The sequence below is a fragment of the Phyllopteryx taeniolatus genome, chromosome 16, assembly GCF_024500385.1.
Source record: "Phyllopteryx taeniolatus isolate TA_2022b chromosome 16, UOR_Ptae_1.2, whole genome shotgun sequence".
Lineage (NCBI taxonomy): Eukaryota > Metazoa > Chordata > Actinopteri > Syngnathiformes > Syngnathidae > Phyllopteryx > Phyllopteryx taeniolatus.
The window spans coordinates 350,968-423,056 of NC_084517.1; the positions used below are offsets into that span (position 1 = coordinate 350,968).

The 72,089-nt window shown below is 45.3% G+C and overlaps 1 protein-coding gene and 1 long non-coding RNA gene across 2 annotated transcripts in view; both read right to left on the reverse strand.

Annotated features, from left to right (window-relative positions):
• Window positions 1–23,539: 23,539 nt before the first annotated feature.
• On the reverse strand, window positions 23,540–33,454 carry LOC133466488 (uncharacterized). The gene is made up of 2 exons (XR_009784947.1): window positions 33,176–33,454; window positions 23,540–25,805 (listed from the first exon to the last, which is right to left on the reverse strand). It is a non-coding gene; the product is annotated as an uncharacterized LOC133466488 (long non-coding RNA).
• A 28,524-nt stretch (window positions 33,455–61,978) lies between these two features.
• Window positions 61,979–72,089, reverse strand: part of LOC133466322 (chromobox protein homolog 1-like) — a 45,503-nt gene continuing 35,392 nt past the window's right edge. Inside the window, exon 5 of the mRNA XM_061749907.1 lies at window positions 61,979–68,203. Within this exon, the coding sequence (XP_061605891.1) occupies window positions 68,053–68,203 (151 nt within the window). The 3' untranslated portion in view covers window positions 61,979–68,052. The remainder of the gene's footprint in view (window positions 68,204–72,089) is intronic.

The following is a 72,089-nucleotide window of genomic DNA, read 5'->3' on the forward strand; positions in this document are numbered from 1 at the left end:
TGAAACTTGGAATTGAGGGTGTTAGGTAAAATGTGATTAGTGGCTATGCCCCACAGGTAGGATGTAACCTTGAGGTGAAAGAGAAATTCTGGAAGGAGCTAGACGAAGTAGTTCTGAGCATCCCAGACAGAGAGAGTGTCGTGATTGGTGCAGATTGTACTGGACATGTTGGTGAAGGAAATAGGGGTGATGAAGAAGTGATGGGTACGTTCAGCATCCAGGAAAAGAACTTGGAGGGACAGATGGTGGGAGACTTTGCAAAAAGGATGCAAATGGCGGTAGTGAACACTTTTTTCCAGAAGAGGCAGGAACATAGGGTGACCGACAAGAGTGGAGGTAGAAGCACGCAGGTGGATGACAGCTTGTGGGGACGATGTCATCTGAAGGAGGTTATCGACTGTAAGGTAGTGGTAGGGGAGAGTGTGGCTAGACAGCATAGGAACCTGGTGTGAAAGATGACTCTGGTGGTTGGCAGGAAGATTAGGAAGACAAAGGCAGAGCAGAGAACAATGTGGTGGAAGCTAAGATAGGACGAGTGTTGTGCAGCTTTTCGGGAAGAGGTGAAGCAGGCTCTCGGTGGACAGGAGGAGCTTCCAGAAGACTGGACCACTGTAGCCAAGGTGATCAGAAAGGCAAGCAGGAGAGTACTTGGTGTATCTTCTGGCAGGAAAGGAGAGAAGGAGACTTGGTGGTGGAACCTCACAGTACAGGAAATCATAAAAGGAAAAAGGATAGCTACGAAGAAGTGGGACACTGAGAGGAAGGAGGAGAGGTGAAAGGAATACATTGAGATGCGATATAGGGCAAAGGTAGATGTGTCAAAGGCCAAACAAGAGGCATATATATGATGACATGTATGCCTGGTTGGACACTAAAGAAGGAGAAAAGGGTCTATACAGGTTGGCCAACAGAGGGATAGAGAGGGGAAGGATGTGCAGCAGGTTAGGGTGATTAAGGATAGAGATGGAAATATGTTGACTGGTGCTAGTATTGTGCTAGATAGATGGAAATAATACTTCAAGGAGTTGAAGTTTATTTGCCAAGTATTTCCAAAAAACACAATGAATTTGTCTCCGGTAATTGAAGTTGTTCTAGTACGACAACAGACAGTCAATTGACAGAGAACACTTTCGAGACATAAAGACATTGAGAAAAACAGTCACTGAGCAATAAAGGGTTTCTAGTTACCTGGTAATGCAGGCCATGCTTTCTCAGAAGCCGCAGGAAGTACATCCTCTGCTGGGCCTTTTTGAGGACGGAGTTGATGTTGATCGCCCACAATGAAGTTATGGGAAAGAGTAGTGGAGGCTAAACTCAGGACAGGACAGTATTTGCGAGCAACAGTATGGTTTCATGCCTAGAAAGAGTACCACAGATGCATTATTTGCCTTGAGGATGTTAATGGAAAAGTACAGAGAAGGTCAGAAGGAGCTACATTGTGTCTTTGTAGATCAAGAGAAAGCCTATGACAGAGTACCATGAGAGGAACTATGGTACTGCATGCGGAAGTCCGGAGTGGCAGAGAAGTATGTTAGAATAATACAGGACATGTACGAGGGCAGCAGAACAGTGGTGAAGTGTGCTGTCTGTGTGAAAGAGGAATTTAAGGTGGAGGTGGGACTGCCTCAGGGATCAGCCCTGAGCCCCTTCCTGTTTGCAGTGGTGATGGGATAGACTGACAGATGAGGTTACGCTGGAATCCCCGTGGACCATGATGTTTGCAGATGACATTGTGATCTGTAGTGAAAGCAGGTGGAGGAACAGTTAGAATGATGGAGGCATGCACTGGAAAGCAGAGGAATGAAGATTAGTTGAAGTAAGACAGAATATATGTGCATGAATGAGAGGGGTGGTGGGGGAAGAGTGATGCTACAAGGAGAAGAGATAGCAAGATTGGAGGACTTTAAATACTTGGGGTCAACCGTCCAGAGCAATGGTGAGTGTGGTCAGGAAGTGAAGAAACGGGTCCAAGCAGTTTGGAACGGGTGGAGGAAGGTGTCAGGTGTGTTATGTGACAGAAGAGTCTCTGCGAGGATGAAGGGCAAAGTTTATAAAACAGTGGTGAGGCCAGCCATGATGTACGGATTAGAGACAGTGGCACTGAAGAGACAACAGGAAGCAGAGCTGGAGGTGGCGGAATGAAGATGTTGAGGATCGCTCTCGGAGTGACCAGGTTGGATAAAATTAGAAATGAGCTCATCAGAGGGACAGCCAAGGTTCGATGTTTTGGAGACAAAGTTAGAGAGAGCAGACTTTGATGGTTTGGACACGTCCAGAGGAGAAATAGTGAGTATATTGGTAGAAGGATGATGAGGATGGAGCTGCCAGGCAAGAGAGCTAGAGAAATACCAAAGAGAAGGTTGATGGATGTCGTGAGGGAAGACATGAGGGCAGTTGGTGTTCGATAGGAGGATGCAGGACATAGGCTTACATGGATAAGGATGACACGCTAAAGGGACAAGCCGAAAGGAAAAGAAGATGATGTGTGGAGAAAACGCTCATCACCTGTCCAATACAGTCCCAACAGTGAAGCATGGTGGTGGCAGCATCATGCTGTGGGTGTGTTTTCCAGCTGCAGGGACAGGGAAATTGGTTGCAATCGAAGAAAAGATGAATGCGGCGAAGTACAGGGATATCCTGGATGAAAACCTTCTCCAGAGTGCTCAGAACCTCAGACTGGGCCGAAGGTTCACCTTAAAAAAAGACAATGACCCTAAGCACACAGCTAAAATACCAAAGGAGTGGGTTCAGAACAACTCCGTGACTGTTTTTGAACGGCCCAACCAGAGCCCTGACATAAACCCAATTGAGCATCTCTGGAAAGACCTGAATATGGCTGCCCATCAACGTTCACCATCCAACCTGACAGAACTGGAGAGGATCTGCAAGGAGGAATGGCAGAGGATCCCCAAGTGTGAAAAACATTTGCATCATACCCAAAAAGACTCATGGCTGTATTAGCTCAAAAAGGTGCTTCTACTAAATACTGAGCAAAGGGTCTGAATACTTATGGCTGTGTGATATTTTAGTTTTTCTTTTTTAATAAATCTGCAAAAACTTCAACAGTTCCGTTTTTTTCCTGTCAATATGGGGTGCTGTGTGTACATTAATGTGGAAAAAATGAACTTAAATGATTTCAGCAAATGGCTGCAATATAACAAAGGGTGAAAAATTTAAGGGTGTCTGAATACTTTCCGTACCCACTGTATTTCTCAACGATATACTTTATATACCATGTTCTTTTTCAGTCTGACCTTTAGAAGCATTTGATACTATGGGTTCCTCATTAACCTCTCCTTGAGCCGTCACCTTATTGTGGTGGAGGGGTTTGTGTGTCCCAATGATCCTAGGAGCTAAGTTGTCTGGGGCTTCACGCCCTGGTAGGGTCACCCATGTCAAATAGGTCCTAGGTGAGGGACCAGACAAAGCACGGCTCCAAAAACCCCTATGATGAACAAAATGTATGGATCTAGGTTTCCATTGCCCGGACGCGGGTTACCGGGGCCCCCCTCTGGAGCCAGGCCTGGAGGTGTGGCTTGAAGGTGAGCGCCTTGTGGCCAGGCAGGCCCCATGGGCCAGGCACAGTCCGAAAGGGTAACGTGGGTCCCCCTTCCCATGGCCTCACTATCTGTGGGAGGGGCCATAGGGGTCGGGTGCAGTGTGACCTTGGCGATCCGATCCCAGAAGCTGGCTCTAGGGACGTGGAATGTCACCTCTCTGGCAGAGAAGGTGTGCGAGTTTGAGAAGTTCAGACTAGATATAGTCGGGCTCGCCTCCACACACGGCTTGGGCTCTGCTACCAGTCCTCTTGAGAGAGGTTGGACTCTTTTCCACTCTGGAGTTGCCCACGGTGAGAGGCGCCGACCAGGTGTGGGTATACTTATTGCCCCCTGGGTCGGCGCCTGTACGTTGGGGTTCACCCCGGTGGACGAGAGGGTAGCCTCCCTCCGCCTTTGGTGGGGGGACGGGTCCTGACTGTTGTTTGTGCCTATGCACCAAAGAGCATTTTAGAGTACCCACCCTTCTTGGAGTCCTTAGAGGGGGTGCTGGAGAGCGCTCCTGCTGGGGACTCCATCGTTCTGCTGGGAGACTTCAATGCTCACGTGGACAATGACAGTGAGACCTGGAAGGGCATGATTGGGAGGAACGCACCCCCCGATCAGAACCCGAGTGGTGTTCTGTCATTGGACTTCTGTGCTCACCACGGATGGTCCATAACGAACACCATGTTCAAGCATAAGGGTGTTCACACGTGCACTTGGCACCGATGATGGGGGAAGATGCCGGTCCGACGTGGCAAGCACAAACGTATTGTGAGGGTCTGCTGGGAACGTCTGGCAGAAGTTTCAACTCCCACGTCCGGGGGAGGCGAGGGATATTGAGTCTGAGTGGACCATGTTCCGCACCTCTATTGCCAAGGCGGCCGACCGGAGCTGTGGCCGTAAGGTAGTCGGTGCCCGTTGTGGCGGCAATTCCCGGACCGAGGGATACCGTCAAGCTGAAGAAGGAGTCCTATCAGGCCTTTTTGGACTGTGGGACTCCTGAGGCAGCTGATGGGTACCGGCTGGCCAAAGAGAAGGTTCATGGATGTCGTGAGGGAAGACATGAGGGCAGTTGGTGTTCGAGAGGAGGATGCAGGAGATAGGCTGACATGGAAAAGGATGACGTGCTGTGACAACCCCTAAAGGGACAATCCCAAAGGAAAAGAAGAAGAATCGCGACACACCCTTTATACTCGAGTATAAAGGCCTCTTTATTCTCCCGCGGTGGGCAACGTCCACATTGCATCACATGACCGACGATTTGGCCCGTGTGGCCCCTTTACGTAGCTTGACGCGCACACGCGTCGAACGCGGCGGCGATCATCTCTCGTGATTGGTCCGTTTTAGTCACATGCTGTGATGACGTACTCAGCGTGCCCCTTGATTCTACATACCATCTACGCCGTTGCCTTCTCGATCGATTTTTCAGCATAATTAAACGTATCATCTGGTCATCTCGGTCCATTTGTTCAAGCAGACAGTGTTCCACGGTCGCCATTATTGTTGCTTTGTTCTTTGTTACTAAAAGGAAACTAAAAACGGAAATGGCCCAAAAAATGCAGAGGAAACTCCACCCTGTGGCGTCCTAGCCAATACAAGGCGTCGCGACACCCCCTACTTGGAGGTGAACTGCAGTACATTTTCAAAACTGCGGTTGCGCTCAAGTATAAAGGCAAACTTGCGGGACAGCCGCAGTGACGTCAGCACGGTCGGCGTCTGCGCGAGTATAAAGAAGCCTTTAGCGGTTAGTTAGCGGGCTAGCGGTAAGAGAGTCGGTTGCAAGGTAACCAAGCGGTGGCGGGCTACACGGCGCGCAGCACGAGGTTAAAACCAACAGAAAAGCACAATGTGGCGTGACAGTCACAAGTTTATTGTTTCCAAAGTAACAACCATCGATTGGTCACGGCGTCTTAGCAGGCGCTCCTCAGTAGTTTGCTAGGGGTTAGGTGGCTAACGGCTAACGGAGGGGGTCGGAGGTTACGTAATGACGCAAACGTCCATGAGGTGGCACTCGAGCGCACAGACCACGTGAAGAAGAACCAGGCTGCACCCTCACAATGACGTCATGTGGAATTTTCCCAACAAAGATGGCGAACTACGGAAGCCTTTAAGTCTTAAGTGAACGGCCACATGGCGACCACGTGGCTCCAATACACAAAGCAGAAATAGAAAATGGCGGCCGCCACAGACGCCCACGCATTTTCCCCACACAAAAGAGTAATTAATTTAGGAGAAAAGAATAAGCCGGAAACGATGCCTGCGTTACTTCCGGTTTAGCCTAATTTTTAAGTTTAATCGTCAAAATCAACTATTTATCGAGTAAAGGAGCACCACATAAATTTTTATATGTATAGAATTTACGGAAAGTGACGAGAAACCTTTTTATCAGTCTCGTAATCTTAAGGTTGCTACATTTTATGAAATTTTGAGTTCTAGATGACAGAGGCTTACTTAAACTCAGAATACACACAAAATACAACCAAGAGTGCAATTTGATAAAATATTTAATTATATCAATAAGGGATCTAGCGGGAGACACACAAAGGGGTCTAAGGAAAGAAAATAACACGAATAATGGTAAAAAAAAGAAGGAAAATAGAACATCGTGTGTAGGACTAAAGTGGGAAATTCGAGCGTTTAACACGTCCATTCCGGACGAGAGAGAGAGGACAAAGTTGAGATTTTGTCAGGAGCTAGTAATTTCTCTGAAATTATTCGGCATCTAATATTGTACAATCTGGCAAATTTGCAGTGTCTACTCACAAGCGTAGGTTCAAGCTGGTGGGTGGTGGTCCCTCTCTGGCTTAGTCAGAGGTCAAACATATCGGACTGGCTGTTTATACTTTAGTTTTGGCAAATCAACTGCTTATGAACTGGTTGCCAGCCAATTGCAGGGCACATACAAACAAACAATCATGCGCACTCACATTCACACCTACGGGCAATTTAGAGTCTCCAATTAATGCATGTTTTTGGGATGTGGGAGGAAACCTGAGTGCCCGGAGAAAACCCACGCAGGCACGGGGAGAACATGCAAACTCCACACAGGCGGGGCCGGGGATTGAAACCGGGTCCTCAGAACTGTGAGGCTGACGCTCTAACCAGTCGCCCAATGAACCTAATATTTAAATTTCTGAATGACAGACAGATTGATGGTACTGAAGTCGGTCAAAGCCAAAAAGAAACTTCTATTCAAGTACGTCCCGGTGCGCTTCTATCCTGACCTGGCGACTGGGATATACAGATTTCAGAAGGAGTTCAACTCCGTCAGACATAGGCTTCGTGACAAGGGGATTCGATACGGCATGCTTCTACCAGCCAGGCTTCTAGTGACGTACGAGGCTCAGGCGCGGGTTTTCGCAAGTCCGACAGAGGTAGAAACTTTCATCAATCGATTGGGACGAACCGAGGAACAGCGCTAACAGCTAGCCCTGTAGCATAAGGTCAACTCCATGACACGCGACATCGGGGACAGTGCCTCTGGATGGGCAGACTGGGGTGGTGGTCCCCCTTTTTAAGAAGGGGGACCGGAGGGTGTGTTCCAACTACAGGGGGATCACACTCCTCAGCCTCCCTGGTAAGGTCTATTCAGGGGTGCTGGAGAGGAGGGTCCGTCGGGAAGTTGAATCCCAGATTCAAGAGGAGCAGTGTGGTTTTCGTCCTGGCCGTGGAACAGTGGACCAGCTCTACACCCTTGGCAGGGTCCTCGAGGGTGCATGGGAGTTCGCCCAAGAAGTCTACTTGTGTTTTGTGGACTTGGAGAAGGCGTTCGACCGTGTCCCTCGGGTGGTCCTGTGGGGGGTGCTTCGGGAGTATGGGGTACCGAACCCCCTGATACGGGCTGTTCGGTCCCTGTACGACCGGAGTCAGAGTTTGGTCCGCATATCCGGCAGTAAGTCGGACTCGTTTCCGGTGAGGGTTGGACTCCGCCAAGGCTGCCCTTTGTCACCGATTCTGTTCATAACCTTTATGGACAGAATTTCTAGGCGCAGCCGAGGCATAGAGGGGGCCCGGTTTGGTGGCCTCAGTATTGCATCTCAGCTTTTTGCAGATGATGTGGTTCTGTTGGCTTCATCAAGCCGTGACCTCCAACTCTCATTGGAGCAGTTCGCAGCCGAGTGTGAAGCGGCTGGGATGAGAATCAGCACCTCCAAATCTGAGACCATGGTCCTCAGTCGGAAAAGGGTGGCGTGTCCTCTCCAGGTCGGGGATGAGATCATGCCCCAAGTGGAGGAGTTCAAGTATCTTGGGGTCTTGTTCACGAGTGAGGGAAGAATGGAACGGGAGATCGACAGGCGGATCGGTGCAGCGTCTGCAGTGATGCGGACTTTGTATCGATCCATTGTGGTGAAGAAGGAGCTAAGCCGAAAGGCGAAGCTCTCGATTTACCGGTCGATCTACGTTCCTACCCTCACCTATGGTCACGAGCTGTGGGTAGTGACCGAAAGAACAAGATCCAGGATACAATCGGCCGAAATGAGTTTCCTCCTGCAGGGTGTCCGGGCTCTCCCTTAGAGATAGGGTGAGAAGCTCGGTCATTCGAGAGGATCTCAGAGTAGAGCCGTTGCTCCTTGACATCGAGAGGAGCCAGATGAGGTGGCTGGGGCATCTGATTCGGATGCCTCCCGGACGCCTCCCTGGTGAGGTGTTCCAGGCACGTCACACCGGGAGGAGACCCCGGGGACGACCCAGGACACGCTGGAGAGACTACATCCTTTGGCTGGCCTGGGAACGCCTCGGGATCCCCCCGGAAGAGATGGATGAAGTGGCTGGGGAAAGGGAAGTCTGGGCATCCCTGCTAAAGCTACTGCCCCGCGACCTGACGTCGGATAAGCGGTAGAAGATGGATGGATGGAGAATCAAAAATCAAAACTTTGGAGGAAGCCTATTTTAAGAAACCATGTTCAACAATACATCAAGAAATTTTACTCCTACGTTTGCAGTATAATGAGGTTTCTGCCTCCAAAGCAGCAGCTATCGTAATGGCTCGTGTATAATGCGTATTCCCCCCCCCCCCCAAAAAAAAACAATTCTACATTCAATACATACAGTAGGTATCGGGGAAAATGGAAAAAACTTTCACATTTTATTAATGTGTGCTGCCATCCAGAGGTTATGGAAAAGCTGTACACTTTCATTCCAATCTGCCACCGCCACCTAGAGGATATGAAAAAGGTGTAGACTTCACTTTCATTCCAATATGACAGGGGTACGTATGACTGGATATATGTACAGTTGTGCTCATAAGTTTACTGCCAGAATTTCTGAAATATTGTTTTTTTTTAAATACGACTGATGACTGAACAACAACCATCATTAATTTCTTTATATTAATGTTTTGTTTAATGATGATGGTTTTCTGAAATGCTTGACAGTATAATTTGACTCCTGTGAAAATAAAATTGCATGTTTCACCTGCCCCTTCATGTTTTCTTTAAAGAATTTTACCCATCTTACCAAATTCTGCCTGGGTAATCACACATATGAGCACAACTGTGTGTTTTCTCATTTACTCATTGAAAGTAGGGCTGTGAATTTTGATTTAAGAGCAATTATGCATTCCAATAAAGTGCTTAACTTCAGAATAATTATTTGAAAAAACGAACAAAATACAGATAATTCTTCATGTTTTGATCATATGGGTAGAATCAAAATCATGCATTGTAAAAATGCATTATACATAGGTAGAAGGGTTTTCCAGAATTTTGAGGTCTACTTTGGGGGTGCGCAATATACATGGGTATATTACGTATTGTATATTCATATACAACCCCAATTCCAATTAAGTTGGGATGTTGTGTTAAACAAATAAAAACAGAATACAATGATTTGCAAATCATGTTCAACCTATATTGAAATGAATACACTACAAAGACAAGATGTTTAATGATCAGACTGATTAACTTGATTGTTTTTAGCAAATAATCATTAACTTAAAATTTTATGGCTGCAACACGTTCCAAAAAAAAAGCTGGGACAGGTGGCAAAAAAAGACTGAGAAAGTTGAGGAATGCTCATCAAAAACCTGTTTGGTACATCCCACAGGTGAACAGGCTAATTGGGAACAGGTGGGTGCCATGATTAATGCAGCCCTATGGGGGGCACAAGTCAGTGCAAACTGTAGGCCGGTCCCAAGCCCGGATAAATGCAGAGGGTTGCGTCAGGAAGGGCATCCGGCTTAAAACCTTGCCAAACAAATATGAGCGTTCATCCAAAGAATTCCATACCGGATCGGTCGTGGCCCGGGTTAACAACGTCCGCCACCGGCGCCGTCAACCTGCAGGGCGCTGTTGGAAATTCAGCTACTGTGGGTCGAAGTCGAAGTCAAAGAAGAAGAAGAAGAAGAAGAGGTGGAAAGCGGGTTCTTCGGCAGAAAGAGAAGAGGAAAACACAGAGCCTAGAACTGAATGTGGGGACTTTGAATGTTGGGATTATGACAGGAAAATCTCGGGAGTTGGTTGACATGATGATTAGGAGAAAGGTTGATATATTGTGTGTCCAGGAGACCAGGTGGAAAGGCAGTAAGGCTAGAAGTTTAGGGGGAGGGTTTAAATTATTTTACCATGGTGTAGATGGGAAGAGAAATGGAGTCGGGGTTATTTTAAAAGAAGAGTTGGCTAAGAATGTCTTGGAGGTGAAAAGAGTATCAGATCGAGTGATGAGGCTGAAATTTGAAATTGAGGGTGTTATGTGTAATGTGATTAGTGGCTATGCCCCACAGGTAGGATGTGACCTAGAGGTGAAAGAGAAATTCTGGAAGGAGCTAGATGATGTAGTTCTGAGCATCCCAGACAGAGAGAGAGTCGTAATTGGTGCAGATTGTAATGGACATGTTGGTGAAGGTAATAAGGGTGATGAAGAAGTGATGGGTAAGTACGGTATCCAGGAAAGGAACTTGGAGGGACAGATGGTGGTAGACTTTGCAACAAGGATGCAAATGGCTGTAGTGAACACTTTTTTCCAGAAGAGGCACGAACATAGGGTGACCTACAAGAGCGGAGGTAGAAGCACACAGGTGGATTACATCTTGTGCAGACGATGTAATCTGAAGGAGGTTACCAACTGTAAGGTAGTGGTAGGGGAGAGTGTGGCTAGACAGCATAGGATGGTGGTGTGTAAAATGACTCTGGTGGTGGGGAGGAAAATTAGGAAGACAAAGGCAGAGAAGAGAACCATGTGGTGGAAGCTGAGACAGGACGAGTGTTGTGCAGCTTTTCGGGAAGAGGTGATACAGGCTCTCGGTGGACGGGAAGAGCTTCCAGAAGACTGGACCACTGCAGCCAAGGTTATCAGAGAAGCAGGCAGGAGAGTACTTGGTGTATCTTCTGGCAGGAAAGGAGAGAAGGAGACTTGGTGGTGGAACCTCACAGTACAGGAAATCATACAAGGAAAACGGTTAGCTAAGAAGAAGTGGGACACTGAGAGGACCGAGGAGAGGCGAAAGGAATACATTGAGATGCGACACAGGGCAAAGGTAGAGGTGGCAAAGGCAAAACAAGAGGCATATGATGACATGTATGGCAGGTTGGACACTAAAGAAGGAGAAAAGGATCTATACAGGCTGGCTAGACAGAGGGATAGAGATGGGAAGGATGTGCAGCAGGTTAGGGTGATTAAGGATAGAGATGGAAATATGTTGACTGGTGCCAGCAGTGTGCTAGGTAGATGGAAAGAATACTTCGAGGAGTTGATGAATGAGGAAAATGATAGAGAAGGGAGAGTAGAAGAGGCAAGTGTGGTGGACCAGGAAGTGGCAATGATTAGTAAGGGAGAAGTTAGAAAGGCATTAAAGAGAATGAAAAATGGAAAGGCAGTTGGTCCTGATGACATTCCTGTGGAGGTATGGAAGCATCTAGGAGAGGTGGCTGTGGAGTTTTTGACCAGCTTGTTCAATAGAATTCTAGTGCGTGAGAAGATGCCTGAGGAATGGAGGAAAAGTGTACTGGTGCCCATTTTTAAGAACAAAGGTGATGTGCAGAGCTGTGGCAACTATAGAGGAATAAAGTTGATGAGCCACACAATGAAGTTATGGGAAAGAGTAGTGGAGGCTAGACTCAGGACAGAAGTGAGTATTTGCGAGCAACAGTATGGTTTCATGCCTAGAAAGAGTACCACAGATGCATTATTTGCCTTGAGGATGTTGATGGAAAAGTACAGAGAAGGTCAGAAGGAGCTACATTGTGTCTTTGTAGATCTAGAGAAAGCCTATGACAGAGTACCCAGAGAGGAACTGTGGAACTGCATGCGGAAGTCTGGAGTGGCAGAGAAGTATGTTAGAATAATACAGGACATGTACGAGGGCAGCAGAACAGCGGTGAGGTGTGCTGTCGGTGTGACAGAAGAATTTAAGGTGGATGTGGGACTGCATCAGGGATCAGCCCTGAGCCCCTTCCTTTTTGCAGTGGTGATGGATAGGCTGACAGATGAGGTTAGACTGGAATCCCCGTGGACCATGATGTTTGCAGATGACATTGTGATCTGCAGTGAAAGCAGGGAGCAGCTGGAGGAACAGTTAGAAAGATGGAGGCATGCACTGGAAAGAAGAGGAATGAAGATTAGCCGAAGTAAAACAGAATATATGTGCATGAATGAGAGGGGCGGTGGGGGAAGAATGAGGCTACAGGGAGAAGAGATGGCAAAGGTAGAGGACTTTAAATACTTGGGGTCAACCGTCCAGAGCAATGGTGAGTGTGGTCAGGAAGTGAAGAAACGGGTCCAAGCAGGTTGGAACGGGTGGAGGAAGGTGTCAGGTGTGTTATGTGACAGAAGAGTCTCTGCGAGGATGAAGGGCAAAGTTTATAAAACAGTGCTGAGGCCAGCCATGATGTATGGATTAGAGACAGTGGCACTGAAGAGAAAACAGGAAGCAGAGCTGGAGGTGGCGGAAATGAAGATGTTGAGGTTCGCTCTCGGAGTGACCAGGTTGGATAAAATTAGAAATGAGCTCATCAGAGGGACAGCCAAGGTTCGATGTTTTGGAGACAAAGTTAGAGAGAGCAGACTTCGATGGTTTGGACACGTCCAGAGGAGAAATAGTGAGTATATTGGTAGAAGGATGATGAAGATGGAGCTGCCAGGCAAGAGAGCTAGAGGAAGACCAAAGAGAAGGTTGATGGATGTCGTGAGGGAAGACATGATGGCAGTTGGTGTTCGAGAGGAGGATGCAGGAGATAGGCTCTCATGGAAAAGGATGACGCGCTGTGGCGACCCCTAACGGGACAAGCCGAAAGGAAAAGAAGAAGGGTGCCATGATTGGGTATAAAAGGAGCTTCCCTGAATTGCTCAGTCATTCATAAGCAAAGATGGGCCGAAGTTCACCTCTTTGTGAACAAGTGCATGAGAAAATAGTCGAACAGTTTAAGGACAATGTTCCTCAACATACATCCATCCATCCATTTTCTGAGCCACTTCTCCTCACTAGGGTCACGGGCGTGCTGGAGCCTATCCCAGCTATCATCGGGGAGGAGGCGGGGTACACCCTGAACTGATTGCCAGCCAATCGCATGTCACATAAAAACAAACAACCATTCACACCTACGGGCAATTTAGAGTCTCCAATTCATGCATGTTTTTGGGATGTGGGAGGAAACCGGAGTGCCCGGAGAAAACCCACGCGGCACGTGGAAAACATGTAAACTCCACACAGGCGGGGCCGGGGATTGAACCCCGGTCCTCAGAACTGTGAGGCTGACGCTCTAACCAGGCGGTCACCGTGCCACCCATCAACGTACAATTGCAAGGAATTTAGGCATTTCATCATCTACGGTCCATAATGTCATCAAAAGGTTCAGAGAATCTGGAGAAATCACTGCATGTAAGCGACAAGGCCGAAAACCAACATTGAATGCCCGTGACCTTCGATCACTCAGGCAGCACTGCATCAAAAACCGACATCAATGTGTAAAGGATATCACCACATGGGCTCAGGAACACTTCAGAAAACCAATGTCAGTAAATACAATTCAGCGCTACCTCCGTAAGTGCAACTTGAAACTCTACTATGCAAAGAAAAGCCATTTATCAACAACACCCAGAAACGCCTCCGGCTTCTCTGGGCCCGAGCTCATTTAAGATGGACTGATGCTAAGATGAGAGACCGCGGGCGCAGCAAGCGAACTAAATGTCTTCGATGGGTCTACTGGATGTGGCTAAAATTGGTGTAAAGGAGGTTTGAAAGTCAGAAAGAGGGGAGGCGAAAGACAGTAGTCAGGGGTACAGAATTACTTTAGTGTAGTACCAAAGGGATTATTAAAAAGCACGCAAATTTAATACTCGACTCGTGTGACGACAATGACGTCAGGAAGTGGGTAAAGGGCTTTGCGGTGAGCTCAGCGAGTAGTGAGAACTTAAGACATGAGTTGTTAATGCATGTTGGATCGGGGAGTTGGAATTTAGTGCTTTGAGAGCACTTGAAATGATAGAGGAATGTGAGAAGCACAGTGGCTCTTGTCTTGTTTGTGCCTAGGAGAAGAGTTTTGACAGAGGTTGCAAAGTAATGAAAGATGTGTTAATGTGCACATCAGAGGGAGTCATTTTTCGTGTTATGGAGAGACACAAGTAAGCGGCTGGAAGACTGTAATGAAGGATAATAAAGCAAGGTAGTGAGGGAAGAGGATGTTTGGAAATATAAAAGCACCTTCGTGATTATATTAGGCTGTCTACCAGTCTATGCTACATGAAAATTTGAGACTATAAAGAGTCTGTAATCATCGTCAGTAGATATAAATAGAAGTTCCTGTTTGTGGCAAACCGGATTAAGAAACTTACTCAAGGGACACCAGTCGACTAAAGACATCCTTACAATATTAAATTGATACAGTGTAATGAATATTAATACAGTATAGTGAATGCAATCATTTCCATTCACAGAAGTGGGCGGATGTGTCAAGTTGAGTGCCCATTTACTTAATAGGCGGAGTTGTCATTTAGGAAGGAAGGAAAAAAACAATACATGAGAATAGAGGGGTTAGGGTTTTTATAATGACCAGCAACATACGCCATGATACAGTGCCTAATTTGCATGCTGTACAAGGGAAATTATGTGGAGTACATGTCTTTGAGAACGACTAATTTGGTATGAGGGTTAATGTGTTTGATTGTCTCCCCAGATTTAGCATTAGAGCAGGGAGGACAAAGAGGATTTTTCCATCTGTCTGGCAAGTAAATTTTACAGAGGTTTATTTGTTTGTATTCTGTCGCATAAGTCAGGCTGATACAATAATTTGGGGGCAAATTTGTCCCTTGCCCATTCCATACTCTGAGATCCTCCTGGATGACCGAGCTTCTCACCCTATCTCTAAGGAAGAGCCTGGACACCCTGCGGAGGAAACTCATTTCGGCCGCTTGTATCCGGGATCTTGTTCTTTCGGCCACGACCCACAGCTCGTGAACATAGGTGAGGGTAGGAACGTAGATCGACCGGTAAATCGAGAGGTTCGGCTTAGCTCCTTCTTTACCACAACGGATCGATACAAAGTCCGCATCACTGCAGACGCTGCACCGATCCGCCTGTTAATGCAATACTGAGCCCACCAAACCGGACCCCCTCTACGCCTCGGCTGCGCCTAGAAATTCTGTCCAGAAAGGTTATGAACAGAATCGGTGACAAAGGGCAGCCTTGGCGGAGCCCGACCCTCACCGGAAACAAGTCCTTACTGCCGGATATGCGGACCAAACTCTGACTCCGGTTAGTACAGGGACCCAACAGCCCACATCAGGTGGTTTGGTACACCCCACAGGACCCCCCCCCCAAGGGACACGGTCGAACGCCTTCTCCAAGTCCACAAAAGACATGTAGACTGGTTGGGCGAACTCCCATGCACCCTTGAGGACCCTGCCAAGGCTGTAGAGCTTGTCCACTGTTCCACGGCCAGGACGAAAACCACACTGCTCCTCCTGAATCTGAGATTCAACTTCCCGACGGACCCTCCTCTCCAGCACACCTGAATAGACCTTACCAGGGAGGCTGAGGAGTGTGATCCCCCTGTAGTTGGAACACACCCTTCTTAAAAAGAGGGACCACCACCCCAGTCTGCCAATCCAGAGGCACTGTCCCCGATGTCCAAGTGATGTTGCAGAGGCGTGTTAACCAGGACAGCCCTACAACATCCACAGCCTTGTGGAACTCCGGGCGAATCTCATCTACCCCCGGGGCCTTGCCACCGAGGAGCTTTTTAACCACCTCAGTGACCTCAACCCCAGAGACAGGAGAGCCGGCCTCAGAGAACCCAGACTCTGCTCCTTCATGGGAAGGCGTGTCGATGGAATTGAGGAGATCTTCGAAGTATTCTCCCCACCGGCTCACAACGTCCAGAGTCGAGGTCAGCAGCGCCCCATCACCACTATACACAGTGTTGATTGTGCACTGCTTCCCCCTCCTGAGACGCCGGATGGTGGACCAGAATTTCCTCAAAGCCGTCTGGTAGTCTTTCTCCATGGCCTCACCGAACTCCTCCCATGCCCGGGTTTTTTCTTCTGCGACCACCAAAGCTGCATTCCGCTTGGCCAGCCGGTACCCATCAGCTGCCTCAGGAGTCCCACAGGCCAAAAAGGCCTGATAGGACTCCTTCTTCAGCTTGACGCCATCCCTCACCGTTGGTGTCCACCAACGGGTTCGGGGATTTCTGCCACGACAGGCACCAACCATCTTACGGCCGCAGCTCCGGTCGGCCGCCTCAGCAATGGAGGCACGGAACATGGTCCACTCAGACTCGATGTCCCCCGGAACATGAGCAAAGTTCTATCGGAGGGGATTCCGCCAGACGTTCCCAGCAGACCCTCACAATACGTTTGGTCCTGCCACGTCGGCCCGGCATCTTCCCCCACCATCAGAGCCAACTCACCACCAGGTGGTGATCAGTTGACACCTCCGCCCCTCTCTTCACCCGAGTGTCGAAGACATGCGGCCGCAAGTCCGATGACACGACCACAAAGTCAATCATCGAACTGCGACCTAGGGTGTCCTGGTGCCAAGTGCACGTGTGGACACCCTTATGCTTGAACATGGTGTTCGTTATGGACAATCCGTGATGAGCACAGAAGTCCAATAACAGAATACCGCTTGGGTTCTGATCGGGGGTCACTCCTCCCAATCACACCCTTCCAGTTCTCACTGTCATTGCCCACGTGAGCATTGAAGTCCCCCAGCAGAACAATGGGGTCCCCATCGGGAACGCTCTCCAGCATCCCCTCCAAGGACTACAAAAAGGGTGGGTACTCTGAACTAATGTTTGCTGCATAGGCACAAACAACAGTCAGGACCTGTCACCCCACCCGAAGGCTGAGGGAGGCTACCCTCTCGTCCACCGGGGTGAACCCCAAAGTACAGGCGCCGAGCCGGGGAGCAATAAGTATACCCACACCTGCTCGGGGCCTCTCACGTGGGCAACTCCAGAGTGGAAGAGAGTCCAACCCCTCTCGAGAGGACTGGTACCAGAGCCCAAGTTGTGCGTGGAGGCGAGTCCGACTATATCTCGCCGAACTTCTTGACCTCACACACCAGCTCGGGCTCCTTCCCTGCCAGAGAGGTAACATTCCACGTCCCTAGAACCAGCTTCTGTAGCCGGGGATCGGATCGCCAAGGTCCCCGTCTTCGGCCACCGCCCAGCTCACACTGCACCCGACCCCTATGGCCCCTCCCACAGGTGGAGAGCCCATGGGAAGAGGAGCAAACCTCCTACTTGATTTTACCTACCATTTGTCAAAGATTGTGCTAGTAGTTTTGTTAGAAAATGCCTCACTAAGCATCCTACGTCGCACATGTAAATATAGATGGACTAAGAACTGTACCTCTGTACCAATCTACTGTACCTCTATTGCTGGATGACTAGGAGAACTAAAATACAGCAGTTGTCGAGTTATGTAGAGGTGTGGTATTCGGGCCTTTTTGGGGTCCACCTTTTTCTGGAGTAATAAAAAGTGGGATACAAGGGGGGGGGGGCATTTAGAGATTTACAATAGGATTGATTAATTAATGCAATGGATAGAGGCCTGGTCTGTAGTGGTAGAGGGTGACTTTATTTGATAATATGCCAGATGTAATATTGGGAATTATGGGACGTAGGCAAACAGTCAGTTACGGCTTATTAGCAAAAGCAATGAAGGACACCTGTAGACTTGTAAAGGTACCTGGGGAAAATTATGCACAGTAACGTGTGGTTAGTTGAGTGAAATGCAAGCAAGTCGCTTCTTTTACAATTGGATAGTTATAATAAGGAATCATTCTGGACCAGAGCTATTTTTAAATCGTCAATCTAGCAGGAATATCGCGTTACAGAGGAGGAAGACCGAGTGTCGTGATTGTACTATTTATTTCAAATACGAGTTACGTAATTGCAAGGGATGAGTCAACTGTTTGCCCAAACAGGAACGAGGGAAGTTGGATATTAATTGCGTTAAAGAAGCCTCAGGTGGCTGTACAAGTTTCATAACTCGCAAATTACAGATTTATATCCGCTAATTGGGTAAGAACACAAATGCTTCAAAATTGGGATGGTTGGGAGTTGCGAGTCAACCAATATGTATTCTGTGTTCAGCTTTGTCTATGGGGTGTGTAAGGATGGACATCTACTCCTGGGTCCAGGTCAATGTTATTGTCTGAGAAGTCTCGCTTGTCATGTGTTAAAATTTTTATTTTTTGTGTTAATTAAAAGCAGAAATGGAGCACCAATGGAGCCGGCTAACAGAAGTGATTGTGGGGATGTGATCACATGCAAGAGTAAGTCTCACCTGTAACAAATATAGCAGCCCAAGATGTTGGGAGCCTTAGGTCAAATTAAGCACTCTTGTGCCATGACCCTGTATTAGGAATTCGAACCTTTAGTTCTGGCGTAATTGAAGCACCACTGGGTCAAATTCACTCATGTGGAGAAGGCTTCTATGCACTTTGTGGGGTCATCTGAGATGACGTTGTCATCAGATATGTTTATGACGACCGAGGACAGTGTGACTGACAAGTGGGTACGGTCTACACAGACTGTTGACTAACTGACCTTTGCGACTATGTACATGATGACTAGGGGAAGACTCTGATTTGTGAAAGTAACCTTATTTTTCAGGACGCCCAGGAGGATGCAGCGTGACAGTGTTGATGTATTGCAGGTTGTTGGAGTGCTGACTTAACGCTGATTCTTATGTGATTCTTGATCTATTGACATTGACACTTTTGTGAAACATGATAACAATGAATTATCAGTGTTAACATGATTTATTTATTTATGGAAATAATATCAATGTTTGGTGACCATTGCCGACTTGTCCCTTCTCTGGCGGAATTATGCAGGAATGATCTAGTCCACTCCCTTGGCAGGAGCATCTTTTGCAGAGGTGTGATTAATTTATTAAACGACTTGTTTGCAGGACTTGTCAGCTTGGCCTCTGCGACGGGGAAGACGACCTGTTTAAATGTGGATGGTGTTTTGTAGACCAGGTGTTGTGTATTTGCTGAGCTAATAGCCTCTAGGAACTTTGCTGTACTGACTCCCACCAGCAACGTCTACTGTCGGGTGGACCAGGGACAGCTGTGTGCCCCGGGTAAAGTGGACACATTGATTCTTTATGTATCCCAAAGCGAGGTTAGTATTCCAACTCCGAACTTTGATTCAACACTATACTGTTGTTGGAGTTTTCTGGTTTAAGCAAGTTCATCACAGGAAGTTGGAGGGAGGAGAGAAGTGGTCTCCATGAGAGGACGTGGATGGATGAAAGCTTAGGAAGATATGGTGCATGCATGTCTGGTGGGATACAGAGTATGACCAATATCGGAAGGTCTAATGCAATACTGTCAAGGAAGTTCACATGATATGGTAGTACATTAGCGTCACACTGAGTACGACATGATTGAGGGGTAATAATTAATTTAAAAAAACATCTATTGACACCCCTGCAGGAGTTATAATTCTTAAAGTGGCAGATATAGGGAAGTGGGCATTAACAATACAGATAGAGTAACCATGGTAAAATTAGTTATTATAGTCTGGGGTCTACTATGTGCTAGACGACGCAGTCTGGTCCGAACTAGGGTCTATAAGATGTACTGGACTAAAAGGGGAACGGTGAGGAAATTACAGCAAATTTAAATTACAGTACGACTGAGGGGTAAAACATTACAAGCAGCTGTGGGTTGATAGGGGAGCATGCCAAGACTCCAGTGGTTTGTGGAGAAATCAGGAGGGTCTCATAGTGGCACTCCCGGACCTGTTGGGTCTGTGAATTCAGGAGGTGCAGGAGCTAGCCCATGACGCAAGGGGGGTGTAAATTATGAAAGAATATGGATTTGGGCACCATATGGGCTGGAGCAAATTGACTATATTATAGGCAGATGGTGGCACGGTGGACGACTGGTTAGAGTGTCTGCCTCACAGACTGAGGACCGGGGTTCAATCCCCAGCCCCACCTGTGTGGAGTTTGCATGTTCTCCCCGTGCCTGCGGGGGTTTCTCCGAGCACTCCAGTTTCCTCCCACATCCCCAAAAACATGCATGGTAGGTTAATTGAAGACTCTAAAGTGCCCGTAAGTGTGAATGTGTAGCATTCGCAAACTCTTGTGTCAAGGTTCATCACGTCACTAAAAGTATTTGAGACCAAACAGGGTGTGGGACAGTTAAGGTAAAGTTTTGATAGTCAAAATGGAAATCTTCATTCATTTAAGGATTGTTTGTAGGTTTGGTATACCTCAAAAATCATTTTTTTTACATTTTTGCAACTCGGAAGCTTCATAGCAGCTAAACAAGGACGGGACATGCAGATCCCACCTATGTCATTACTGGAGAAACATCTAGTCAAAGATCCATTTGGAAGAGGTATCGTTTCTAAATTCTACAACATGCTGGCTGAGTTTTCTATGGAGAGCTTGCAATGTAAACTTAACAAATGGAAAAATTACTTAAAGGAAGATTTTACAATGGAACAAAGGCAGTCAATTTGTGTAAAAGCCCAAAAACAAACAGGCAACACACTGCTCAAACTATTACAATATAATTGGCTAAGGAGAAAAAGTAATAGGTTTGATTCTAATACACCGGATACTTGCACTAGGTGTGGTGAGGGATACATTGTTCCACTGTATATGGAGTTGTCCTAGGTTACAGGAATTCTGGGAAGACGTTAGGTCAATGATACAAACAATTCTTTATGTGAATGTGGGATTGGACCCAAAAAAAAATTCTGCTCGGCCTTTATCCAGTGAGCCTAAACTAAATAAATTTGAACGAATGTTTATAGACATGTTTGTTACAAGCAAAGAGAGTGATTGCACTGTCATGGAGGTCATTTGGAAAACCAAGTATTGTATAGGGTGGTTTAAAGAACTGTCTCTGCATTTACCTTTGGAGAAGATTACATATATTTTGGGACGTAAACAGGACATCTTTCAAGAAGGATTTCTGGACTTGTTAAACACAAGGACATTTCAGTGAATCTGGGACAGAATGAGACCCTCTTATGATGATATTTTGGACAATATTGCATATCTTGAAAAAATGTGACTGGGTACCCTTGCAGGATATTACTTTAAGTTAAGCATATTAATTAGATTTTTGTATATATATGTATCCTTTTTAAGAAAGGGGACCGGAGAGTGTGTTCCAACTACAGGGGGATCACACTCCTCAACCTCCCTGGTAAGGTCTATTCAGTGGTGCTGGAGAGGAGGGTCCATCAGGAAGTCGAATCTCAGATTCAGGAGGAGCAGTGTGGTTTTTTTGTCCTGGCCGTGAAACAGGGGACCAGCTCTACACCCTCGTCAAGGTCCTTGAGGGTGCATGGGAGTTTGCCCAACCAGCCTACATGTGTTTTGTGGACTTGGAGAAGGCGTTCGACCGTGTCCCTCGGGGAGTCCTGTGGGGGGTGCTTCGGGAGTATAGGGTGCCGAACCCCCTGATACGGGCTGTCAGAGTTTGGTCCGCATTGCCGGCAGTAAGTCGGACTCGTTTCCGGTGAGGGTTGGACTCCGCCAAGGCTGCCCTGTGTCACCGATTCTGTTCATAACTTTTATGGACAGAATTTCTAGGCGCAGCCGAGGCATAGAGGGGGTCCGGTTTGATGGCCTCAGTATTGCATCTCTGCTTTTTGAAGATGTGGTTCTGATGGCTTTATCAAGCCGTGATCTCCAACTCTCACTGGAGCGGTTCGCAGCCGAGTGTAAAGCGGCTGGGATGAGAATCAGCACCTCAAAATCTGACACCATGGTCCTCAGTCGGAAAAGGGTGGCGTGCCCTCTCCAGATCGGGGATGAGATCCTGCCCCAAGTGAAGGAGTTCAAGTATCTTGGGGTCTTCTTCATGAGTGAGGGAAGAATGGAACGAGAGGTCGACAGGCGGATCGGTGCAGCCTCTGCAGTGATGCAGACTTTATATCGGTCCGTTGTGGTGAAGGAGGCGCTAAGCTGAAAGGCGAAGCTCTGAATTTACGATCTACGTTCCTATCCTCACCTATGGTCACGAGCTGTGGGTCGTGACCGAAAGAATAAGATCCTGGATACAAGCGGCCGAAATGAGTTTCCTCCGCGACCCGACCTCGGATAAGCGGTAGAAAATGGATGGATGGATGGATCCTTTGTTACCTTTTGTAAAAATGAAAATGAAAATGTGATCGGAAATGGGGTGTGGAAAATGACGGTGGAAATCAGACTGGAAGGCAGGAAGTGTGGCTACCAATAGAAATGGAGGTGTGGAAATCAAAGACATGTTCCAAACATGTTTAGAACAAGTCCTAGACTGGTCTTGACCCCCTCCATAAACGCCACAACCCTATTCCACGAGTAGATGGCCTCTTTAAAAGAAATGAAGGAAGGGGACCTTTAAAGCACGTAAAATGTACATGTTGAAACGTACATATCCCTAGACAAAGCGGCAGCCAGATCTATCAGGTGAGGGATGAAAAGTCAAAGTTTCTAAAACGTTTTTCAACCACCACCATATCCTTACAATAGAATGCTTGGCTCGTAATATGAGGGAATAATCATATCATTAACGAATGAGTCTTCTAGATATTCACAAGAAATATAGACAAAGAAACTTGTACCCGTACAGCATAGATTTGTCCTCTTTAACCTAGAACGTGTCACTTATCTCATTACCACGCACATAGCCACACATTCTCCTCACAGATCTGAAGGATTTATGTTAGAAACATCAATTATATTCTTACGTGAAGTCCTTTTTTCTCACGTCGTCACAGGCTGGTCTGTTTACAACAACAACGTATCTTCTTAGAAGACTTGAAGATTCATTTAGATCAGAAAGATCAATTATATTCTTGTGTGAAGTCCTTTTTCTCACATCAACACAGGCTGGTCTGCTTATGGCAAAAAAATTATCTTTTACAAGCAAGCATAAATCTTGCACCTCAATTTCTCTAGAGACCCAAAGGCTTCATTTAGGTCAGAAAGATCAATTATAATCTTGTGTGAAGTCCTTTTTCCCACACCAATCTCAGGTGGTCTGTTAATGCTAATAAACATGTATGCTCATATAAGCAATCATAAAGTGAACACAGAAAACTAGGCATTATAATGCATAAGGGGATTCCTTTCATTATGTTTTACAATTGACAATGCTTACAATCTCCATACAAGCCACGTTTTTTTTTTCTTCCCCCCTCCTGTGTAACCACTCTGACATTCCAGGGGAAACAAAAACAGACTTTCGAAGCCTGCACCAGATGTGAGTGAGAAATATGTCACCTGCAGACACAGCATATGTTCTGAACAACAGCACCTACAGATATACGCGCGACAATATGTACCAATGGCTTTCAAAGTCCACAGCACACATGCTGTTGGTTTACGTAGTCATAAATATATCATACGACTCGTGAGCTTTTAAAAGACTGAGCTTCTACGACTCAACATCACACTTTCAACATGCAATTTACCAATCAGATCGCAAGACAGACGCACAAGATGGCTGGTGATTAAAGGCTTCTTTATACTCGCGCGGACGGTAACCCCGCTGACGTCACTGCTGTTGTCCCACGCCTCTTTAAAGAAAACATGAAGGGCAAGGTGAAACACATAATTTTATTTTCATGGGATTCAAATTATACTGTCAAGCATTTCAGAAAACCATCATCATTAAACAAAACATAACCATAAAGCCATTAATGATGGTTGTTGTTCAGTCATCAGTCGTATTTAAAAAAACAATACTTCACAAATTCTGCCAGGGTTTGTAAACTTATGAGCACAACTGTACATATATGCAGTCATACGTACCCCTGTCATATTGTAATGAAAGTGTAGGCTACACCTTTATCCTTTTGGTGGCGTTGGCATATTAGAAAGAAAGTGTACACCATTCTCATAACCTCTAGGTGGCGGTGGCAGATTGGAATGAAAGTGTACAGCTTTTTCATATTCTCTGGATGGCGGCATACTTGAATAAAATCCATCCATCCATTCATTTTCTTCTCCTCACTAGGGTCGCGGGCGTGCTGGAGCCTATCCCAGCTATCAACGGACAGGAGGCGGGGAACACCCTGAACTGGTTGCCAGCCAATCGCAGGGCACATATAAACAAACAACCATTCGCACTCACCTTCACACCTACGGGCAATTTAGAGTCCAATTCATGCATGTTTTTGGGATGTGGGAGGAAACCGGAGTGCCCGGAGAAATCCCACGCAGGCAGGGGGAGAACATGCAAACTCCACACAGACAGGGCCGGGGATTGAACCCCGGTCCTCAGAACTGTGAGGCTGATGCTCTAACCAGTCGTCCACCGTGCCGCCAATGAATAAAATGTGAAAGTTTTTTCCATTTTCCCCTATACCTACTGTATGTATAATACACTGTATGTATTGAGTTTTGACTTTTTTTTTGGGGGGGGGGGGGATACGCATTATACACGAGACTTTACGGTAGCTGCTGTTTTGGAGGCAGAAACCTCATTATACTGCAAGCGTAGGAGTAAAATTTCTTGATGTACAGTTGAACATGGTTTCTTAAAATAGGCTTCCTCCAAAATTTTTATTCCAATGATGTCAATTTTTGTCTAACCTTTTTAGATTTTGAACTCATAAAATTAATAACTTGTCCTCTAATAAAGGCCTTGAAGGCTTCCCACCTTGTGCTTGCTGAGGTTTCATTAGTATTCAGCATGAAATACAAATCAATTTGTTTCACCAGATCCAGATTCTGGAGCCAGTAGGGCTGTAATTTCCATTTTGGGGGTCTCACCGTAGGTCTGAATCCACATAGATCAAATTGCTAGGGGCATGGTTCGAGATCAAAATACTGTCATAATTACAATCCTTTATTCATCAAGCTCGCCAAAATTAGAAAGTAATCAATTCGTGAGTATAAATTGAATGGACTGGAATAACATGAAAACATTGACCGTTGTGGACTGCGATCCCTCCAAATGTCCCTTAAGGTCAGATCTTTAATAAAATGTCAGATAATTTCTCTATACCGTTTGTGGGGGTCGTCCACGTGTAGATCGGTCTATTCTTTGCATCGCACAGTTGTAATCCATCCATCCATCCATCTTCCACCGCTTATTCGAGGTCGGGTCGCGGGGGCAGTAGCTTTAGCAGGGACGCCCAGACTTCCCTCTCCCCAGCCACTTCATCCAGCTCTTCCGGGGGGATCCCGAGGCGTTCCCAGGCCAGCCGAAGGATGTAGTCTCTCCAGCGTGTCCTGGGTCGTCCCCGTGGGACGTGCCCGGAACACCTCACCAGGGAGGCGTCCGGGAGGCATCCGAATCAGATGCCCCAGCCACCTCATCTGGCTTCTCTCGATGTGAAGGAGCAGCGGCTCTACTCTGAGATCCTCTCGAATGACCGAGCTTCTCACCCTATCTCTAAGGGAGAGCCCGGACACCCTGCAGGAGGAAACTCATTTCGGCCGATTGTATCCTGGATCTTGTTCTTTCGGTCACTACCCACAGCTCGTGCCCATAGGTGAGGGTAGGAACGTAGATCGACCGGTAAATCGAGAGCTTCGCCTTTCGGCTTAGCTCCTTCTTCACCACAATAGATAGATACAAAGTCCGCATCGCTGCAGACGCTGCACCGATCCGCCTGTCGATCTCCCGTTCCATTCTTCCCTCACTCGTGAACAAGACCCCAAGATACTTGAACTCCTCCACTTGGGGCAGGATCTCATCCCCGACCTGAAGAGGGCACGCCACCCTTTTCCGACTGAGGACCATGGTCTCAGATTTGGAGGTGCTGATTCTCATCCCAGCCGCTTCACACTCGGCTGCGAACTGCTCCAGTGAGAGTTGGAGGTCACGGCTTGATGAAGCCAACAGAACCACATCATCTGCAAAAAGCAGACGTTGTTAACCCAGGACACGACCGCTCCGGTATGGAATTCTTTGAATGAACGCTCATATTTGTTTGGCAAAGTTTTAAGCCGGATGACCTTCCTGACGCAACCCTCTGCATTTATCCGGGCTACAGTTTGCACTCACTTGTGCCCCTCAGAGGGCTGCATCTGCCTATAATATAGTCAATTTGTTCCAGCAAATATGGTGCCCAAAAACCATATTATTTCATAATTTTCCACTTCACTTCCCCCCTTGCGCCATGGGCTTGCTCATGCGCCACATGAATTAACAGACCCAACAGGTCCGGGGGTGCCACGATGAGACCCTCATGATTTCTCCACAAACCAGTGGAGTCTTGGCACGCTCCCCTATCAACCCACAGCTGTTTGTAATGTTTTAACCCTCAGTAGTACTATAACTTAAATTTGCCTTCATTTTCTCACCGTTCCCCTTTTAGTCCAGTACATCTTTTAGACCCGAGTTCGGACCCGACTGCGTCATCTAGTACATAGTAGACCCCAGACTATAATAACTCATTATACCATAGTTACTATATCTTTATTGTTAATCCCAACTTCCATACATCTGCCACTGATGAATTATACATTCTGCAGGGGTGTTAATAGATGTTTTTTATTATTATTTCCCCTCAATCACATCGTACTCAGCGTCATTGTGACGCTTATTTACTTACTACCATATCATGTGAAATTCCTGGACATTATTGCATTAGACATTCCTATATCGGTCATACTCTGCACCCCACTAGACATGCACCATTTCTTCCTAAACTTTTATCCATCTACCGTCCCCTCATGGAGACAGCTTCTCTTCTCCATCCAACATCCTGTGATGCACCTGCTTAAACCAGAAAACTCCAATAAAAGTATAATGTTGAATCAAAGTTCGAAAATTCGAATACTAACCTCCCTTTGGGATACATTACGAATCAATGTGTCCACTTTACCCGAGGCACGCTTTGTCGACAGCTGTCCCTAGTCCACCCGACAGTAGATGCTACTGGTGAGAGTCAGTACAGCAAAGTTCCTAAAGGCTACTTGCACAGCAAATACACAACAACAGGAATACAAAACACCATCCACATTTAAACAGATGGTCTTCCCCATCGCAGAGGCCCAGCTGACAAGTCCTGCAAACAAGCCCTTTCATAAATTAATCACAACTCTGCAAAAGATGCTCCTGCCAAGGGGGTGGACTACATAATTCCTGTATACATACTCCGGAGAAGGGACAAGTAGGCGATTGTTACCAAACATTGATATTATTCCCCAATTCATTGTTAACATGTTTCACAAAAGTGTCAATGTCAATAGACGAAGAATCACATAAAAATCAGCGTTAAGTCAGCACTGCAACAACCTGCAACACAACAACACTGTCAAGCTGCATCCTCCTGGGCGTCCTGAAAAATAATGTTATTTCCACAAATCAGTCTTCCCCTCTTCATCATGTACACAGTCGCAAAAGCCCGTCATTCAACACTCTGTGTAGACCGTACTCACTTGTCAGTCACACTGTCCTCGTTTATCATAAACATATCTGATGACAATGTCATCTCAGGTGACCCCACAAAGTGCATAGAAGCCTTCTCCACATGGGTGAATTTGACCCATTGGTGCTTCAAATCACGCATGAACTAAAGGTTAGAATTCCTAATAAAGGGTCATGGCCCAAGAGTACTTAATTTGAACTCAGGCTCCCAACCTCTTGGGATTTTATATTTGATATAGGTGAGACTTACTCTTGCTTGTGATCACATCCCCACAATCACTTCTGTTAGCTGGCTCCATTGGTTCTCCATTTCTGCTTTTAATTCACCTGAACCCTAAACATTTAACACTAAACATAAATATTTGACACAAAACATAAACATTTAACACGACATGACAAGCGATACTTCTCAGACAATAACATTGACCTGGACCCAGGAGTGGATGTCCACTCCCACTTACACACCACACAGACACAACTGAACACAGAATACTCATTGGTTGAACAGTAACTCCCAACCATCCCATTTTGAAGCATTTGTGTTCTTACCCAATTAGCAGATGTAAAGATGTAATTTGAGCATTATGAAACTTGTACAGCTACCTGAGGCTTCTTTAACGCAATTAATATTCAAATTCCCTCGTTCCTGTTTGGGCAAACAGTTGACCATGTAACTTGTATTTGTAAGTTGATAGGTTTGAAATAAATATTACAATCACTACACTAAGTCTTCCTCCTCAGTAAAGCGATATTCCTGCTAGATTGATGATTTAAAAATAGCTCTGGCTAATAATGATTAATTTTGATCACTATCCATATGTAAAAGAAGCGGCTTGGTTAAATGTCGCTCAACTAACCACATGTCAATGCGCATAATTTTCCCCAGGTACCTTTACAAGTCTACAGGTTTCCTTCATAGCTTTTGCTAATATGCCGTAACTAACTATTTGCTTAAGTCACCTAATTCCCAATATTACATTTAGCATATTTTCAAAATTAAGTCACCCTCTACCACTACAGACCAGGGGCCTCACGTACAAAGACTTGCGTGGATTTCCTCCGAAAACATGGCGTACGTTCAAATCCAGAAAATGTCGTACACACAAAAATATTCAGATGTATGAAACTCTGCATACTCATGAATCCAAGTACATTTCCTTCGTACATTCCAATCAACGTCGAAATGAGCGGATGTTGGAGTAGCCGACTCCTCCCTGTCCATGCCCACATTTGAATATTTAAATGAACCCTGCACCTAAAATGCATGATCAGAAAAAAAGGAAAATGAGCAAGGTAATGAAGAAAAATAATTTTTCTGAATGTGAAGTTGCTCAATGAAGTGGAAGCACGCAAGAAAATCCTCTTTGGCACGCTGTCCTCCGGCGTTAACAACACGCGAAAGAGGACCGAATGGGACAGCGCGTGTGTGGCTGTCAATGCTGTGGAGACAGAATAGTGCGCACACGCTGAAATAAAAAAGAAGTGGTTAGACATTAAGGTGGATGTGAAGCGGAGGACAGCTGCCCACCGCAAAAGTGTGGCCAAAAAAAAGCGGAAGAAACGGCGCGGAGGGCCTCACCCCGTTCGAGGAGAGAATTGCTGCGATCATAGCTGACGCTGCGCTCTCAGGGGTGATGGGAGGACACATGGCTCACTATGATCACCCCACAAAGTTAATACCATATATTTTTCGAATTCATAACAAATGTGTTCATACGATAACCTACACTCAGCCCTGTGAGATAAAGGTTCATGCGTAAATGTTGTATGTACGGTATTTGTAATAAATCTTTTGAATTCAAATAGAAGCACATCAGCATATCAAAGAGGATATAAAAAAACTTTGAGTCCTTTTTGACTACTCAATATTTTTAATACACAGGAGAGGACACGCACACTGACAAAAAAATCATGTTTTTTTTAGGAAAAGAGGGGTAAATTATGTCAATTTAAACACATTTTAATCATGTGCAACCGATGTACATGTTCAAATGAAGTAAATTCAAAGGACTCTTTTTTTCAATGCAATGTGCTGGAGTCACGAAGCGATTGTGAGGGCATAGGCGGCATAAATGATCACCTTGATCAATTAATAGGTGTCCTCACAAATATCAGTGGTTCATTAAATACACTGGTTAACAAATGAATTATCAGTCCTTGCCTCAATTGCATTGTTGAAATCAAATGTTGCCGGGCATGAATTGTTATCAGTGCTAATTATTCATGTGTCTCTGGTGTACAGATTTATGAGAACATTTTCCCAGCATCACCTCTAAATGTCGCCAAAGCACCAAAAGCTGCAGAAACGTGCGTACGCCAGCAATACAGTTGGCGTGAAGCACCGCACATTTCCACGGTTATGTCACTCTTGATACATCTGAACTTTGCTGTGAAAAAGAACAGACGCCACGTTTTTGTGCATACGCACCTTTTGTACATGAGGCCCATGGCCTCTATCCATTGTTAATAATAAATCGATCCTGTTGTAAATCTCTCCCTGGCCTTTGCAATACCACCCCCCTCCCCTTGTATCCCACTTTTTATTACTCCAGAACAAAGTCAAGAGGGTTGACCCCAAAAAGGCCCTAACACCACACCTCTACATAATACTTCTGTATTTTAGTTCTCCTAGTCAGTCAGCAATAGAGGTACAGTAGAAGTTCTTGGTCCATCTATACTTACATGTGCAAGGTAGGATGCTTAGTGAGGCAGTTTCTAACAAGACTACTAGCAGAATCTATGACAAATGGTAGGTGAAATCAAGTAGGAGGTTTGCTCCTTTTTGACCTCTCTCTTCAAACCCCTACCGAAGCTTAATACCAATTTTGAAGTTGAAGCCCGTCTGAGGACTGCACGACCTCATACTCCCCTAATGGTAAAAATATTTCTTGCCATAATCAGAATCATCTTTATTTGCCAAGTATGTCCAAAAAACACACGAGGAATTTGTCTCCGGTAGTTGGAGCCGCTCTAGTACGACAACAGACAATTTCTCCCACAATCTTTTCGAGTGACTCTACAAACCCCCGCTGACAAGGGAGACGTCTGACTCTAAGTAAAACTTAACCATCCTTACACTGACAACTCCTAAATATATGTACTTTATAGCATTTAACCTTTATTCCTGTCCAAGGGCAGGTGACCTGCTTAATACCAATTACCAAATTACCTCAAATGTGTCCCCACCATGTTCTGACGAGTCACTGATCACCGAAAGACTCCGACCTCAGCCAAACAGCATCCTTCATGGCTTCTAGTCGTGTCCACTTTGTCCCCCACTGAAACAGACTTTCATCATATTATTCCAACCAACTTGGTACATGTTGAGACAGGATCATTCAGCTCATCTTTTCTTTCCCAGCTTTCACAGTCTCTACCTCAAAGTCCTTTCATTGGCTCCCTTTCTGTCATAAGAAACAACATTCATATAGACGCAGTCATCAGGTTGAAGAGTCTCGCTGATTCAATCATGACAAATATTAACAGCCGGGCCCCTCTTCCTGGCTGCCCAGCATTGCTTTAGTCTCTGTTACTGTCGAGGGTGTTCTTCCCTAGCATGGCCAAGTCGAAACCGGCAACAGACCAGCCGCTGTACAGAATATGAGATGGGGCACACTGGGTTTTCACTTGTCAATAAGGTCAAGCTAACACTACCAGGGCCTCCCATAGTCACCTGTACAGCAAACGGCATTTCTGTCAAGTGCATACTTTCTAAGTTCTTCTTATATCCGCTTACCTTCTAACTTCTTCAACTAAGCCCCCATTTTTAAGTCGAGCTAACCTTTGTTCTTACTCTCCATTTTACAGTTGCACATGTTCTGCAACCATCCTGATCTCAGTCACTTACACTCAACCATCTGCTCCGCCGATCGTAAACTCGCACACACGCTCAGTCGTAAAGCTGGTACCCCAGTGGGGACGCCTGTGTCCTGTCATAAAAATGTTGGTGCTATTTCCCTGCAATTTTAGGGCTCTGGGGCAAAGAAGGACTTCACGGGTTCTTCTGTCTGCTATGGCTCCAGGATGCATTAACTAGTCAATCAACCTGAATTAGGAGATAGAATGCAAATAAATAAACCTCCTCAAAATTTCCTTGCCAGACAGATGGAAAAATCCTCTTTGTCCTCCCTGCTCTAATGTTGAATCTGGGGAAACAACCAAACAGATTAATCCTCATATTCTCAAAGACAAGTACTCCACATAATTTCCCTTGTACATGATGCAAATTACCGGCACGGTGGTCGACTGGTTAGAGCGTCTGCCTCACAGTTCTGAGGTCCGGGGTTCAATCCCCGGCCCCGCCTGTGTGGCGTTTGCATGTTCTCCCCGTGCCTGCGTGGGTTTTCTCCGGGCACTCCGGTTTCCTCCCACATCCCAAAAACATGCACGGTAGGTTAATTGAAGACTCTAAATTGCCCGTAGGTGTGAATGTGAGTGCGAATGGTTGTTTGTTTATATGTGCCCTGTGATTGGCTGGCAACCAGTTCAGGGTGTACCCCGCCTCCTGCCCGATGATAACTGGGATTGGCTCCAGCACTCCCGCGACCCTTGTGAGGAGAAGCGGCTCAGAAAATGGGTGGATGGATGATGCAAATGAGGCACTGTCTCATGGCGTATGTAGCTGGGCATTACAAACACCCTAACTCCCTTTATTCTCATCTATCGTATTTTTTCCTTCTTACCTAACTGGCAAGTCACTATGCTAAGTAGCGAATCAACTTAACACCTCTGGCACATCCTCCCTCTTCTGTGAATGGAAAGGATTGCATTCACTATACTGTGCTAATATTCATTATACTGTATCAACTTAATATTGTAAGGATGTCTATAGTCGACTTGTGTCCCTTGAGTAATTTTCTTAATCCGGTTTGCCACAAACAGGAACTTTTATGTATATCTACTTACTATAATAACAGACTCTCTTTGTATTCCCAAATTTTCATGTAGCATAGACTGGTTGACAGCCTAATGTAATCACAAAGGTGCTTCTATATTACAAATATGCTCTTCCCTCATTACTTCACTTTATTATCCCTAATTACAGTCTTCCGGCCGCTTACTTGTGTGCCACTCCGTAAAAATGAAAAATGACTCCCTCTGACACGCAAGTTAACACATCTTTCATTACTTTGCAACATACATCAAAGCTCTTCTTCTCGGCGCAAACAAGACTAGAGCCACCGTATGAGTTAATGTGCCTTTCACGATCCTCTTATCATTTCAAGTGCTCTCTAAGCCATAAATTTCAAATCCCCGATCCAACATGAATTAACAAATAATTTCTCAAGTTCTCCCTACTAACTGAGCTCACCGCAAAGCCCTTTACCCACTTTCTAACGTCATTGTCATCACACGAGTCGAATATTAAACTTCCATGCTTTTTAATGACAATCCCTTCGGCACTACACTAAAGTAATTCTGTAATTCTGAATGTCTTTCGCATTACCCCTTTCTGACTTTAAAAAGTCCTGTACACCACTTTTAGTTACATCCAGTTCATCCATTGAAAACATTTAGCCAGCTAGCTGCGATTGCCGTCTCGCCGCGCGCACTCATGTCATCCCGCATATACACGACCCGCGATTCACTCGTAACGCACTAAAATACACTCGTCCACTTATTATTTTCCACATCACGCTCATACCGTACACTCCATCTCAGTCAGCAACTTGCAAGCCATTCATTCAAACTCCGGGTGCAGCCCGAAACGGACCGGAAAAGCCCCGAGCTACATCGAAACCTCTCCGACCTGTTTGGAAAGGCGCCTTAACACAGCCGCGGCTCCACAAGAGTTAATAGCCTCCTTTATCATAACACCGAAGCGTCTTCTGACAAGAAAAATGTACGTTACTATTTTCAGGGTGCTTCCCCCGGGCACGCTGAGGCGCGGCTGGTTTGCTCCACCAACCCGGAAGTAGAAAGCCACGACGCAACCCTGGCATGATCACATCCGCCTGCACACGTGTTAATTTATCTTCCAGAATATCGAGTGCAAACCTATGTATACAGACAATACTTATACCTTATTTATTTCCATCCATTTTCTGAGCCGCTTCTCCTCACTAGGGTCGCGGGCGTGCTGGAGCCTATCCCAGCTGTCATCGGGCAGGAGGCGGGGTACACCCTGAACTGTTTGCCAGCCAATCGCAGGGCACATCGAAACAAACAACCATTCGCACTCACAGTCATGCCTACGGGCAATTTAGAGTCTCCAATTAATGCATGTTTTTGGGATGTGGGAGGAAACCGGAGTGCCCGGAGAAAACCCACGCAGGCACGGGGAGAACATGCAAACTCCACACAGGCGGGGCCGGGGATTGAACCCGGGTCCTCAGAACTGTGAGGCTGACGCTCTAACCAGTCGGCCACCGTGCCGCCCCTTATTTATTTATGCAATAAATATAATTGGTACCATTTAAAGCGCTTTATAGATATTTACATATATCCATCCATTTTCTACCGCTTATCTGAGGTCGGGTCGCGGGGGCAGTAGCTTTAGCAGACACGCCCATACTTCCCTCTCCCCAGCCACTTCATCCATCTCTTCCGGGGGGGATCACGAGGCGTTCCCAGGCCAGCCGAAGGATGTAGTCTCTCCAGCGTGTCCTGGGTCGTCCCTGGGGTCTCCTCCCGGTGGGACATGCCCGGAACACCTCACCAGGGAGGCGTCCGGGACACATCTGAATCAGATGCCCCAGCCACCTCATCTGGCTCCTCTCGATGTGGAGGAGCAGCGGCGCTAGTCTGAGATCCTCCCGGATGACCGAGCTTCTCACTCTATCTCTAAGGGAGAGCCCGGACACCCTGTGGAGGAAACTCATTTCGGCTGCTTGTTCTTTCGGTCACGACCCACAGCTCGTGACCATAGGTGAGGGTAGGAACGTAGATCGACCGGTAAATCGAGAGCTTCGCCCTTCGGCTTAGCTCCTTCTTCACCACAATGGATAGATACAAAGTCCGCATCACTGCAGATGCTGCACCGATCCGCCTGTCGATCTCCCGTTCCATTCTTCCCTCACTCGTGAACAAGACCCCAAGATACTTGAACTCCTCCACTTGGGGCAGGATCTCATCCCCGACCTGAAGAGGGCACGCCACCCTTTTCCGACTGAGGACCATGGTCTCAGATTTGGAGGTGCTGATTCTCATCCCAGCCGCTTCACACTCGGCTGCGAACTGCTCCAGTGAGAGTTGGAGGTCACGGCTTGATGAAGCCAACAGAACCACATCATCTGCAAAAAGCAGACGTTGTTAACCCGGGCCACGACCGCTCCTGTATGGAATTCTTTGGATGAACGCTCATATTTGTTTGGCAAAGTTTTAAGCCGGATGCCCTTCCTGACGCAACCCTCTGCATTTATCCGGGCTTGGGACCGGCCTACAGTTTGCACTGACTTGTGCCCCTCATAGAACTGCATCTGCCTATAATATAGTCAATTTGTTCCAGCAAATATGGTGCCCAAAAACCATATTATTTCATAATTTTCCACTTCACTTCCCCCCTTGCGCCATGGGCTTGCCCATGCGCCACATGAATTAACAGACCCAACAGGTCCGGGGGTGCCACAATGAGACCCTCATGATTTCTCCACAAACCAGTGGAGTCTTGGCACGCTCCCCTATCACCCCACAGCTGTTTGTAATGTTTTAACCCTCAGTAGTACTATAACTTAAATTTGCCTTCATTTTCTCACCGTTCCCCTTTTAGTCCAGTACATCTTTTAGACCCGAGTTCGGACCCGACTGCGTCATCTAGTACGATAGTAGACCCCAGACTATAATAACTCATTATACCATAGTTACTATATCTTTATTGTTAATGCCAACTTCCATACATCTGCCACTGATGAATTATACATTCTGCAGGGGTGTTAATAAATGTTTTTTATTATTATTTCCCCTCAATCACATCATACTCAGCGTCATTGTGACGCTTATTTACTTACTACCATATCATGTGAAATTCCTGGACATTATTGCATTAGACATTCCTATATCGGTCATACTCTGCACCCCTACTAGACATGGACCATTTCTTCCTGGATGACCGAGCTTCTCACCCTATCTCTAAGGAAGAGCCTGGACACCCTGCGGAGGAAACTCATTTCGGCCGCTTGTATCCGGGATCTTGTTCTTTCGGCCACGACCCACAGCTCGTGAACATAGGTGAGGGTAGGAACGTAGATCGACCAGTAAATCGAGAGCTTCGCCTTTCGGCTTAGCTCCTTCTTTACCACAACGGATCGATGCAAACGCTGCACCGATCCGCCTGTCGATCTTCCGTTCCATTCTTCCCTCACTCGTGAACAAGACCCCAAGATACTTGAACTCCTCCACTTGGGGCAGGATCTCATCTCTCTCAAACCGGAACCCATCTACGCCTCGGCGGCGCCTACAAATTCTGTCCATAAAAGTTATGAACAGAATCGGTGACAAAAGACTCCGACTCTGACTCCGGTCGTACAGGGACCGAACAGCCCGTATCAGGGGATTCGGTGCCCCAAACTCCCGAAGCACCCTCCACAGGACCCCCCGAGGGACACGGTCGAACGCCTTCTCCAAGTCCACAAAACACATGTAGACATGTAGGACTTCTTCTTTAGCTTGACGGCATCCCTCACCGTTGGTGTCCACCAACGGGTTCGGGGATTGCCGCCACGACAGGCACCGACCACCTTACGGCCAAAGCTCCGGTCGGCCGCCTCAGCAATGGAGGCGCGGAACATGGTCCACTCGGACTCGATGTCCCCCGCCTTCCCCGGTACATGAGCAAAGTTCTGTCGGAGATGGGAGTTGAAAATCTTTCTGACAGGGGATTCCACCAGACGTTCCCAGCAGACCCTCACAATACGTTTGGGCCTGCCACGTCGGACCGGCATCTTCCCCCACCATCGGAGCCAACTCACCACCAGGTGGTGATCAGTTGACAGCTCCGCCCCTCTCTTCACCCAAGTGTCCAAGACATGCAGCCGCAAGTCCGATGCCACGACCACAAAGTCGATCATCGAACTGCGACCTAGGGTGTCCTGGTGCCAAGTGCACGTGTGGAAACCCTTATGCTTGAACATGGTGTTCGTTATGGACAATACATGATGAGCACAGAAGTCCAATAACAGAACACCGCTCGGGTTCTGATTGGGGGGGCCGTTCCTCCCAATCACGCCCTTCCAGGTCTCACTGTCATTGCCCACGTGAGCATTGAAGTCCCCCAGCAAAACGATGGAGTCCCCAGCGGGAGCGCTCTCCAGCACCCCCTCCAAGGACTCCAAAAAGGGTAGGTACTCTGAACTGCTGTTTGGTGCATCGGCACAAACAACAGTCAGGACCCATCCCCCCACCGAAGGCGGAGGGAGGCTACCCTCTCGTCCACCGGGGTGAACCCCAACGTACAGGCACCGAGCCGGGGAGCAATAAGTATACCCACACCTGCTCGGCGCCTCTCACCGTGGAAGAGAGTCCAACCCTTCTTGAGAGGACTGGTACCAGAGCCCAAGCTGTGCGTGGAGGCGAGTCCGACTATATCTATTCATAACTTCTCGACCTCACACACCATCTCCTTCCCTGCCAGAGAGGTGACATTCCACGTCCCGAGAGCCAGCTTCTGTAGCCGGGCATCGGATCGCCAAGGTCCCCGCCTTCGGCCACCGTCCAGATCGCACTGTACCCGACCCCTATGGCCCCTCCCACAGGTGGTGAGCCCACGGGAAGGGGGACCCATGTTACCCTTTCAGGCTGTGCCCGGCCGGGCCCCTTGGGTGCAGGCCCGGCCACCAGGCGCTCGCCTTCGAGCCCCACCTCCAGGCCTGGCTCCAGAGGGGGGCCCCGGTGACCCGCGTCTGGGCAAGGGAAACGTGAGTCCATTTTTTGTCGTCATCATAAGGGGTCTTTGAGCCATACTTTATCTGGTCCCTCACCTAGGACCTGTTTGCCATGGGTGACCCTGCCAGGGGCATAAAGCCCCAGACAACTTAGCTCCTAGGATCATTGGGACACACAATCCCCTCCACCATGATAAGGTGACGGCTCAAGGAGAGGTATTTACATTTATATTTATATAATTATATTTATCATAGTTGTAGGGTTTTCTTTATATTGTACACAATAGGTCGTATCACATAGAATATTCGTATCATTCACACATACCGTATTTTCAAGACCATAAGTTGCACCATATTAAAAGGCGCAGTCTCAGTTACGGGGTCTATTTCTGTATTTAACACATACATAAGGCGCACCGTATTATTGGGCGCAGGCATGGTAAAAGTTCTCCATCAAACATGCCGGGTTCCCTCTCGTCATTGTCGGAGTCAGTCTCGTTGCAATGATGCCGGCTTTCGCGACAGCTCGGACAACAGTCAAAGCAGATACCTTAGCCCAGGCATCCACAATCCATTCACATATGGTGGCGTAACTCGCCTGGTGCTTCGTCTTCTTGACTTGGCGACGCTCGTTTTCCTGCTTCCTCCACTTGCGAACCATGGATTCGTTGATCTTGAATTCTCTCGCGGCTGCTCGATTCCCATGTTCCTCCGCGTAACTGATAGCTTGCAGTTGAAACTGTCCTTCGTAAGTGTGTCTCTTCGTAGGTGCCATTTTCGGGGGTCCTTAGCCAAACCAATGTTGTTTTGCACAATGCACATACGGGCGCTATATACCTACTGGGGGCGTACCTTTAGCGTCCTCTTTTACTTGGAGCGCTCATCAGTCACACAACAACATTTACAGATTTTGGAACTCGGTGCACACATAAGGCGCGCCGCATTATAAGGCATTATAAGTCAATTTCGGAGAAAATGTAAGACTTTTAAGTGCGCCTTATGGTGGTGAAAATACGGTTGTCCACGTTTTTTCCCCAAATCTCCTGTGAGCCACTTTGTTCACAAATAGAGCTCCCATGATTTGTTACTTAATTTCCTCACAACTTGATGACGCCTCTCACCCAGCGCCATTGTGCTAACTTAATGCCAATGACCGTGTCAGCTAGCTCAGGTGGCCTCACATGGACCGCTGACATCACTTCTCTCACAGACCACGCTTTCAATCTCATTCTGCTAAATGGTAACCTGGCCAGGTTGTTTCAATCGGTAACTAAAGACTATGGGCCATTGCACTCACAGGGTGACGTGACTTGCTAATATATGGCCTGACTGACATCATGCCGTTATGCAAGCTCAAACATTCGCATGAATGCATCCGTTCTGAAGCCAAGCGCACGAACCCTGTCGAGCATCCTACCGGTACCACTTTGTTTCACTTTGAAACTCTCATTTGACTCCATCGCGTGTCTCCACATTCATCCAAGAGGGCCATCCCCTCATTACTTTCTTAAAACAAAAAGAACAACAAATTTAGACGAAACAGTCACACACCCTGCCAACACAGATACACAGGCACACCCACAACAGCCGTTTCAAAGCCGCACGCAAGCCACTCACGACGAGAGCACACCGCACTGCCGCCAGATTCAAACAGTGAGGAAGCGCTCACCTTCTAGCCGGCATGCAATCTGAACCAGCCCCGCGGCGCCGTCACCTGGAAATGCAGCAAAGAATCCTGTTCGTGACGCCACTCTGAGGTGGATTTTTTTCGCCTGTGGTTCTGAGTCGATGGTCCCCCAGGAGAACACCGTTGGGCAGTAATGAATGAAGACTTAGAGACACTTGGCTTTTTTATGCTAATTCGATTTATTGAACAAGCCTTAGTGTCAGAGCAGCTGCTTACAAAGCCAGGACAACGAAAAAGCCCCCGAAACTCCTGGATGCCAGTTTATAAAGGTTTAATTATCTGGGTGTGGAATTAGCCCAGCTCCTGGGTTTACCCGGAAGGTGGTTGCTCAACATGACCATATTTGGAGTGTTCTGCTGGCCACAAGGTAGCACTCTGTGTCTGTGAAATACCCACACCCGCCTGGTGGCATCTTACAAACTGGCCTGGTGCACAAATGGTACCCTTATCTCCTAAGATGCAAATCAGTCCTCTTTGAAGACGTGAACCTCTGCTGTAAACCAAAGACAGGTTATTGTCTGAGAAGAGAAGGAAAACCCGAATAAACATACAAAGGGCTGAAGGAATTCCGTTGATGTAGAAATACAAAGAAAAGATGGTTGGCTTGAATACTGATCTCAAAACATTTGGTCCTATCAAAGGAACTCTAAATTTGGTACTACTTAAATATACTACACCGTTTTTCCTTTCCTTTCAGTGACAAGGAACAAAGCAACAACAATGGCAACCGCGACAGAACAAATGGATCGAGATGACCAGATGATACGTTGAATTATGCTTCAAAATCGATCGAGAAGGCGGCGACGTAGATGGTATGTAGAACCAATGGGCACGCTGATACGTTATCAACAGCATATGACTAAAACGGCTCACACGACACAGCCGTGTACCTTAAAGACTTTTACGTTAAAATATTTCCTTGCGCTACTACAGACGACAGATTGTACCTTATTAAAGTTACGTCTAGTCGGGAAGTGAGTAGCTTAATCCAACGACAACCAGCTAACTATCAAGCCCTCTGTCAGGCTTTGTCCCGTAAATTTGACGATCCGGAAGCCGCAACCGGCATATCTGCAGCTCTTACTGTTAAACGGGAGCCTCGAAACGCCACAAGCTTACTACTGCGCGTACTTCGTAAAGCGTACTTCGGAAATTTAAATGAACGGAACATGGAAGAAGACATACATTTCAAAACACTTTTTTGTTGAAAACATGCACACACATGTAAAACGCCATTTGGGAGTGCCAGCATGCCCTCGCACGCTGTACAGCTCAAAACTGCGCGACCTAGCCGCTAAAGGCTTCGCTAAGCATAAAAAGACCAACACAAAGCTGTCGGTTCACAATATTTTTGGCTTGAGCTCCAAAAGTAATGACGCGCGCCAAAACGTTTAACATTTGCCGGTAAAAAATGGACTCCCGTTACTGTTCGCTCAAACACGACAAGCCCAAAAGTCATGAATCCACCTTCGCAACCCCACAAGGGGTCGTTAACGGAGAATTTGGTACAGCTCCACATGCTATTTTTTAGATCATCCACAGCTTGGCGAATAATATGAAGCAAGGCCCACGACAGCCTTGGATGCGACGCACCCGCGCCCGGCCAGCCTGCTGTGATAGTTTGTTCTGACGCCAACGTCTCCGTGCATTCGGCTGATGCTCCAATTAGCGATGACGAGTCTCATCCAATAGACCATCAGCACGCACATAAGCGACCACTGCGGTGAGCAGGTATCACCTGCTACTAAAATCAAAATTCGCGGACCAAAACCCTGTTAGACAATTAGACCTCGACAGTCTTCGACCATGCCCTGCGACCCACTGAATGATTCCAGCGACCTGTCAAACGAAAAAGACAAGAAGCCATTTAGGCACCTTCTTGGTAAACTCACCGTTGATGACATGTCAGGGAAATTTTACTTGACAACCACACTTGAACGTACGTTCCAATGTGATGGACTCGTGGATACTGCAGCAGACATCACTGTCATGTCCGAGGACGTGTTTAACTTATGGAGTGACAAATTATAGCAGGAGGGTCGTACACTCAACCTCCAACACTGCGAAAAGACAATCCACCCCTTTGCCTTAGTGAAAACCCAATTAGACTCGCTCGTGTGGTTACATTGGACCATATTCGATAATTCATCCTGTGTTTGTGTCACCTGTCAAGACAGTGCCTTTGCTCATTGGACAAGATCTGCTAAGTCGTTCGATTATACTAGGCGCGAGATTTATGCACAATTGTGGGGACCCCTGAGATGGCCAGAACACACTAGAGAATCCTCCCAGTGCTACACTCTGAACCTCATGGATGCGCTGCCTCTACCAAAATCACAGATGACATCTTGACAAAAGGGGGGTGGGTCGCTCTCGCGTCACCGACCAGTCTTTCAAGCTTTTGAGACCACAGGACCACTTGTTGAGATGCAAAACTGCGCCCTCTGAGATGCATATTATGGGCGCTGTCCATCATTGGTCCACCTATTCAGCTGCCATGCTAGCCTTGATTGTGTCTTTCTTGATTAGCCCCTAAGTCATTGTGCTTCTTTCGTGATTTTCACACACGCATGGCTTCAACAGCACAGGACGTGGGTTTTGTCTCTCCTTAGAGACATCGGACTTCCCGTGGACTTCTTCTCTGGACCTTGCAAAGTGCACCTCTGTGCCATTTTACCCACCCTTTGCTCCCTCAGGCAACACCTCTTCTGTTGTACCTGGAGTAACCACTGGTGAAAAACTCCTCCTTCTGTGCTGGTTCCTAGCCTTCCTCTTCTGTTCTATGTTGTTCGTGATGTCGAAGTTGCCTGCTTTTTATTTGATCTTTCTGTGGCTCACCTTGGCGGCCACTCTTGCAATTCTTCCTTCCTGCGAGCTACGCAAGCTTAACTCTGGGTTCTCCTTGGCTTTGCACCTGCTCATTTGCATTATCGTGGTCAACACAGTGAGACAAGATCGGTCAAGCAGGTCCAACCTCCGTGACAGCATCCTTGCTACAGTCTGCCAACGCAAATGCTCAACCAACACACCAGTGAAACCGAACGCTCTGCTCCGCCGCAAACCAATAACATAACGACTGAAATAAAACGCATCCACAGCACCCCCACCGGTGACGTTTGTAGCCTTACTACTATCGAGACACAACTTCGAGAATTGCAGGCCAAAATCCCCACCACACAACAACGCATGGCTAACAAAGTAGGCAATTCCTGGTCGCTAAACAACACGCTAAAAGTAGCCATTTTAGTTCTCGACGCTTGTCATGCAGCTCCAAACCAAAATAGGCAGGCCATAACCATGCTCTTCTTTGTGGATTTCACTGGGTACAACCTGCCATCTGGCAGCTACGACAGCCAAATTGTGATTTCTAAGTTTTTCAAACAGCACAAATTAGAATTTGACCCCAAAATGCTTGAATAAAGTAAATTTGAACCTCGACCACTACAGGAGTTTCAGCATAGCCTCCCTGCTCTACTGAAAGACCCAGAAGCTGCGGCACTACTCAGAACAACTCCAATTCTTGCCTGAGGTCTTCCGGTGGAAAGGAATGGTTGAGCCCAAAAATTAACCAGTTCAAACTGTGCAGGAGGTTCCCCCATGACTGAGCTCTTTCCCGGACCTCCTCGCTTCCTCTTTTACTTAGGCTAAGGTTTCTTCCCTTTGTCCAGACTAGAACCCCTGTCTTTCACCTCTTCTTTTGGTTTGCTACTTGAGTAAGTTTCACACCTAATAGTAGAAGTTTCAGGTTTTTTCCCCCCCTTTTTTTTAGACTCCCTCTGTTTCGCTAGGAAGAAGCTGGGCTGATTTTTTTCCCCCTTTTTTCTTCTCCTCTTTCCTATTTCTGGAGAACGCGACAAAGACTCTCCGTTAATGCCCGTGTTAGCTTTTTCCCTTTTTCTTTCAACTGTGCAATCTCTTGACCTCACCACATAGATACACCAACATTGACATCTATATTCACATAGAGACATACACCTTGAATAAGAAGTTGTTATGGACAACTGTGATGGCTGTAAAGGGGGTGGTATGCATTAATGCATGGTGTGTACCCGCCATCGAGCCGACGAAAAGGGGGATATGTAGCGGCCATGCTCCCCACAACCTGAGGTGTCACAGTGACACCCCCACAGCTTGATAAACTGCATTCTTCCCAGTAGGCCTGCTGTTCGAGACAGCCACGAGAAGACGCCTACTCTGACCCTAAATTTATTGGCAGGTCCCCTCGAATTCTTGGTTTACATTCATCAAAGAGTCCTTTTCTTCATTTGAACAAGTCTCTCTGGGAGACCAAGCTGGGACAGATCAATGGAATGCAAATACAGCGGTAAACTAGTTGCTTAATATCCAAACATGCACGCAAGGTGGCATCCACTGGCGTCGGAGAGTACTGCAACCCGTGAACTTCCATTCAGTTGTTTGTTACCCAAAGATAAATGTCTGTTTGATATTTCACAAACTCTGCAGAAATATTCCAAATGTATGCATTGATATCTGTGTGAGTGTCAACTTTACAAGAAGAAGAACCACCTTTTATTGTCATGAACATGCATGCATGCACATGAAATTTGTTCTCTGCATTTAACCATTCACAGTGAACACATACACGTTAGTGGAACACACTGGAGCAGGGGGCAGCTGAAGCGCCCGGGGAGCATTTCGGGGTATCAGTGTCTTGCTCAAGGACACCACAGCTGTGAGTCCGGGGATGTTGGCGGATAGTCCAGTCGGGGTCTTGAACCGAGGTCCCCCACGGTGGCAGGCGATGATCTTTAACAATTGGGCCACGGCTGCCCAAGCGCAGCTGCAAGATTTTGAGAACCGTTTGTCTTGATTTGACTCCAACCAGCATGAAATGTGATTTGAACCATAAACAGTTGATTTGCCAAGACTAAAGTATAAATACTCATTCTATATGCTCACCACCCTGCATTGAGAAAATTTTTAAAAGAAAAAGGAGTCAATAGAGGAGCCATCCCTGCAATGCAGCCCTATGGCCGGTAGGAACCTGTAGGACGGTTCCAAGCCCAGATAAATGCAGAGGATTGCATCAGGAAGGGCATTAGGCTTAAAACTTTGCCAAACAAATATGAGCGTTCATCCAAAGAATTCCATACCGGATCGGTCGTGGCCCGGGTTAACAACATCCCCCACCGCCGCTGTCAACCTGCCGGGCGCCGTTGGAAATTCAGTTGCTGTGGGTTGAAGTCGAAGAAGAGGTGGAAAGCGGGTTCTTCGGCAGAAAGAGAAGAGGAAAGCACAGAGCCGAGAACTGAATGTGGGGACTTTTTGAATGTTGGGACTATGACAGGAAAATCTCGGGAGTTGGTTGACATGGTGATTAGGAGAATGGTTGTGATATTGTGTGTCCAGGAGACCAGGTGGAAACGCAGTAAGGCGAGAAGTTTAGGGGCAGGGTTTAAATTATTTTACCATGGTGTAGATAGGAAGAGAAATGGAGTCAGGGTTATTTTAAAAGAAGAGTTGGCTAAGAATGTCTTGGGGGTGAAAAGAGTATCAGATCGAGTGATGAGGCTGAAACTTGAAATTGAGGGTGTTATGTGTAATGTGATTAGTGGCTATGCCCCACAGGTAGGATGTGACCTAGAGGTGAAATAGAAATTCTGGAAGGAGCTAGATGAAGTAGTTCTGAGAATCCCAGACAGAGAGAGAGTCGTAATTGGTGCAGATTGTAATGGACATGTTGGTGAAGGAAATAAGGGTGATGAAGAAGTGATGGGTAAGTACGGCATCCAGGAAAGGAACTTGGAGGGACAGATGGTGGTAGACTTTGCAACAAGGATGCAAATGCCTGTAGTGAACACTTTTTTCCAGAAGAGGCACGAACATAGGGTGACCTACAAGAGCGGAAGTAGAATTATGCAGGTGGATTACATTTTGCGCAGACAATGTAATCTGACAGAGGTTACCGACTGTAAGGTAGTGGTAGGGAAGAGTGTGGCTAGACAGCATAGGATGGTGGTGATGACTCTGGTAGTGGGGAGGAAGATTAGGAAGACAAAGGCAGAGCAGAGAACCATGTGGTGGAAGCTGAGACAAGACAGGTGTTGTGCAGCTTTTCGGGAAGAGGTGAGACATGCTCTCAGTGGACAGGAGGAGCTTCCAGAAGACTGGACCACTGCAGACAAGGTGATCAGAGAGGCAGGCAGGAGAGTAGTTGGTGTGTATTCTGGCAGGAAAGGAGAGGAGGAGACTTGGTGGTGGAACCTCACAGTACAGGAAATCATACAATGAAAAAGGTTTGCGAAGAAGAAGTGGGACACTGAGAGGAGAGGCAAAAGGAATACATTGAGATGCGACACAGGGCAAAGGTAGAGGTGGCAAAGGCCAAACAAGAGGCATATGATGACATATATGGCATGTTGGACACTAAAGAAGAAGAAAGGGATATATACAGGCTGGCCAGACAAAGGGATAGAGATGGGAAGGATGTGCAGCAGGTTAGGGTGATTAAGGATAGAGATGGAAATATGTTGACTGGTGCCAGCAGTGTGCTAGCTAGATGGAAATAATACTTCGAGGAGTTGATGAATGAGGAAAATGAGAGAGAAGTGAGAGTAGAAGAGGCAAGTGTGGTGGACCAGGAAGTGGCACTGATTAGTAAGGGAGAAGTTAGAAAGGCATTAAAGAGATGAAAAATGGAAAGGCAGTTGGTCCTGATGACATTCCTGTGGAGGTATGGAAGCATCTAGGAGAGGTGGCTGTGGAGTTTTTGACCAGCTTGTTCAATAGAATTCTAGCGCGTGAAAAGATGCCTGAGGAATGGAGGAAACGTGTGCTGGTTCCCATTTTTAAGAACAAGGGTGATGTGCAGAGCTGTGGGAACGATAGAGGAATAAAGTTGATGAGCCACACAATGAAGTTATGGGAAAGAGTAGTGGAGGTTAGACTCGGGACAGAAGTGAGCATTTGCGAGCAACAGTATGGTTTCATGCCTTGAAAGAGTACCACAGATGCATTATTTGCCTTGAGTATGTTGATGGAAAAGTACAGAGGTCAGAAGGAGCTACATTGTGTCTTTGTAGATCTAGAGAAAGCCTATGACAGAGTAGCCAGAGAGGAACTGTGGTACTGCATGCGGAAGTCTGGAGTGGCAGAGAAGTATGTTAGAATAATACAGGACATGTATGAGGGCAGCAGAACAGCGGTGAGGTGTGCTGTAGGTGTGACAGACGAATTTAAGGTAGAGGTGGGACTGCATCAGGGATCAGGGGGGAGAGTGAGGCTACAGGGAGAAGAGAAGGTGAGGACTTTAAATACTTGGGGTCAACCGTCCAGAGCAATGGTGAGTGTGGTCAGGAAGTGAAGAAACTGCTCCAAGCAGGTTGGAACGGGTGGAGGAAGGTGTCAGGTGTGTTATGTGACAGAAGAGTCTCTGCTAGGATGAAGGGGAAAGTTTATAAAACAGTGGTGAGGCCAGCCATGACGTACGGATTAAAGACAGTGGCACTGAAGAGTCAACAGGAAGCAGAGCTGGAGGTGGCGGAAATGAAGTTGTTGAGGTTCACTCTCTGAGTGACCAGGGTGGATAAAATTAGAAATGAGCTCATCAGAGGGACAGCCAAGGTTCGATGTTTTGGAGACAAAGTTAGAGAGATCAGACTTCGATGGTTTGGACACGTCCAGAGGAGTGAGTATATTGGTAGAAGGATGATGAGGATGGAGCTGCCAGTCAAGAGAGCTAGAGAAAGACTAAAGAGAAGGTTGATGGATGTTGTGAGGGAAGGCATGTGAGCAGTTAGTGTTCAAGAAGAGGATGCAGGAGATAGGCTTACATGGAAAAGTTTGACGCCCTGTGGCGACCCCTAAAGGGACAAACCGAAAGGAAAAGAAGAGGAGGAGCCATCCCTGGATTTCATCAGCTTCTAGAAAAATACCTTGCTGCAGTTTACCAGAATGAAATAGAAGCACTTAAAAGACCCATTTCAAAAGCCCGTTGCCGTGATATTTGACGAAACTCCAGATGTTGAGGGGAAATGTGAATTGGGCATCCTCATTGCACCCCTGGAAAAAGATGATTCTGGGAGGATGCTGCCCTACCTTTCAGGCACTGTCCTCCTAGAGGAGTGCAACCATTCTACAGTCTCTGTCTCTTGCCATCAAATGTCTGCAAGAATACTCCATTGCCAGTAAAAACGTGATTGCATTTGATACAGACAATGCAGCATACATGAAGAATGTATATACAGCTGCACTGCAGTCTTTATTAACTACACATTACATGCATGGCATACATAATGAATCTCATAGAAGTACTTAAGGAAGATGTTTTTTAGTGTCACTGACATTTTTTTGGGTGTTCTTTGCACTTGACACTGTTTTCTTTTTTTTTTTGCTAATAAAGCATATTTTGTTTAAACCTTTGCATCCTGGAACTTTTTTAAGCTAAAAACTGACAAAAGATTGTACTAGTGATGTTAATGAAAGAAGCCTAAATGATTCCAACGTTCACCGCAATATATATAAAAAAAAAAACTGCCACAAAATCAGGCATTTTTGCCCGCAATAATCCCAAAAAGTCTGCAAAATCCTGGCGGTACTGCCGACTGCCTTCCGTGAGTTCACTTTTCTCAGTGTCCTCCGCACATATCTGCTTCATGTTTGAGTGTTTGCTCTTCAAGCGCGCGGTCGCATTCCTTGCAGGGTTGGTGTTTCATTCCTCAAACCAACCAAAAAATGTATTTCATTCATTGAGGAGGCTGATTTTGTCTTGATAGGGGGAGGGGACAGATGCCCTTCCAAGGATGTCTAATTTTTAACCAGGTCCTGGATAAAAAAAAGCATGGATATGCTGACCTTGGGTGTGCTCTGCTGCCCTGATAGTGTGATTCAGGTTTGACCTTGCTTTTCTGAAAGCCTCACCGTCACCAGATCTGAAGGCGACATTGGCTCGTGCGGCTCGTACCTCCTTGGTCATCCATGTTTTGTCTTTTGGTCCCTGATGTGACGATCTTGGTGACAGAAACATCCACTGTGCACTTAAATGTCACATATTTTGGCTATTTAGACCTCCATAGAGTGACTATCATGGACTTAGTACAACCCCAATTCCAATGAAGTTAGGATGTTGTCCATCCATCCATCCATTTCCTGAGCCACTTATCCTCACAAGGGTCGCGGGGAGTGCTGGAGCCAATCCCAGCCATCATCGGGCAGGAGGCGGTGTACACCCTGAACTGGTTGCCAGCCTCACATTCACACCTATGGGCAATTTAGAGTCTTCAATTAACCTACCGTGCATGTTTTTGGGATGTGGGAGGAAACCGGAGTGCCTGGAGAAAAACCACACAGGTGCGGGGAGAACATGCAAACTCCACAGAGGCGGGGTCGGGGATTGAACCCCAGACCTCAGAACTGTGAGGCAGATGCTCTAACCAGTCGACCACTGTGCCGGCATTGGGACGTTGTGTAATCTTTGTAGTGTATTCAATTAAATATAGGTTGAACATGATTTGCAAATCATTGCATTCTGTTTTTATTTATGTTTAACACAACATCCCAACTTCGTTGGAATTGTAGAAACACCCATCAGTGACATACTCCAATACTTTTCTCACTTGAAAAGTGGGTAGGTTCAAACAAAAGGTGCTCTGTCCTGAGTTGTTTAACATCTAAATGTAAATACCATGAAATAAAAGCTGGAAGTCTGAACTTTTGTCTCATATTCATCTTTTGATCAGAAACCCAAATGTCTTCAGTATACAACAAAAACAAAGGAATTTACCTTGCCGTTCCAGTACTTTTGGAGCTGACTGTATATATTTGTTCTGTTCGGCTGATAGGTCAAGCAGAAAGGAGGATCTGTATTCCTTTTTTGCCGCAACAGTTTAACTGTGCCGCAGTGGAGTTTTTAAGCTGCCACTGTGGTTCTTTGTATTCTGATAGATTTTTATTTAAAATTTCAGTTGGACACAACAACGTTTTAAAGAGGAGTGACAGAAAATACAAACGGGAGAGACAGTGACTAATAACTAAATAATAGTAATAGTCACTAAATAATATAGGAAGATAACAAAAGACAGGACACTAGCTGTAATGAACATGAGGAAAGTAAATCATTATAAGCCTAGTACTATGACACAGATTTGAGTGTTGTATGGGGCAGTAGTGCTACACCCTGTTAAGGAAGGACAGGACAGTATAGGGCAAGATTGGACAGGACATGCACAGGAGAGGAAGCATGCAGGACAGGTAGTGGACGCAGCTGTACAACTGTAGTGTGGTGGCAGTGGGTATGTCAATTCTAAACATCTACAGAAACAGTGCAAGTGAGGGGTTACACAGGAAGTTTGCATAGTTATGAGTTATTTATCGCAATGAGTGAGTGGCCCCATACCAAGCTAATAAGTCCCAGTGGTGTGTTTCTGCGGACACATGCAAGTGAATTGACACCGTCTCGCATGCACAATAACCTTCAAAAGTGTCCTGTAATTGCTGCGCCTGCACCGCGGGGACTGAGGACCCTACCCCACCCACCCGAAAGGTGAGGTTGGGCCCAGTAACCCACCCAGGAGCAGCCAGGTGGACGGGACACCAACCACATCGAGGGACCTAGGATGGTCCACTGGTCCCACCGAGGTGCCTCAAAACCGTCGACCTGGAGGAGGCCGTAGGGGCCCAACGCCACCCTATCCAGCCAACCCCCACTGCTGCAGAGCACTGCTTCACCGCAGCAACCCCCCCCCCCCCAGAAATCAATGTATGTCATGCATAAAACAAAGGGGATGTGTGTGTAATGCATTAAAAGACCTGGGGGGCAGGGACGGCGGAGAAGCAGTGTCTAGACAGGGAAGCAGCACTGACATAATGAATCCCAGTCAGACGCCACGACCCTGCACCAGCCCACCGAGAAACTCTGAGTATGTGTGTGTGTGCTCGGATGTGACGAGTGAAAAAATATGCACAGTGAATGGTGTGAGTGTGTGCTTAGTGAATGGTGTGAGTGTGTGCTTAGTCTGTGATTAGGAGGCATGGCTCCTGCAGGATGGGCCCATCCGGCGGGACAAACAGAGGGAGAGAGTACCACCACACCCAGCCCCGAAGTTCCGTCCCTCAAATTACCAGTAATTATACGTCATTATTAATTATTCACATTCATTATTATTGAAGACTGATCATGTTAATGATTTCTCACAGTATTTTTAACAATGATTTAGGAATCGGCGGCCGAGTGGTTAGAGCGCAAATAAACAAATAAAAACAGAATGCAATGATTTGCAAATCATGTTCAACCTATATTTAATTGAATACACTACCAAGATTACACAACGTCCCAACGCCGACACAGTGGTCGACTGGTTAGAGCATCTGCCTCACAGTTCTGAGGTCTGGGATTCAAATCCCGGCCCCACCTGTGTGGAGTTTGCATGTACTCCGGTTTCCTCCCACATCCCAAAAACATGCATTAATTGGAGACTCTAAATTGCCTGTAGGTGTGACTGTGAGTGCGAATGGTTGTTTGGCTGGCAACCAGTTCAGGGTGTACCCCGCCTCCTGCCCGATGATAGCTGGGATAGGCTCCACCACGCCCGCGACCCTAGTGAGGAGAAGCGGCTCAGAAAATGGATGAATGGATGGATTTAGGAATCAGATAAATAACACCCAACACTTTAAACTAATGGTGTAGGAAATCACAATGTCACATTTTTATCAATACAATTTGTTTATGAATCATGACCTACGTTGCACCATGTTTGTCCAAATTTATTATGAATTATGTAATATACAAAGATCTGCTTTCAGATTTTGAACTTGTGACCTAAGTTGAAACAAATTGCTGTACATAAAGAGTGAACATAAAACCATCCATCTTTTCATCCATTTTCTTACATTTATCTTGTTCGGGTCTCGGTGGTAGCAGGTTAAGCAGGGAAACCAAGACTTCCCTCTCCCCAATCAATTCCTCCAATTTCATCTCAGGGGATCTGGCGACTTTCCCAGGCGACTCGTCAGCGTGTCCTGGGTTGTCCCTGTGGCCTACTACCGGATGGGCGTGCCTGCAGCACCTCAACAGGGAGGCTTCCATCAGGCATCCTGACCAGATGCCCAAGCCACCTGATCTGGTTCATCTCTATGCACTGCAGCAGCATCCTTACAAGTCGAGGTCAGCGGTGCCCCATCCGAACCATACAGTGTTGATGGTGCAGTACTTTCACCTCCTGAGCTACTGGATGGTGGCCCAGAATTTCCTCAAAGCAGTCTGGAAGTTGTTCTCCATGGCCTCACTGAACTCCTGCCATGCCTGAGTTTTTTCCCCAGCAACCTCCAAAGCTCTATTCTGCCTGGCCTGCCAGTATCCATCAACTGCCTCCATAGTCCCACAGGCCAAAAAGGCCCAATAGGACTCTTTCAGCTTGACGACATTCCTCATAGCCCATATCCACCCATGGATTTGGGGATTATTGCCACGATAAACATCAATAGGCCTGTCACGATAATTACTATCGACTTATCGTTCGATAAATAAAATGGACACAACAGTTTTTCTGGACTCGATGAATTGCCATTGTTATGGTGAGCCGGCGCGCGGATCACACAGCGAGTTGACAGAGTTGGACGGCTATGTCATTAGCCGGTAGTGGGGTCATGGGATGCCCCCGGCCAGTGTTGGCTCTGTCCAATACTACACAGCCTTGCTCCATATGCAGCGTATAGATTCACACAACAGAGACACTTAAAGGAAAGTTAACTGTTTGTTGTGTTTGCTAGGCTGGCCGCGAGATAATGAGCTTGCGCGTTAAGAAGCTAAACAGCTTGCTCCACTGCGGAAAAGTCGTTTAAAGCGTCAATGCCTCTCCGAGTTGCTGTGGGTGTTATTCCCCAATTAACACAAATAAATTGCTGGACTTTGGTTGAAGTCCAGCGGAAGACACGTGAACATTAACTGTTTATCAAGCATTAGCTGAATGGGACACAATCAGCCAGTAGTAGACTACAGCGAACGTCAATGTATATTTGATTGACAGCTGAAGGGTTCATCTTTAGCGGACCAACCTGACAATAGCCGGGTTTACATGGAGACATGTTTGTCATCCCGATTGAGATCATTCCGATTGAAGATCTCTGGTCAACTGTTGACGTGACGTCAAGTATTCCGATCGGGTGTCTACATGGTTTGCACTACATTTAATCAGAACAGCCGTGAGACATCACGTGATTTATCAAGATGGAGGTCCGTCTATTCAGCACAGTAGTTGGGATTGTTTTTATACATTTAAAAAAAAAAAAACACGCTTAATTAAAACAACAGTTAAAAACAAGATTTCTGTCGCATACGGGCTCCATCGGGACCCACCATATTTATGCCGGGCATAACCGACATTACCGTGTACCGTATTTTCACAACCATAAGGCGCACTTAAAAGTCTTACATTTTCTCCAAAATGGACGGTGCGCCTTATGTGTGCACCGGGTTACAAAAATCTGTAAAAAATGTTGTGTGACTTCGATAAGCGCTCCACTTGACTGACTGGGAGCATTTCCTGCTGACACGCTGCTTATATAGAGGAAAAGCGGACGTGGCTAAGGACAGCATGCGGACGTAAAGGGGGAAGGGTGCGCGTGACAGAGGACGCTAAAGGCACGCCCTCAGTAGGTATATAGCGGCGGTATGCGCATTGTGCAAAACAACATCGGTTTGGCTAAGGGCCCCCGAAAATGGCACCTACGAAGAGACACGCTTACGAAGCACAGTTTAAACTGCAAGCTATCAGTTATGCGGAGGAACATGGGAATCGAGCAGCCGCGAGAGAATTCAAGATCAACGAATCCATGGTTCGCAAGTGGAGGAACTAGGAAAACGAGCTTCGCCAAGTCAAGAAGACGAAGCTGAGTTTCCGCGGAAACAAGGCGAGGTGGCCCGAGTTGGAAGACCAACTCGAGCAATGGATTAATGATCAAAGAACAGTCTCTACAGTCACCATTCGACTAAGTGCAATAACTCGGAGCTTGCCATCATTCTGGGAGGCTTGACGAAGGAACTCCAACCGCTGGACATCGGTGTCAACGAGGACGTTCAAAGTGATGTTGCGAATGGCGTGGGGGCGATGAATGACAGATGGCGAACACAGCTTTACTAAGACTAGGAGGCAGCGCTGGGCGAGTTATGCCACAATTTTTGAATGGATGCTTGGGCTAACATGTCTGCTTGCACTGTTGTTCGCGCTTTCGTAAAAGCCGGCATCATTCCTTTTAATACGGCGCACCTTATGGTCGTGAAAATACGGTATTAACGTCGCGATCAAACATGCACAGACAGCTCGAAGCATGCACAGGCAGCTTTTCCCAACTATTCTGAATAGAGAAAATTGACTTCTGATCGGTTTGGCAAAAGGAATATTCTGCCTGTGTGAAACCGAATTAAATTCCATTCGGATTCGGCCTGTTTATTCCGATTGAGATGTTTATATGGAGCATTTTCATTCAGTTTAGGCTTCTAAACCGATTATAATCAGAATAGAAGACTGCATACAAACCAGACTAGTCTTGCAGCGCTTTTTCCTTTATTTCAGACTCAGGGGGATCCATATCAGAGTAAAGAAAAACAACCATTAGTTCGTCAGTTGGCGAGTATCCTCATATACCCCATAATCCTCATATACCCCATAATGTTCAACAGGAAAAAAAACGGTTCAAATGTCCTGTCCTATTGGGTTCTCTCCCTCACTTCTATTTAACGCCGGCTCTCATCAGTCATAGGTCAACTATGTAAGAGGCGACAACGGCAGTAGTTCCTCACGGTTATAGGTGAGGACTCGCAAACAAAAAGGGAAAAAAATCTCTGATAGCTTTGACACTTCCAACAACACATTTTTGACTATAAAAATAGCAAATGGCCAGAGGGATTCAATAAAGGAGAAAAAAAATACAAAGTGAGTCAGAGCTACAGCAATAGGCTGTTGACTCGGTGCCTGGTGAGGATGGAAATTTTACCAGTTAAATAGCATTTTCTGCCAAGCGAAAATAAGTCAGATTTGGGGGGTGCGTCAGTGATTTTCAATTCCCAACCCTTTTGGATGCCCCCCCGTCAAACCCCTGCCTCCCCCTAGGTGGATGCCTGAGGTCACCCTCCCCGTTTGTACGCCAGTGAGTTTTCCCATTTCAGATTTTGAAATAATTTGGCGCTGGGTAAAAATAATACAAAATTGTAGCTCACCTTAACTTTCTCTATTATACGGTACTGTTAGCCTACATTTTCCCCCCACGTTTACATTCATTGAATTCATGAAACAACACTGTATCCAGAATGTAGTGAAGAAATACAAAAGTGTCAACACCAGGCAGCGACAACGTGTAAATAATAATAAAAAAAATAATAGAAATATTGAACGTTACATACAGTTTTAGCTGGCCTGGACTGACTTTAACCCCATTGGTTTGAATGCAGGTTATCTCATTATTTACTCCAGTGCCAGCCGTCTGAAAATCTAATTAAATGTCATTAATTTAACACTCCAGCTCACCTGCGACCCAAGTGAGGATAAGCAGTATAGAAAGTGGATGGATGGAAGGACACATTTAGACCATGGGCCTCTTCGGAAAGTCTAATCTCAGGTCGTGGGGGCAGCATCTTAATCATGTGCGCCCAGTTTTTCCACAATGCGGACTATTGCAGACATACTGTAAGTCTTTAGCTTGCGGACTTCCACAATATCTAAGAATAAAACGAAAGACGTATCCTTTAAAATAATTTGCAGATTCTACCCATGTGTTTCTACAACAAAAAATATTGAAAGTAAAATTAAATCAGATATACAGTATTAAGACTATTAGACATTTTTAAGCCATTAAAACCTTCGATCTACGTGCTCTTTATAATGTAGTCCTGTAATATGATAATCTGCCTTTTGGTCACTGATTGTATATCACCCCCTGGCCATTATGTGTGTACAGTATGTTGTGTTTTTTAAATATTAATGAAAACAGGTCTCTATCTTTTTTTTTTTAATTCTATCCTTTTTCTCTATCACTCAAAGTTTTATCCCTCGGCCGTTTCTGCACTTTATAATATTTTGTGTTTACAGCTGTTTTTCTTGTATGGGTTAGTAATGTTGATCTTACAATTACTGAGGCAAATGTTTATGTTCATATTGCTATTGTTCACTCAGCCTGTATTCTTGATGCATGTTAATTTATGCTGTACTGTATATACAGTTCCGTACTATTTTTTTTTTAATTAAAATAAGTTTTAATTATCTTTAAAGTCTCTAGCATGAAACTCGTGAGTGTCTTCGTGTAGTCTGTAAACTCTGTTGGTCTATTGCTTAAAATATTGATGCCATAAAGGATTGTCGGCAATATATCACCTTTCCTTTCGTAAAGGTTGCTCAGGAGTAACCTATGCTAAATGTGGCATAGAGGCACCTTTCCTAAGTATTTTTAGATTTCGAACAACCTGTCCTCCAAGTACTTCTGGGTCATCTCGCTTGGATAGGAAAGCTCCTCAGCAAAAACAAGAATTTGAAGAGGCCCCTGGTTTTGTGGTCTGTGTTGTTGATATGATTTATGGAGAAAAAAAAAAAAAAAAAAAAGTTTACCCCCCCGCATTCTATTTCTATGAGTCAGTGACTGACAAGGCCCCTAGAAAATAGTATTTTCCATTTGCAGCATTTACATGGAGGGGCCCAAACCGAGATTTCACGGTGCCCAAAATGTCTGGTAGCGCCGCTAGAAGGATGGATGAAAACTGTAAAATGTGTGTGTGATTTTTTTTTTACGGCGCTCAAACATGAAATAACATGGTTTATTAGGGTCACTCTGAAAAAACAATGAGGTTCTGTTACCTGCAGCCTGTTGCATTTAGGTTTGTTTAGGAATTTTCAGACCAATTCTCTTTGACAATATGAGGGCAGAGCTTAGATAAAAATCTATCTACGGCTCTGTCTGACTCCCACCCTCCCCCCAGTCCAAATTATCCTTTCCTTACATTTCCTTAAACTGCCCACTCAAGTTCAACTATTTTCAACTCTTTTGGGGGGGATTCTGAGGTGTTCCAAGGCCAGCCGAGAGACGTAGTCTCTCTAGCATGTCCTGGGTCGTTCCCGGGGCCTCCTCCCGGTGGAACGTGACCCGGAACACCTCATCAGGGAAGCATCCAGGGTCCATCCTAACCAGATGCCCGAGCCACCTCATCTGGCTCCTCTTGATGCAGAGGAGCAGCGGCACGACTCTGAGCCACTCCCGGATGACCAAGCTTCTCACCCTATCTCTCAAGGAGAGCTCAGACACCATGCGGAGGAAACCCATTTCGGCCACTTGTATCCTCGATCTTGTTCTTTCGGTCACAAACTACAGCTTGTGACCATAGGTAAGGGTACGAACGTAGCTCGATTGGTAAATTGTGACTGAGGACCATGGCCTCAGATTTGGAGGTGCTGATCTTCATCACAGCTGCTTCACAATCGGCTGCAAACCGCTCCAGCAAGAGTTGAAGATCACGGTTTGATGAAGTCATTAGAACCACATCATCTGTAAAAAGCAGCGACGTAATACTGGTGTCACCAAACCGAATCCCCTCGACACCTCGGGTGTGCTGAGAAATTCTGTCTATAAAGGTAATGAACAGAATTGGTGACAAAGAGCAGCCTGTGTACAACTCTCACAGGAGAGTCCAATTTACTGCTGGCAATACGGACCAAACAGCCCCTGAATACACCTTACCGGGAGGCTGAGGAGTGTGATCCCCCTATAGTTGGAACACACCCTCCAGTCCCCCTTCTTAAAAAGGGGGCTCACCACCCTGGTCTGCCAATCCAGAGGCACTGTCCCTGATGTCCATGCAATGTTGCAGAGGCATGTCAACCAGGACAGCCCCACAACATCCAGAGCCTTCAGGAACTCCGGGCAGATGTTAGGAGCTTTTTAACCACCTTGGTAAATGGACTGCACTTATATAGCACTTTATCTACACCATCACAGTCCCCTAAGCGCTTCACAAAGCCTCACATTCACCTACTCACACACATTCATACACCAATGGACAACTACTGCCATGCAAAGCGCTGCCAGGCCCACTGGGAGCAAATTAGGGTTCAGTGTCTTGCCCAAGGACACTTCAACATGCGGACAGCCTTAGCCAGTGACCTCAACCCCAGAGATAGGAGAACCTGCCTCAAAGTCCCCAGACTCTGCTTTGTCATGTGGTCTTCGAAGAGGGGCGATGCAGGAGGACGGAGGAATGTTTCGTAGAAATAAGACAATCATTCCTTGATGACATCATTTCATGGAGATGTCACAACATTGACGTGTCACAAATGAACAGTCTGCGTGGCTAAATTATTACTATCACAACAAATGTCCACTTGCTTTGTATGTGAGGTGGATTACATTAAAGTCAAATATAATCAACACAGTCAAAATATAATCAACTGTTGAACATATTTTTTTTTTCTTTATGTGCCCAAATGCATTTCACAAAATGACAGCCTAATTACTACACATTCCTTTGATAAAATACTGCCCCAAACACAACAGACTCAGCAAAATATTTATATTCAAACTACAAAAAAATGAAGGAATGACAAAAACAGAAGTTTAACTACAGCTGGTGCATTGAGGAGCTCTGGGACTTCCGCGGAGGATACATCAGACGTCCCTCGATTTAAGATTGCCCGTGGGGGCTCCTCTATGCTGGAGCACAGAGCCTAGAACTGAATGTGGGGACTTTGAATGTTGGGACTATGACGGGAAAATCTGGGGAGTTGGTTGACATGATGATTATGAGAAAGGTTGATATATTGTGTGTCCAGAAGACCAGGTGGAAAGGCAGTAAGGCTAGAAGTTTAGGGACAGGGTTTAAATTATTTTACCATGGTGTAGATGGGTAGAGAAATTGAGTCGGGGTTATTTTAAAAGAAGAGTTGCCTAAGAATGTCTTGGCGGTGAAAAGAGTATCAGATCGACATTGACATTGAGGGTGTTATGTATAATGTGATTAGTGGCTATGCCCCACAGGTAGGATGTGACCTGGAGGTGAAAGAGAAATTCTGGAAGGAGCTAGACGAAGTGGTTCTGAGCATCCCAGACAGAGAGAGAGTCGTAATTGGTGCAGATTGTAATGGACATGTTGGTGAAGGAAATAAGGGTAATGAAGAAGTGATGGGTAAGTATGGCATCCAGGAAAGGAACTTGGAGGGACAGATGGTGGTAGACTTTGCAACAAGGATGCAAATGGCTGTAGTGAACACTTTTTTCCAGAAGAGGCACGAACATAGGGTGACCTACAAGAGCGGCGGAAGAAGCCTGCAGGTGGATTACATCTTGTGCAGACGATGTCATCTGAGGGAGGTTACCGACTGTAAGGTAGTGGTAGGGGAGAGTGTGGCGAGATAGCATAGGATGGTGGTGTGTAAAATGACTTTGGTGATGGGGAGGAAGATTAGGAAGACAAAGGCAGAGCAGAAAACCATGTGGTGGAAGCTGAGACAGGACGAGTGTTGTGCAGCTTTTCGGGAAGAGGTGAGACATGCTCTCGGTGGACAGGAGGAGCTTCCAGAAGACTGGACCACTAGAGACAAGGTGATCAGAGAGGCAGGCAGGAGAGCAAGATAGATGGAAAGAATACTTCGAGGAGTTGATGAATGAGAAAAATGACAGAGAAGGGAGAGTAGAAGAGGCAAGTGTGGTGGACCAGGAAGTGGCAATGATTAGTAAGGGGGAAGTTAGAAAGGCATTAAAGAGGATGGAAAATGGAAAGGCAGTTGCTCTTGATGACATTCCTGTGGAGGTATGGAAGCATCTAGAGGTGGCTGTGGAGTTTTTGACCAACTTGTTCAATAGAATTCTAGCGTGTGAGAAGATGCCTGAGGAATGGAGTAAAAGTGTGCTGGTGCCCATTTTTAAGAACAAGGGTGATGTGCAGAGCTGTGGGAACTATAGAGGAATAGAGTTGATGAGCCACAGAATGAAGTTATGGGAAAGAGTAGTGGAGGTTAGGCTCGGGACAGAAGTGAGCATTTGCGAGCAACAGTATGGTTTCATGCCTAGAAAGAGTACCACAGATGCATTATTTGCCTTGAGGATGTTGATGGAAAAGTACAGAGAAGGTCAGAAGGAGCTACATTGTGTCTTTGTAGATCTAGAGAAAGCCTATGACAGAGTAGCCAGAGAGGAACTGTGGTACTACATGCGGAAGTCTGGAGTGGCAGATTAGTATGTTAGAATAATACAGGACATGTACGAGGGCAGCAGAACAGTGGTGAGGTGTGCTGTCGGTGTGACAGACGAATTTAAGGTGGAGGTGGGACTGCATCAGGAATCAGCCTTGAGCCCCTTCCTGTTTGCAGTGGTGATGGATAGGCTGACAGATGAGGTTAGACTGGAATGCCTGTGGACCATGATGTTTTGTAGATGACATTGTGATCTGCAGTGAAAGCAGGGAGCAGGTGGAGGAACCATTAGAAAGATGGAGGCCTGCACTGGAAAGCAGAGGAATGAAGATTAGCCGAAGAAAGACAGAATATTTGTGCATGAATGAGAGGGGTGGTGGGGGGAGAGTGAGGCTACAGGGAGAAGAGAAGGGGAGGACTTTAAATACTTGGGGTCAACCGTCCAGAGCAATGGTGAGTGTGGTCAGGAAGTGAAGAAACGGGTCCAAGCAGTTTGGAACGGGTGGAGGAAGGTGTCAGGTGTGTTATGTGACAGAAGAGTCTCTGCGAGGATGAAGGGCAAAGTTTATAAAACAGTGGTGAGGCCAGCCATGATGTACGGATTAGAGACAGTGGCACTGAAGAGAGAACAGGAAGCAGAGCTGGAGGTAGCGGAAATGGAGATGTTGAGGTTCGCTCTTGGGGTGACCAGGTTCGATAAAATTAGAAATGAGCTCATCAGAGGGACAGCCAAGGTTCGATGTTTTGGAGACAAAGTTAGAGAGAGCAGACTTCGATGGTTTGGACACGTACAGAGGAGAAATAGTGAGTATATTGGTAGAAGGATGATGAGGATGGAGCTGCCACGCAGGAGAGCTAGAGGAAGACCAAAGAGAAGGTTGATGGATGTCGTGAGGGAAGACATGAGGGCAGTTGGTGTTCGAGAGGAGGATGCAGGAGATAGGCTTACATGGAAAAGGACGACGCGTTGTGGCGACCCGTAAAGGGACAAGCCGAAAGGAAAATAAGAATACTCATAAATTGCATGTTATTTATATTTATTGCATTTTATGGAAGTCTAATATGCCTGCTGATATTCAATGTGGCACCTTAAACACCATTTTGAATGGCTTTAGTTGTTTAGCTTTTTACAAAAACATTTTATGAAATTCTCGAGTCTTGTACTTTGCAAACATAAACACCCAATAAACAAATAAGGACTATATATTGTAACCTATTTGTTTGGAGTTACTTGTATGCAGTAAATATAAAAAGGGACACTCAAACTATAGGTATTACACTTTGTAGACCTTTGGACAACAGCAAATTGGTAAAATAGTGAATACATCTGCTGTCCCTAGATCACAGACCATCTTAGACTTGGTTTGTCATTCAATAAACAGGATCGGTGCATATATTAAATGAATTTAATAAATTCATATATACAGTGGGTACGGAAAGTATTCAGACCCCCTTACATTTTTCACTCCTTGTTATATTGCAGCCATTTGCTAAAATCATTTACCGCATTTTCACGACCATAAGGCGTACTTAAAAATCTTACATTTTCTCCAAAAAAGACACGGTGTCTTATAATGCGGCTGGATTTGGGGATCCTCTGCCATTCCTCCATTCAACCAGTCGTCCTGTCCCTACAGCTGAAAAACACCCCCACAGCATAATGCTGCCACCACCATACTTCACTGTTGGGACTGTATTGGACAGGTGATGAGCAGTGCCTGGTTTTCGCCACAGATACCGCTTAGAATTAAGGCCAAAATGTTCTATCGTGGTATCATCAGACTCGAGAATCTTATTTCTCACCATCTTGGATTGTTTTTTGTTTTTTTGCAAACTCCGTGTGTCTTGCACTGAGGAGAGGCTTCCTTCGCCCAATCTACCATAAAGTCCCGACTGGTGTAGGGCTGCAGTGATGGTTGACTTCCTAGAACTTTCTCCCATCTCCTGACTGCATCTCTGAAGCTCAGCCACAGTGATCTTTGGGTTCTTCTTTACCTCTCTCACCAAGGCTCTTCTCTCCCGATTACTCAGTTTGGCCGGACGGCCAGCTCTCAGAAGGTTTCTGGTCGCCCAAAAACATCTTTCATTTAAGGATTACGGAGGCCACTGTGCTCTTAGGAACCTTAAGTGCAGCAGAAATGTTTTTGTAACCTTGGCCAGATCTGTGCCTCGCCACAATTCTGTCGCTGAGCTCTTCAGGCAGTTCTTTTGATCTCATGATTCTCATTTGCTCTGACATGCACTGTGAGCTGTAAGGTCTTGTATAGCCTGGTGTGAGACTTTCATAGTCAAGTCCATCCATCCATCCATCCATGTTCTGAGCCGCTTCTCCTCATGAGGGTCGCGGGTGTGCTGGAGCCTATCCCAGCTATCATCGGGCAGAAAGCGGGGTACACCGTGAACTGGTTGCCAGCCAATCGCACATACAAAAAAAACAACCATTCACACTCACATGCACACCTACGGGCAATTTAGAGTTGTCAATTAACCTACCATGCATGTTTTTGGGATGTGGGAGGAAACCGGAGTGCCCGGAGAAAACCCACACAGGCACGGAGAACATGCAAACTCCACACAGTCAGGGCCGACAATTGAACCCCGGTCCTCAGAACTGTGAGGCAGACGCTCTCACCAGTCAATCACCGTGCCGCCTCATAGTCAAGTCCAATCAGTATAATCAAACACAGCTGGACTCCAATGATGATGTACAACCATCTCAAGGATGATCAGAAATGGACAGCACCAGAGTTAAATACATGAGTGTCACAGTAAAGGGTCTGAATACTTATGGCTGTGATATTTCGGTTTTCTTTTTTTATCTGCAAAAATCTCAACAATTCTGTTTTTTTTCTGTCAATATAGAGTGTTGTGTGTACATTAATGAGGAAAAAAAATTAACAAATGATTTTAGCAAATGGCTGCAATATAACAGACCCACTGTATTTAATGGGCTTGAATTCTCTTTGTTCCTTTTCCCCACAATGCGTAGGTGTGTCAGATAATTTCTAAACAAAAAATAATTCACATTTAAGAAAATTAAAAACTTTATTGGTTAACAGATAACAGATGGCCAGTAATAGTGACATTGCAAGATACATGCAAAATAACTATACTAATTTGATGAATGCAAAGAAAAGCTTTAGAGGCAAGACAAAATGAATCACAACAGACTGTTCGGAAGACTGATGTACAACAGGTTTGCATAAAACAATATTGAAAGTATAAAAATGTACAAGACTTGCACAGGAGCTGATAATTACTTCAATGAGGTGTCTAAATACAACCCCAATTCCAATGAAGTTGGGACATTGTGTTAAACAAATTAAAACAGAATACAATGCTTTGCAAATCATGTTCAACCTATATTCAATTGAATACAATACAAAGACAAGATATTTAATGTTCAAACTGATAAACTTGATTTTTTTTAGCAAATAATCATTAACTTGGAATGTTATGGCTGAAAAAAAGCTGGAACAGGTTGCAAAAAAGACTGCGAAAGTTGAGGAATGCTCATCAAACACCTGTTTGGAACATCCCACAAATGAACATGCTAATTGGTAAAAGGTGGGTACCATGACTGGATATAAAAGGAGCTTCCCTAAATTGCTCAGTCATTCACAAGCAAAGATGGGGCGAGGTGCACCTCTTTGTGAACAAGTGCGTGGGAAAATAGTCAAACAATTTAAGGACAATGTTCCTATACGTACAATTGTAAGGAATTTAGGGATTTCATCATCTGCGGTCCATAATATCATCAAAAGGTTCAGAGAATCTGGAGAAATCACTGCATGTAAGCGGCAAGGCCGAAAACCAACATTGAATACCCGTGACCTTCAATCCCTCAGGCAGCACTGCATCAAAAACAGACATCAATGTGTAAAGGATACCACCACATGGGCTCAGGAACACCAGAAAAGCAATGTCAGTAAATACAGTTCGGCGCTACATCTGTAAGTGCAACTTGAAACTCTACTATGCAAAGCAAAGGCCATTTATCAACAACACCCAGAAACGCCGCTGGCTTCTCTCGGCCTGAGCTCATTGAAGATGGACTGATGAAAAGTGTTCTGTGGTCCGGCGAGTCAACATTTCAAATTGTTTTTGTAAATTGTGGACTCGTCGTGCCCTCCGGGCCAAAGAGGAAGAGAACCATCCTGACTGTTATGGATGCAAAGATCAAAAGCCAGCATCTGTGATGGCATGGGGCTGTGTTAGTGCCAATGGCATGGGTAACAAACATCTGTGAAGGCACCATTAATGCTTAAAGGTACATACAGGTTTTGGAGAAACATATGCTGCCATCCAAGCAATGTCTTTTTCAGGGACGCCCCTGCTTATTTCAGCAAGACAATGCCAAACCACTTTCTGCACATGTTACAACAGCGTGGCTTCGTAGTAAAAGAGTGCGTCTACTAGACTGGCCTGCTTGCAGTCCAGACCTGTCTCCCAATGAAAATGTGTGGCGCATCATGAAGCGTAAAATACAACAATGGAGACCCAAGACTGTTGAACAGCTGAAGCTGTACATCAAGCAAGAATGGGAAAGAATTCCACCGACAAAGCTTCAACAATTAGTGTCCTCAGTTCCCAAACCTTTATTGAATGTTGTTAAAAGAAAATGTGCTGAAACACTGGTAAACATGACCATGTCCCAGCTTTTTTGGAACATGTTGCAGCCATAAAATTCTGACTTAATGATTATTTGCTAAAAACAAAGTTTATCAGTTTGAACATAAAATATTTTGTCTTTGTACTGTATTCAATTAAATATAGGGCGAACATGATTTGCAATTCATTGTATTCCGTTTTTAGTTATGATTAACACAAGGTCCCAACTTCATTGGAATTGGGGTTGCATGATAAATTGAAATACAGCAGTTTTAGTTGCAAAAAATAAAATAAAAATAAAAAATCATCTATCTTGTGTTAAAGGCCAACTATCTCATAAAGTCCATGTGATTTGTTGTACTGGTCGTTTTGACATACTTGAGTTTTGTACATTGTATTCCAACTGACGTCACAGGAGTTCACCAGGTAATTGTATTGGTATGTACAAGGTAAAATGTATGAATGGGGAACATATGGATGTGCACTAAATACAGAAAACATGTTCAATGTAATATTAGTTCTCACATCCGTGAACCATTACTCTTCAGAGTTGTGTGCAGTGCTTGTCCAAATTTTTAGTATTTTTTTATGCCACCTTGGTTTAATGTTTAAATGTCTCCCATACTAAAACAGCCATGCTTAGTCGTATTTTTCAAAAAGTTATTGATGATATAAAATTTTAGGCATTCACAGTAAAGGCAACCCTTAATGACAGAGCAAATGGTGGTGACCCACTGAAATACACTTTTTAAAACGGTAAAGAAAAAAGTGCACAATGGCAAAGACAAACAGCTTAAAAAAATCGTGTTGCACAATTTACGTGTTGCCCTTCAAACTCTGCCGATACAAGTGCATAAATGACCCTAACTACTCAAACCGATTATACTCGTCTTCATACAATCATAATGGTAAAGACCTGCAATAGTTAATTTTCACTATTCATACATATTCAGAAAAATATATATATTTTGCAGCCTGCTACTGTGTTAATGCAAAACAGATGCCACATCCTAGCACTTCAGCTCACAGATCCTGCTGGTTTATTCCAACAACATAATGAGGCTCTCTCCAGTGGCATTAACGGTTAAGACAGCTTGAGTGACAAAGAACCGTTTGAAAAGAACAAAAACAAAAAACAAACAAAAAAAGAACTCTGAAAACACCAAGATGCAATCGGGTCAGTTTTTCATGGAAAAGGCATATTAAGCAATAGGTGAAAAATCTTATATATACACCAAAATGCAATTAGCATCTTCAGAAGATAAAATAAAGAAAGAAATTCCATTTCGGACACCTAACGGTAAAGACATTTTGGCATTAAAAAAGTTAAGCAAATATTTTTCTTAGAAACCATTATGACCTTTTGATGGATAACAACTGCCAATAATTCAAACACTCATATCAGTAAAATTAATTTTCAAAAGGAAATTCAGTGGGCAATGTCTTTACCATTATTGATCAAATTATATGAAAATGCCTAGGCTACTTCTGACCGCATGTTTATTCTGTCAATGCATATATACAGCTGTTATTTGTATTACTACAGTAGCTTAAAAGTAAATTGCACTTTACAACTGCAGAGCATAAAATACTTCTCTTCTCAATATCATTCAAAAACTAGGTAATTGTTCCAAAAGATGAAAGGCTGAGGAAAAGAAAATTGGTCACAAACAATTTAAATGTCAAATGTTTATCCTGTTTTTATTATAATGCAAAACTGCACAAAATGTTTGACAAAACTGTATTCAAGCACATGGATCAACAGAGTGAACATACAAGAAGACAGTGAAGAGGCATAGTGTATATCAGTGAGTGTCAGTAATTTCCTAAATTGTAATTGTGATTGAATGGCATACTTCTATAGTTTCATCGAGAAACAACCTAGAGGCTGGAGTTGAACTGAAATTAGGGCTGTAATGAGTACACTCCGGTATTTTGAGTACCTCGACAGAAAAAAACTGCAAGCAATTTTCTCTGCCCCTGGGAACTGTTGATTTTAGTGTGAAACTCAAAGGATGCACGACCGTTCATGTGGTACAATGCGCTTACGTCAACGTAAGGCTTCTTTATACTCGCGCGGACGGCGAACGTGCTGACGTCACTGCGGCTATCTCGCACGCAGTTTGCCTTTTTACTCGAGTGCAACCCACGAGCGCTGTTTTGAAAGTGTGTTGCAGTTCTACCCCAAGAATTGGCTAGGACGCCACAGGGTGGAGTTTCTTCTGCATTTTGTGGCCATTTCCGGTAGCTGCTTTTACTTTCCTTTCCGTAACAAGGAACAAAGCAACAACAATAGCAACCGTGGAACAGAGTCTGCTAGAACAAATGGACCTGGATGACCAGATGATACGTTTAATTGTGCTGCAAAATCGATCGAGAAGGCGGCGGCGTAGGCGCTATGTGGAACCGGGAGGAACGCTGATTACATTATCACAGCATGTGACTAAAACGGAACAATCACGAGAGATGTTCTACGCGCAGCAACAATTTTTGCCGTGTGCGTTTCATGCTACGCAGAAGGGCCGCGCGGGCCAATTCGTCGGTCAATGTGATGCAATTGCGGGCGTTGTCGGCCGCGCGACCGCTGGAGTATAAAGAGGCCTTAAGGAAGTAGGATGCGGAAGCGAATCTATTTGGTTGATGAACCGGGAACATGGCAGCGACGAAGAGAGAAAAATGTGAGAAAAAAAATTTCACAAATGTGGAGAATGGGAAAGTGTGCGAGCATTTCATTCTGAAGAGCGAGGCGAGCACTGTGACATAATCGTCGTAACGCGGACCTTGCTCTCCACCAAAGATGCCCAGTATGAAGCCGCATAGAACCCAAAAAGAGGTAAGTTAAACGCTGCGCAACTCAAGTGAGATTAATGTTAATGTACCTTACTAACAACATAGCCCTGAGGGGAACTACGTCTCTATTAATTATGACTACTGTTTAATTTTTGGCTGGTTTACTACAATGGTGACAACAGTATGCCTGCCACCATAAAAATACTTCCGACACGGCGCTTGTACGTTTTGCTCAGGCACTGTGTGACATATAGCCAGTGTACTACCATCTGATCTTTAAGTGGCTACATTTTGAGTCATGTAGGTAAGAAACCTGGGAAAAGTGGTCAGAGAGGACGTAAGAGTAAAATGTTGCATGTACCCCAAGAGCAGGGCTTTGGTGAAGTCAAATGAAGGAAATCTTTGTTTTTCCCCTTGAGGTGTTTTCATTTTAGTTTGAAAGGTTCTAAAACTTTGTAATACATAGTAATATGAACGATATATTTGTCTTATTCCTCGTGAGCTGGTCCAAGGTCATAAAAGCACAGTCATGAACCTACTGTAATGTCACATGCTAAAATGCTAGCTGCTTAAGTGAAGTTGCACAAAGGCTGTTAATGCTTCTTTTTTTTTTTTTAATTAATGCCTCATGTTTTTGATACAAGAAATGCCATGTTTAAACAGAAATTTGTTTATATTTATTGAAATTTCCCCACTCAAAAGTGTTTCTCGCCAATAAAATACTGTGGTGCTATGCACAAAAAATGAAAACTGTTGAGTATATAAAAAGGAAACCGAATGGTTGTTCATTAAGTGAAATTTGTTTGTTTTTGTATTCATAATTGCTCTTAACCAAGCTAAAACATATTTTATCCAAATAGTTGATAATTGGATAGACTTTTCAGTAGGATACTCGAAGACTAAAATATTCATTAGCTGCAGCCCGGACACAATAGTCACCGCTTAGCTAACAAACTCTACATCATCCCTCCTGTCAAATATTAAGCCACAAAGGGGGTGAGGGAAAATGTGCCCTTTGCTACAACAGTGAGGTCAATTACAACCAGGTATGTATTTTGGTTTAGCTGTGCATATTGAATATCAGTGTTTTGGACTGAGCTAACCAAAATAGGAATGCAGGACAATTTGCAATTTGCAGGACCACTAGTGGGTGGTGATGGACAAAAAGACAAAATAATGTATGTCCCAAAAATATTTGCCTTGTTCAACTGATCGACTTCAGCAGCCAGCATTAAAATACTGTCAGCCATCTTCATTTTTTACACAACTTTACTAAAGAGATCAAATTGCTTGCCACAGACCAGCCAACATGAATGGACAGCTGTGCACATACTGTATAAGATTTAATAACAGCTTCTGTTTCAATGCACACCCATTTTGGCCTACACAATTTATGGCTAGAAATCACAACAGAACACTATAACCAAATTACTGGTAAACGTACTTTTAAAAATATTCAATAAAAAATATTCAATAAACATTTTGATAAATGGAAGTATGTATCTTCATGTCACAGGAAGCCCCCCCTCCCCCCAAAAAATAATAGAAAACAAAATGGTGGAAACTAACACCCCACTCCCTGGACTTTTTTCACTTGCCAAAGTGGCCATTACAGTAAACTAAGCTCTACATGAGTATGTACTGTACTTTAATTACAACCCTGCACCTCGCATTCTCTTCCTTTGACGTGTCCACTCAGCTAATTTTTTTTCTCCTCCTCCTTCTTCTCCTCTTCCTCTGCGGGATAAGAGTGCCAGGTAAGGCGCTCCTCATAGAAAGAGATGACCACCTGGGGACAAGTGACGTTGGCTTCTTTGGCTGGGACAAGGTCAGCCTCATCTGAGTTCTTCCTGTTATGAAATGCAAGAGTGGGAAGGTTAAGAGGCAAGATAATGAACAAACCTATGGTAAATTTCGAGTCGAGAAAATATGCAAGCACTTCGCAGTGCTGCCTAACATAAACATTAACTAGACTTTACACCGATCTGAACGGCCTGATAGGTATCGGGCGATAATTAGCATTTCATGCTGATCGGCTATAATTTATGTCATAATTCGCCGATCCTCCACAAAAGACATTTACTTGACGTCACCGTCGTGTACAGTATATTCGAATCCAAAAGCTAGTTTATTTTTAGCCTTGTCACGTCTTTTGACGTAGTACTGTAAATATCTGACCACCAATGAAGTTATTTAATAAAAACCTGTTGGTGGTGTGGGACAGACAGCACGTCATGCCCGGATCAGACTACCAAGACAAATATGGTCTTTCACCATTGCACTATGTCAGACTACTGCAATAAAATCTTGTATTTGGGTACCACCACATCCCGTTTTTTTACGATCACTGGGCTTCATCTTGTCAACTCAAAAGCGACCGGATACACTCGTTACCATGACGAAGACAACAATAATGGATCGCGCCGTGTGTTTCCCCTTTTGCGCAGGCACACGGCTTGGTAAACGCGAGCTGGGATTGAACGGACTTGGCTTCCCAGCCTGAATCTGGGCCTCCGCTAAGCGATCAGAGTCGCTACTACGAAGGTACCGGTTCACTACCAGCCAAGCGGGATCGCTCTGAAATTGCCAGCGAGCCACAAAAGAGGCAGGAAGAGAGACGTCCGGTTCTCCCAAGGTGTGAGGACGAGCCATTTTTCTTCTCCCGCCTCTCGTTACCTTTGTTTTTATTTTTCTACATCTTTTCGTCTGCAACCAAATCTGTCGCCTTGCTTCCAGAGCAGCTTCTAAATTAAGACCACCCGCAAAGACCAGCTGATCTGTGTTCGTGAGTGGACACTGCAATCCTTACTATGATGTACAACATCAGTGCTTAATAATTGTGGGGAAATTTTAGCTTCATATGAAATCCCAACTTTGCCTTCTCCCGCTCTGACTCAACGCATTAAACGCTCACACGCTCATTTATTTTAGCCCAGCGACCACACACATGATGCCCTCTTTACCATTTTCGTACGCTTTATTTTCTTTTGTTTATCCTTAGGGTTATTTTCTTTTTGTAGTTGTATGTTTTATTAAAAATACCATAAAATTACACTCTTGGTTGTATTTTGTGTGTGTTCTGAGTTTAAGTAAACCTCTGTAACCTGCACGACTCAAAATGTCGTAGAGTGTAGCAACCTCCAGATTATGAGACTGATTAAAAAGGTTTGTCGTCATTTCACCTAAAGTTAAACTTGTAAAAAATGACGTGGTGTCCTTTTCCGAGACATTAGTTTGATTTTAACAATAAAATTTTAAAAGTACGATAAACTGGAAGTAACGCAAACGTCGCTCCCGGCTTATTACTTTCTCCTAAATTAATGACATTGTTATTTGGCCTATAACTGCTACACAGCCTTTAATCGGACTTCAGTGAAAAAGTATTTAGTAGTCCCTTTTATATTAAACACTCTGCATCGCTGTCGACTTTTCTTTTCTTTGGCCCACTCATGGTTGAAGGATTCAGAGCAGTAGCAGAGTAAAAACAGAACAGCCAAAGTCAAGTCAATGTGCTACCTGGTGGAACCACTGGGCATTACAGGACAACCTGGTGGAACCACTGGGCATTACAGCATAACCTGGATAAACCACTCTGCATTAAAGGATGTGAAATCCTTGGGTGATTCTGTACCAATCTTTGGTGGGCTGGATTGAAATGATCAACAGGCCAGATGTGGCCCGCGGGCCATAGTGTGCCCACCCCCGGTATAGGCTGTTGGGTTTGAGTTTGATCAACAATGTTGGGTTACAGGTACACTAATAGACACTTCCTTCTCCTCCTCGAATTCATCAATGGTCCCTGCTTAACCATTCTTGGACTGGGACCATGGTGAAGTCGAACAGTCAGTACAAGTGTAGTTGCGTTACATCACCTTTTACATTAATGTAAGATGCATTTTCTGTGAAGCTAGCCGTATCATGTTATTATCCTTAAACAATCACAGAAGTATACCAACTACGGATAACTTAATATCTAACCCGTGGCCGGGTTTTGTTCTGATAAGCCATCCTAGAGTTCCTGCTGGCCGTTACAGAAATGTTGCGGCGCCATGTCAAAGCAAGTAGGAAATGGCCATCTGTTGCCCTAATTATGTTTGTATTCCTTTTGATAAGATAAGTGACTGTGAAGGAAAAGCTCAGTGCGTGGAATTGGACTGAATGGATCCCCCTTTTGAAGTTCTGTATTGTAGCATTTTAATCCTCATTCAAATTGATGGCACATGTACATTTTTATCCTGATGGGAGATTTAAAAAACTCTCACACAAACAGAACATCTACATCGTCTTAGAAGATGGTACTAGCAGTAGATCAATGATTTTAGTATGTATGTTTCTGATCATTTTGTGTGTGTTCTAAACATTCCATTGTGAGCCAGACTGTAATGTGAACCATTAATGTCAAATTTGTGTTGCAGCTAGTTATTTCCTGTGTGTTTGTGTGCAGAGCTGCCAACATATAAAAAGTCAATTAGAGAACAATTTGTCTGAATCTGTTTGAATTTCCATATTTTCAAAATTTTGTCAAGAGCATTTCCGTGCGACAGTCATAATCATAATCGATAAAGTATGGCTTCAATATTCGTCCTCTTAATGTTTTTATTACATCAACCTTGTAATGGTGAACGCAGTCTGAATCAAAGTACCAGTATATAAGAGTTCGACGTTCCATCATCAAAAATATCTATGGATTAACTCCCCTTTGCAAATTCTGTTTTCAACCCAAGTATCAAAAAAAGGGCTATTAAAGCAGATTAATCAGATCTCAAACATCAAAATTAAAACAACACTATTTTGCAAACAACCATGCTGATAGACTGAATTGGATAGTTTATGTATGGACAATAGTTTTGGTCTCTATTTTGTGCAATGTACCTCTTGTGCGTGTACAAGAAGTATATGTGAGAAGAAGAAATATAATCATGTCTTGCATGCGATCTATATTTCATATTTGCTATATCCACAATTGCTACTACAATGCAAACTTCCCCATTGTGGGACTAAGAAAGGTTTATATTCTTAATTTATATTAGGAATATTTATTATTAATAATAGTATACTTTTAACCTGCCCACGTTCTGAAGTAACGTGTTAATTAATTTCAGGTCCAGATGCTGCCTCCTGTGTGGACGTGTATTATTTCATATTTATATCACTAAACACATTAACTGGCCTGTTATTTTGTTGGTCGAAGTTGGTTACGCTCCACGAAAATGCACTACCAGCCATACCTACAGTGATCAAAAACTTGTTTGCCCCCTTCCTCATTTCTTATTTTTTTGCATGTGTGTCACACTGAAATGTGTCCCATCAAACAAATAAAAATTGTAGTCAAAGACACAAGTACACAAAATGCAGTTTTGTTTTTTATTAAGGGAGGGGAAAAAAATCCAAACCTACATGGCCTTGTGTGAAAAGGTGATTGCTCCCGAAATCTAATAACTGGTTGGGCCACACTTTGCAGCTAGAACTGCAATCAAGCATTTGCGATAACTTGCAATGAGTCTCTTACAGCGCTGTAAGCCCACAGCGCTTTGGCCCACTCATCTTTGCAGAATTGTTGTAATTCAGACACATTTGAGGGTTTCCGAGCATGAGCTGCCTTTTTAGGGTCATGGCACAGCATCTCAATAGGATTCAGGTCAAGACTTTGACAAGGTCATTCCAAAGTCGTCTATGTTTTTTTTCAGCCATTCAGAAGTTGACTTGCTGGTGTGTTTTGGATCGTAATCCTGCTGC